Genomic DNA, 71,046 nt, shown 5'->3' with positions numbered 1-71,046 from the left:
ATCACTTCATGGCTCTCACCCACCTCTAGCAGGGACTATAATGTTGGTGCTGGGCTGCACGGCTGCAGTTTTTGGTTTTTCTGTTTGTTTATTTTTTGTTTTTGAGACAGAGTCTTGCTCTGTCGCCCAGGCTGGAGTGCAGTGGTGCGATCTCAGCTCACCACAACCTGTGCCTCCCAGGTTCAAGCCATTCTCCTGCCTCAGCCTCCTGAGTAACTGACACTGCAGGCGCACACCACCACGCCCGGCTAATTTTTGTATTTTCAGTAGAGACGGGGTTTCACTATGTTGGCCAGTCTGGTCTCGAGCTGCTGACCAGTTCAAGACTGATCTACCTGATCCACTCGCCTCGGCCTCCCAAAGTGCTGGGATTACAGGTGTGAGCCACCATGCCCGGCTACAGCTGCAGTTTTACCATCTCCCTGGGCGTCTCAACAGAAACCTTAGCTGGCTGGTAAAGCAAAGAAAAAATCTTTCACTATGGAAGCTGCAGGAGCAGCACTGAAACCATGCTTACTGGTGACTATGATCACAGAGTGTCCTTCACTAATGGAGATAATTCGAACATCAAATATCACAACTTTTGCTGCTCTCTCAAGAGTATCAAAAATAAAAACAACTCTGAGGAGGACCTAGAAAATAGAGCATTGTTCTAATTTCCAAAGAGAAGCAGCAGATGACTCTTAATAATGACCAGAACATATGCTGTGTGCTGTGTGTTATGTCACTTATGCTCCTTTCCTGTATAGATTGAGGTCACTAGATGGTGCTTCTGATTGAGACTTTGGTAGAGACTTGCTGGAGATCTTGAAGAGTAGTCCTCTTTGGCACAAAGAATACAGAAAATTAGAGAAGGGGGTGATCAAAGGAGATCATCAGGCAAAAAGGAAAATAGTTTAGATGTTTACGTTTAATAAGGATTTATTGAGTACCAAGAACTGCGTTCGGTTCTGAGGTAAATGATTATAACAATCTGCCACACATTATGCTAAACATTGTACCTAAGTGAACTCACCTAATCTTCACAACAACTTAATTAGATGGTTTGTATTATGTCTCTATTTTGCAGATAAGGAAAATGAGGCACATAGGGATTAAGGGAATTGGCCAAAGTCATAGAGCTAGAAAGTGATAGAACTGGGATTAAAACCCAGGCAACCTACCTCTGGAACCTAGGGTCTTCCCCATTGTATTATAATCCCTGTCAAGGTAGGAGCCAGTAGGAAAAGTGGTCTCTCCATTAAGTCCAGGGTGACTGAGCTCAGTTTAGACCCAGGGAAGAAGAGTATTTTGAGAGGTCTTGAAAGCAGGACAGAGCAGGCAGCAGAAGCATATGAATAAAGACAACAAGATAGTAAGACTGAATGAAGTGCCTGCGATGGCTTCACTTGTAAATAGCACCAAGAAGAGAATCATGGCTTATTGTGTAGAAGTGTTTCTGGCCCTTAAGAATACAGGCCTGAGGCCGGGCACGGTGACTCACGCCTGTAATCCCAGCACCTTGGGAGGCTGAGGCGGGCGGATCACAAGATCAAGAGAACGAGACCATCCTGGCCAACATAGTGAAACCCCATCTCTACTAAAAATACAAAAAAAAAAAAAAATTAGCTGGGCTTGGTGGCGCATGCCTATAATCCCAGCTACTCGAGAGGCTGAGGCAGAAGAATTGCTTGAACCCAGGAGGCAGAGGTTGCAGTGAGTCGAGATCGTGCCACTGCACTCCAGCCTGGCAACAGAGCGAGACTCTGTCTCAAAAAAAAAAAAAAAAAGAAAGATAAAAAAAGAATACAGGCCTGGCCAGGCACAGGGGCTCACATCTGTAATCCCAGGACTTTAGGAGGATGAGGTGAGCGGATCACTTGAGGCCAGGAGTTTGTGACCACCCTGGCCAACATGGCAAAACCCCGTATCTACTAAAAATCTTTTAAAAATCGCCAGACTTGGCGGTGTATGCCTGTAATCCCAGCTACTTGGGAGGCTGAGGCACAAGAATTGCTTGAACCCGGGAGGCAAAGGTTACAGTGAGCCGAGATCGTGCCATTGCACTCCAGCCTGGGCAACACAGTGAAAACTCCTCTCACAAAAAACAAAATACAGGCCTGTAAGTGTTGTGTTCCTGTCCTGAAGAAGACTCAGAGGAGTGGCTTGGGGGTGGAATTCTCAGAGCCCCTGTAGTGCAAGACAAAGGCAGAGAGCTTCTGAAAAAGCAAAAAATAGATTCAAAGAGGAAAAGAAGACATTTTCCTATGTAATGTCATTGTGTCCTGTTTCCAGAATTTGAAAAGGGCAGACCAAGTTATTCTGGATGACAGTGACAGGAACCTGGAAACTTTTAGAAGTGATACAGAATGTCTGAGGACCTAAGGTCTGACCTGAGAGTGATACAAACAGTGAGATACAAAGAACACCTAGGCTGCCTGCAGAGCAGTTTACCTGCAACCTGAAAGAAAATTGCAGCCTCACAATGTTGCTCCTTAGACTCTGGGAGCCATGAGGACTTGAAGAAAGCCAGGCTTTGTACTTTTTATTGATCTAACTCATTACTACCCGAAAAAAAAAAAAAAAAAAGCTGAATTTATACAGGTATTGTTGACACAGAAACATCATTCAGAAATTCTGTATGCCCAAAGATAGCATCGCAGTATATTTACATGCTACGAATTCCCCAAACGAGGAAATTACTCACTGGTTATAAATTCTGCCATCACATAGGAATCAAGGCACCGTTGGACACACATTGAACACTCCAAATGCCCTGGTTCTCTGGGTGAGCTGAATGCACACATTCTCTCTGTTAAGACTGTGTTCTGGATGGACGTGGTGGCTCATGCCTGTAATCCTAGCACCTTGGGAGGCTGAGGTGGGTAGATCATTTGAGGTCAGGAGTTCGAGACCAGCCTGGCCAATACGGTGAAACCCTGCCTCTACTAAAAATATAAAAATTAGCCAGGCATGGTGGCGGGCACCTGTAGTCCCAGTTACTCAGGAGGCTGAGGCAGGAGAATGGCTTAAACCCCGGAGGCAGAGGTTGCAATGAGCCGAGATCGTGCCACTGCACTCCAGCATGGGTGACCGAGCAAGACTCTGTCACAAATAATAATAATAATAAAAGACTGCGTTCTGCATCACCACCTCAGCTGTGTGGCTTTTGCCTTTTTTCCTCCTCTATCCCAGATCCACCTGGTCACATCCCAATTTCCCCAGGGCATCCCAAGCAAGTCTGAGCAGCCAAGGGTAACTACTCAGTCTCCTGCTAGAAAATATCTCAGGGAGGTGGTATAAGAGAAGCTAACTAAGCTTTCAGTCAACAACTTTCTGTTCAGTCTGCCCACATTGTTCTTTTTAATGTAACCATTCAAGCTGTGACACAAAACATAAAAATTGCCCTTATTACTTTGCATGTGTTCTAGGATATGGTCGAAACATTTTTAGATTATTATTAATTACCCTTTGAATAATCCAAAACATCTGCAGGCTGGAGTGCAGTGGCGCTGTCATAGGTCACTGCAGCCTCAACTTCTTGGGCTCAAGTGATCCTCCTGCCTCAGTCTCCCAAGTAGCTGGGACTACATGTGTACACCACCATGCCTGGCTAATCTTTTAATTTTTTTGTACAGACAGGATCTTGCCATGTTGCCCAGGCCAGTCTCAAATTATTGGTCTCAAACAATCCTCCTGCCTCAGCTTCACAAAGTGTTGTGATTACAGGTGTGAGCCACTGAACTGACCAAGTATAATTTCTGAAAGGTCTTCTTCAACCTTAGATGTGACTGTATTATCACTTGGGATCAATGTCTTCCCTTAGGCAAATATACCTTTGGTTTTATATTAAAAAAAAAAAAAACCAATGGCAAAATACCTTTAGTAAAGAAAAAAAAATCATGTAGGACAACTTTTTTTTTTTTCTTTTTGAGATGGAGTCACGCTCTGTCACCCAGGCTGGAGTACAGTGGTACGTTCTTGGTTCACTGCAACCTCCGCCTCCTGGGTTCAAGCAATTCTCCTGCCTCAGCCTCCCAAGTAGCTGGGATTACAGACGCCCATCACCACGCCCGGCAGATTTTTGTATTTTTAGTAGAGACAGAGTTTCACTATGTTGGCCAGGCTGGTCTGGAACTCCTGACCTCAGGTGATCCACCCACCTAGGCCTCCTAAAGAGCTGGGATTACAGGTGTGAGCCACCACACCAGGCCAGGACAACATTTTTAATAAAAGTGTCCTCCCTTAAGGTGGAGGATCCCTTGTTACCCTGTAATCAACTCTCTAATATTTATACTACTAATTTTTGTCTTATAATTTACTTCTTTCTCCTAAATAAAAAGTATGATACTCAACAAATAATGATTAAGATATTGGTGTATTTGGATCCTTTTCTTTCCCTTGAATATCAAGGTGTACCTAAGATTCCAGAAAGTTACCATGTTTCACAGAAAATGAAGGCATTCTTCAAAGGCCTACCTAGGGTGAAAGTTTTCCTTATTTCCCTAGCTCTACACTTACAAAACTGCATTTTTCTTCTTTTCCCTTCATCTTCACATCTCTTCTCACCGAAGAGCCATCTCTTCTGCAGCACCTGCCTTAGGAGCTGCCTCTCAGTTTTCAAAGCTCACCATCACACAGCCTTGTGTGTTTTAGGTGGCAGGACAGATGCTCTGCTTTTAAAGCAGCTTCCTTGCATTAAGGGTTAGTTTTGAGCCAGGCACAGTGGCTCACTCCTGTAATCCCAACACTCTGTGAGACCAAGGTGAGAGAACAGCATGAGCCCAGGAGTTCAAGACCAGCCTAGGCAGCATAGCGAAACCCCATCTCTACAAAAAAATTTAAAAATTAGCCAGGAGGGGCCAGGCACGGTGGCTCACACCTGTAATCCCAGCACTTTGGGAGGCCGAGGCGGGTGGATCACGAGGTCAGGAGATCGAGACCATTCTGGCTAACACGGTGAAACCCCATCTCTACTAAAAATACAAAAAATTAGCCGGGCCTGGTGGCAGGCACCTGTAGTCCCAGCTACTTGGGAGGCTGAGGCAGGAGAATGGCGTGAACCCGGGAGGCGGAGCTTGCAGTGAGCAGAGATCACGCCACTGCACTCCAGCCTGGGTGACAGAGCGAGACTCGTCTCAAAAAAAAAAAAAAAAAATTACCCAGGAGGCTGGGCAGGGTGGCTCATGCCTGTAATCCCAGCACTTTGGGAGCCCGCAGCAGGCAGATCGTGAGGTCAGAAGATCAAGACCATCCTGGCTAACACGGTGAAACCCTATCCCTATTAAAAATACAAAAAATTAGCTGGGCATAGTGCCACACACCTGTAATCCCAGGTACTCGGGAGGCTGAGGCAGGAGAATCGCTTGAACCCAGGAGGTGGAAGTTGCAGTGAGCTGAGATTGCGCCACTGCACTCCAGCCTGGGCGACAGAATGAGACTCCGTCTCAAAAAAAAAGAAAAAAAAAAAAATTAGCCAGGCATGGTGGTGCATGCCTGTGGCCCAGCTACTTGGGAGGCTGACGTGAGAGAATTACTTGAGTCCAGGAGGTCAAAGCTGCTGTGAGCCATCCACTACTGCACTCCAGCCTGGGCCACAAAGTGAAACTCTGTCGCAAAAAAAAAAAAAAAAAAAAAAAAGTGGGTTTTGCTTAAGTTTTCTACCAGCCTTTTCAGCTATTGGCTAAGAACAATTTATACTATTGGGATTGGTTTCTGTAGGTAGCTGACCTACCTTTGTTTGCTTCATTCCTGCCACAATTTTTCTCAAACTAGAAAATCCAATGTTCTGTTTCTTGAGGACAGATTCCGATCCCTTGGCTGCAGAGACACCTTCTGGTTGAAGTCCTAAACTACATAATGCATAACGAATGCACCCTTTTCTGCTAAGGCTTTCTAGTCCTTTCTACTTAAACTGTAGGCCATTGAAAACCACCAACCCGTATAGGAGCCAGAAAGCTGGCTCCAGGAAGCTAGATTTCTTTATGGCCGAAAACAAAGTACAGTGGGGGCCGGGCACAATGGCTCACGCCTGTAAACCCAGCACTTTGGGAAACCGAGGCGGGTGGATCACGAGGTCAGGAGTTCGAGATCAGCCTGACGAATATGGTGAAACCCCATCTGTACTAAAAATATAAAAATTAGCCAGGTGTGGTGGCGGGCGCCTGTAATCCCAGCTACTCAGGAGGCTGAGGCAGAAGAATAGCTTGACCCCCGGAAGGCGGAGGCTGCAGTGAGCCGAGATGGCGCCACTGCACTCCGGCCTGGGTGACAGAGTGAGACTCCGCCTCACAAAAAAAAAAAGAAAAGAAAGAAAGTACAGTGGGGTAGGCTTACAATTGTGTTTTAGGCTTAAGTAACAGTCCATGCGCTCTGTGTGTGTGTGTGTGTGTGTGTGTGCGCGCGTGCGCGCACAAGCGTGTGTTTTGAGACAGAATCTGGCTCTGTCACCCAGGCTGGAGTGCAGTGACGTGATCTCAGCTCACTTCCACCTCCACCTCCACCTCCGGAGTTCAAGTGATTCTCCTGCCTCAGCCTCCTGAGTAGCTGGGATCATAGGCCTGCGCCACCACACCCAGCTAATTTTTGTATTTTTAGTAAAGACAGGTGTGATTTTCACTATGTTAGCCAGGCTGGTCTCAAACTCCTGACCCCAAATGATCCACCCACCTTGGCCTCCCAAAGTGCTAGGATTACAGGCATGAGCCACCACCCCTGCCTTTTTTTTTTTTTTTTTTTTTTTGAGATGGAGTCTTGCCCTGTTGCCCAGGCTAGAGTGTATTAGCGCAGTCATAGCTCCCTGAAGCCTCCAACTCCTGAACTCAAGCTATCTTCCCACCTCAGCCTCCTGAGTAGCTGGGACTATAGGCATACACCACCACACTTGTCTTAAAAAATTTTTTTTTGACCAGGCATGGTGGCTCACGCCTGTAATCCCAGTACTTTGGGAGGCCGAGGCGGGTGGATCACCTGAGGTCAGGAGTTCAAGACCAGCCTGGCAAACATGGTGAAACCCCCGTCTCTACTAAAAATACAAAAAATTAGCCAGGCGTGATGGTACATGCCTGTAATTCCAGCTACTCAAGAGGCTGAGGCAGGAGAATTGCTTGAACCGGGGAGGTGGAGGTTGCAGTGAGCTGAGATTGTGCCATTGCACTCCAACCTGGGCAATAAGAGTGAAACTTCACTTTAAAAAAAAAAATTAAGGATGAAGTTATTTCCATTTATTTTTATTTAAAAAATAATTTCATTCACTTGGCACATTTAAGAGCCAGGTCTGTTATCTTCTCTGGAAAATCACTCCTACCTAATGAGGTTGTTAGGAGAATGAACTCATAAATACGTAAAGGGACCTAGAGCCTGGTACATCCTCCCTCTAAATTCCAAAAGCAGGTAAACAATAACATACTGGTTTCCAAATCACTTTCAAAAGATTAGGAATGATTGAGAATAGAATTAGGGCTGTGGAAATGGATTAACTTCAGAGTTAAAAGAAAGTTATGGTTTTAAATGTTTTGATTTGGTTTACTAAACATGCATAGTTCAATCTGTGGAATGTGGATATATTTGTGTTTGTGATGCAACTCTGCGTGTCCAGAAAACATTCTTACTCTCAAACTTCATAAAGTAGTTATTATCCCCACTTTATAGATGGTCAACTTACTTTATCTATCTGATGATTGGCTCCTATAGTCAGTAAGCGGTGAAGCTGAGACGTAATTCCAAGGCTGCCGATCTCCAAAGCCAGTTGTCTTTCCAAACGTTAGAGTATAGTAGTGTCTGTGGTCTGTTAAAAAAAAATTATGACAGTGCCTTTTTAAAATAAAATTTAAAGCATGTATATGAAAAATACTAAAACACTTACATAATGGCTAGGTAACAATCTGCTTAACAACTTGTGTGCACTCCCAAACTTTCCGCAGAATGCAAGTGCTTTGTGAGAAGTCTATAGGAACTCTGTGGGAAAGAAAGATCCAATCCCAGTGGCATTTTTTCCCCTAAAATTTATGTAATATATGTAAAAAACAACAAATTGTATGTATACCGTGTGTATGTGTTGTGCAATAATCTGTTTTTAAGCAGTAAAACACTCGGCCGGGTTTGGTGGCTCACACCTGTAACCCCAGCACTTTGGGAGGTCAAGACGGGTGGATCACCTGAGGTCAGGAGTTCAAGACCAGCCTGGTCAACATGGTGAAACCCCACCTCTACTAAAAATACAAAAATTAGCCAGGGATGGTGGTGGGCACCTGTAATCCCAGCTACTCGGAAGGCTGAGGCAAGAGAATCGCTTGAACCTGGGAGGCAGAGGTTTCAGTAAGCCAAGATCGTGCCATTGCACTCCAGCCTGAGCGACAAGAGTGAAACTCTGCTTCAAAAAAAAAAAAAAAAAAGAAATGAAACACTCATATATGACTTTTAATTGTTTTCCCAAATGAAACTAAAATGTTCTAATTTATTTATTTATTTATTATTTTATTTATGTTTTGAGACAGTATCACTCTATCATCCAGTTTGGAGTACAGTGGCACAATCTCGGCTCACTGCAACTTCCGCCTCCAAGTTCAAGTGATTCTAGTGTCTCAGCCTCCCAAGTAGCTGGGATTACAAGCATGTGCCACCATGCCTGGCTAATTGTTTTGTAGTATTTTTAGCAGAGGTGGGGTTTTGCCATGTTGGCCAGGCTGGTCTCAAACTCCAGAACTCAGATGATCCGCCCACCTTGGCCTCCCAAAGTGCTGGGATTACAGGCCTGAGCCACCACACCTGGCCCCATTTAGTTAAATTATAAGTTAAAAATAAGGGCAGGAGCCCGGAGAGTAGTGCACAACTATAGTCCCAGCTACTTGGGAGGCTGACACAGGAGGATTGCTTGCTCAGGAGTTCAGGGCTGTAGTACACTATGATCGCACCCTCTGAACAGCCACTGTACTGCACTCTAGCCTGGATAATGGAGCGAAACACCATCTCTCTCTCTCTTTTTTTTTTTTTTTTTTGAGATGGAATCTTGCTCTGCCATGCAGGCTGGAGTGCAGTGGCGCAATCTGGGCTCACTGCAACCTTCGACTCCTGGGTTCAAGTGATTCTTCCACTTCAGCCTCCTGAGTAGCTGAGACTACGGGTGTGCACCACCATGCCCGGGTAATTTTTTGTATTTTAGTAGAGATGGGGTTTCACCGTATTGCCCAGGCTGGTCTGGAATTACTGAGCTCAGGCAAACTGCCAACTGTGATGCAACTCTGCATGTCCAATGAAAACACTGGTCTCCCAAAGTACTAAGATTGCAGGAGCGAACCACCGTGCCTGGCCAGAGACACCATCTCTTAAAAAAAAAAAAAAGTGGGAAGGATATGACGACGTGGGGTAATAGGATTTGAGCCATGTGGTGCGGGCCTGCCACCCAATTCTAGATTCCCTAGGCAGTCGAGTCAATTTCCACCAAAGCTGGTTGTGGAAACCAGAGTAGGTATCAGATATTCTACCCTTACAGGTCATACCAACTTTAGAAACAGCTTTGAGTTCCTTAAGATTTTTTTTCTGATAACTTCCAAGCACGGGCCAGGCATGGTGGCTCACGCCTGTATTCCCAGCACTTTGGGAGGTTGAGGCGGACAAATCACTTAAGGTCAGGAGTTCGAGACCAGCCTGACCAACATGGAGAAACCCTGTCTCTACTAAAAATACAAAATTAGCCGGGCATGGTGGCACATGCCTGTAATCCCAGCTACTCAGGAGGCTGAGGCAGGAGAATCACTTGAACCCTGGAGGTGGAACGTTGCGGTGAGCTGAGATCGTGCCATTGCAGTCCAGCCTGGGCAACAAGAGCAAAACTCCGTGTCAAAAATAATAATAATAAAACCTATATCATAGGAATGTTGGAAGGATTAAATAAATTACTATATATGAAGTACTTACAATAGTGCTTGGTACAAAATCGGTGCTCTGTAAAATGACTGCTAAAATTACTATAATTATTAATCTACTGTAGCTTATTTTTTATTTTTTTATTTTTTGAGATGAAGTTTCACTCTTGTTGCCCAGGCTGGAGTGCAATGGTGCAATCTTGGCTCACCACGACCTCCGCCTCTCAGGTTCAAGCAATTCTCCTGCCTCAGCTTCCCAAGTAGCTGAGATTATAGGTGTGCGCCACCATGCCTGGCTAATTTTGTATTTTTAGTAGAGACGAGGTTTCTCCATGTTTGTCAGGTTGGTCTCGACCTCAGGTGATCCGACCTCAGGTGATCCGCCCGCCTTAGCCTCCCAAAGTGCTGGGATTACAGGCGTGAGCCCACCATGCCTGGCCTATTGTAGCATTTTTAAGTGGAACTTGCATTTCGTGTATGGCTGTCAGTCTAACTAGACTGCAATCCCCAAAGAGTCAGGAACCATATCTGTTTAGTTTGCAACTCTATATCCAGCACGTAACATTGTGCCTGAAAAAAAAAATTGTATAAATGTAAAAGTTTTATGGAGAAGAATACAAAACGGCACTGAAAAACCTAAAAGAAGACATACGCCATGTACATCAATGAACCTAATATTGAAAAAAACCTGTCTCAAAAAAAAAAAATGACCCTTAAGCTGCATAAAAGCTAAAAATAATTTCCCTGTCTGGGCAAGGTGGCTCACACCTGTAATCCCAGCACATTGGAAGCCTGAGGCAGGTGGATCACCTGAGGTCAGGAGTTAGAGACCAGCCTCACCAATATGGTGAAACCCCGTCTCTACTAAAAACTAAAAAATTAGCTGAGCATAGTGGCACGTGTCTGTAATCCCAGCTACTCGGGAGGCTGAGACAGGAGAATAGCTTTAATTCGGGAAGCAGAGGTTGTGGTGAGCCAAGATTGCGCCATTGCACTCCAGCCTGGGTGACAGAGGGACGCTCCATCTCAAAATAATAATGATTTCCCCAAAAGGGTAGTTGACTCTCTTTCTGTCCCCAAGACAGGTAGGAAGCTTTATTTTTTTGTCTGCCATTATTTATTAGATCCTTTCTAACAGGTCTAGGTAAAATAAAGCCTTTTTTTTTTTTTTTTGAAACGGAGTCTCGCTTTGTCGCCCAGGCTGGAGTGCAGGCCTCTTAAAAAGTGTCTGGGCCGGGCACGGTGGCTCACGCCTGTAATCCCAGCGCTTCGGGAGGCTGAGGTGGATGGATCACAAGGTCAGGAGTTCAAAACCAGCCTGGCCAATATGGTATGACCCCATCTTTACTAAAAATACAAAAATTAGCCGGGCATGGGGGCAGGCGCCTATAATTCCAGCTACTTGGGAGACTGAGGCAGAGAATCACTTCAACCCAGGAGGCAGAGGTTGCAGAGAGTTGAGATTGTGCCGCTGCACTTCAGCCTGGGCGACAGAGTGAGACTCTGTCTCAGAAAACAACAACAACAACAACAACAATAAAAAACTGTCTGCCCACTCTTGCCAATTCTATTCAACATGGTCCTGGAGGTTCTAGAAAGGGCAGTTAGGCAAGAAAAATAGATAAAGTTGGCCGGGCACAGTGGCTCTTGCCTGTAATCCCAGCACTTCAGGAGGCCAAGGTGGGCAGATAGCTTGAGCCAAGGAGTTGAAGACCAGCCTGGGCAACATGGCAAAACCCCATCTCCACCAAAAATACAAAAAATTAGTCAGGTGTGGTGGCATGTGCCTGTTGTCCCAGCTACTTGGGAAACTGAGGTGGGAGGATCCCTTGAGCCCAGGAAGCAGAGGTGGCAGTGAGCCAAGATCACATGATTGCACTCCAGTCTGAGGGACAGAGTGAGATCCTGTCTCAAAAAAAAAAAAATTAAAATTGGGAAGTAAAAATTAAACTATCTCTGTTTATATATGATATGATCTTTCTGTTGTTATTGAAGTCCATTTTCTTGAATATTATATAAAAAAGTATAAGTAGAACCAAAAGTAAATAAGCATTATTATATTTATTTACCCCACTATCTAGTTCTTTATATTAATTTTACAATTTAAACAGTAGAAAATAGGTGGCAGGCCGGGTGTGGTGGCAGATGCCTGTAGTCCCATCTACTCAGGAGGCTGAGGCAGGAGAATTGTTTGAACCTGGGAGGTGGAGGTTGCAGTGAGCTGAGATCGTGCCACTGCACTCCAGACTGGGTGACAGAATGAGACTCCATCTCAAAAAAAAAAAAAGAAAAGAAAAGAAAAGAAAGAAAAAGAAAAAGAGAGAAAGAAAATAGGTGGCAATTTACAGATCAGGAAAGAAATAAAACAAAAAAACTTATTTTGAGACACCATCTCTCTCTGTCACCCAGGCTAGAGTGCAGTGGCATGAACATGGCTCACTGTAACTTAACCTCCTGGGTTCAATCAATTCTCCTGCCTCAGCCTCCTGAATAACTGGGACCACAGGTGCATACCACCACACTTGGCTAATGTGTGTGTGTGTGTGTGTGTGTAGAGACAAAGTCTCACTTTGTTGCCCAGGCTGGTCTAGAACTCCTGGGCTCAAGCAGTTATCCTGCCCCAGATTCCCAAAATGCTGGGATTACAGGTGTGGGTCACCATGCCCAGCCCAAACATCTTTTCTATCACATTTATTCTCCTACACTGTATAGCTGTGTTCACGAAAATGGCTTCTTTTACTTCTCCACTGCACAGGAATTCCGTTGTATATAAACTTGAAACTGTTCAACAGCTGAGGGAGACTGCAAATGGCATGTCCATACCCTAGTGCATTGTTACACAATTCAAACAGTGGCACAGCTATGAGCTTGTAATTTTTAGAGACTGCAAACAAGGCTTTTTCTTGAAGTTGAGCCAGAAACAACTTCTTATGTTCCTTAGGCTTTGTGATATATGCAGGAATATATGGATATTAAGGAGGTTCAAAATTTGGTCTCCACCAGTTACCAATGCAGTCATCAATGACCCAGTCTTGCATCTTTCAGAACTCCATCTTGATGACCCAGTATCCCAGTCATTAAGCATTTTAGTCCTTCAACTTCATCTTCTCCTGGGTTAAGTTCACCATCAGGCAATATATATATACACACACACACACATACACACACACACACACATATATGTATATATTTTTTTGAGACGAAGTCTCGCTCTGTCACCCAGGGAGTGCAGTGGTGCAGTCTCTGCCACTGCAACCTCTGCCTCCCAGGTTCAAGCGATTCTCCTGCCTCAGCCTCCTGAGTAGCTGGGATTACAGGAACATGCCACCACACCCGGATAAGTTTATATTTTTACTAGAGATGGGATTTCACCATGTTGGCCAGGCTGGTCTCGAACTCTTGACCTCAAGCTATCCACCTGCTCCGGCCTCCCAAAGTGCTGGGATTACAGACGTGAGCCACAGTGCCTGGCCTACCACCAGGGCCTTCACCAACCTGGCCTTCACCTACCGCCTGGCCTTCACCAACTTGAAGGGCCTTCACCTGCCACCTGGCCTTCACCAACTTGAAGAAAGTTGCTCCCAGCTGTAGCAGTAATACACAGAGTAGCCACGCCAGTGTTTGTAAACAATCAGAATCCCCTTCTATGTTACTCCTCATTCAAATTTTATCCAATTCTTCCCTCATTTGCTGAAATCTGGCTGAGACAGAGCTGTCTTTTTCATGGAGGGGCTCTTTTGTACCAAAAGTATAATTGATGGCCAGGCACAGTGACTCACGCCTGTAATCCCAGCACTTTGGGAGGCTGAGGTGGGGAGGTCACTTGAGGTCAGGAGTTCAAGACCTGCCTGGTCAACATGGCGAAACCCCATCTCTACTAAAATACGAAAATTAGCCAGGTGTGGTGGCACACACCTGTAGTTCCAGCTAGCTGGGAGGCTGAGGCGGGACAATCGCTTGAACCCGGGAGACAGAGGTTGCAGTGAACTGAAATTGTGCCACTGCATTCCAGCCTGGGCAACAGAACAAGACTCTGTCTCAAAAAAAAAAAAAAGGTATAAAATTGATAATAGGATACAATTTGACGGTGTGCTCCACGGTGAGGGGCTTGGTCTGCTGGATGTACTTGTTGCTGAACCGATTGGGCTCTCCCTCTGTGGTCAGCTGGTCTGTGAGTGATTAGGTGGTAGGTAGCATAGACATGCTGGTGAGCTCCAGGGCTGGTGATGAGCAGAAAAGGGAAGGCAGGGGAGACTTTCTTCATGCAGGCAGCAGTTTTCTGCAACCCGCTCAGCCACAACCAATGCACGTCCTTAACCTGTGTGATCTGATATGTGAAAAACCCTAAGGAATACTCTAAAAGACCACTTGAACTAATAAGTAAGTTCAGCAAAGTTGTAAGCTATAAGACCAATATAACGAAAATTAATTATGTTTTTATATATAAGCAATGAAAATTTCTATATGCCAGCAATGAAAATTCTGAGAATGAAATTAACAAAACAAGTCCGGCTGGGTGCAGTGGCTCATGCCTGTAATCCCAGCACTTTGGGAGGATGAGGTGGGAGGATCATGAGGTCAAGAGATGGAGACCATCCTTGCCAACATGGTGAAACCCCGTCTCTACTAAAAATACAAAGACTATCTGGGCATGGTGGTGCGCACCTGTACTCTCAGCTAATCTGGAGGTTGAGGCAGGAGAATTGCTTGAACCCATGAGCCAAGATCGCGCCACTGCACTCCAGCCTGGCGACAGAGCAAGACTCCATCTCAAAAAAGAAAAAAAGAAAAGAAAAGAAAACAAGTCCATGTATAACATAAAAAAGAAAATATGTAGATATACATTTAACAAAAGACATATAAAACTTGTATACTAGGCTGGGCACGATGGCTCATGCCTGTAATCCCAGCACTTTGGGAGGCCGAGGCGAGTGAATCACCTGAGGTCAGGAGTTCAAGACCAGCCTGGCCAATGTGGCAAAACCCCGTCTCTACTAAAAAAAAAAAAATTAGCTGGGTATGGTGACATGTGCCTGTAATCCCAGCTTCTCAGGAGCTGAGGTGGGAAAATCACTTGAACCCTGGAGGTGGAGATTGCAGTGAGCTGTGATCACACCATTGCACTCCAGCCTGGACAACAAGAGTGAGACTCTCAAAAAAAAAAAAAAAAAAAAAAACTTGCCCACTGAACAGAACAAAACATTGTTAAATAAATTAAAGAAGATCTAAATAAATGGAAAAACACCCTGTGTTCATGGATTGAAAGACATAATATTAATATGGCAGTACTCCTCAAATTGATCTACAAATTCAATGTAATTCCTAGCAAAAATCTAATTGGCTTTTTTTGCAGAAATTGACAAGTTGATTCTAAAAATCATATGAAAACATAAAGGACCCACACTAGCTCAAACAATCTTTTAAAAAGAAACAAACAAAAAAAATTAGGCCGGCCGGGCGTGGTGGCTCACGCCTGTAATCCCAGCACTTTGGGAGGCCGAGGTGGGCGGATCACCTGAGGTCAGGAGTTCGAGACTAGCCTGGCCAACCTGGTGAAACTCTGTCTCTACTAAACAAAAAATTAGCTTAGTGTGATGGTGGATGCCTGTAATCCCACCTACTTGGGAGCCTAAGGCAGAAGAATCGCTTGAACCTGGGAGGCGGAGGTTGCAGTGAGTCAGGATCACACTATTGCATTCTAGTCTGGACAACAAGAGCGAAACTCCATCTAAAAAAAAAAAAAGGTAAAACAAGGATTAAAAAAAGAAGAAGAAGAACAAAGGCCAGGTATGGTGGCTTACTCCTATAATCCTAGCATTTTGGGGGGCCAAGGCAGGAGGATTGCTTGAAGCCAGGAGTATGAGGCCAACCTGGACAACAAAGTAAGACTATCTCTAACAAAAAAAATTTTTAAAGGCTTGGCACCGTGGCTCATGCCTGTAATCCCAGCACTTCGGGAGGCCAAGGCAGGTGGATCACCTGAGGTCAAGAGTTCGAAACCAGCCTAGGCAACACGGTGAAATCCTGTCTCTATTAAAATACAAAAAATTATCTGGATTTGGCGGCATGCGCCTGTAGTCCCAGCTACTTGGGAGGCTGAGGCAAGAGAATTGCTTGAACCTGGGAGGCAAAGGTTGCAGTAAGCAGAGGTCCTGCCACTGCACTCCAGCCTGGGTGACAAATCAAGACTCTGTCTCCAAAAAAGAAATTAAAAAAAAAAAGAAAGAAATGAATATCAATGCTGCAGGCTGGGTGCTCATGCCTGCAATCCCACACTTCGGGGGTCTGAGGCAGGCAGATCACCTGAGGTCAGGAGTTGGAGACCAGCCTGGCCAACATGGTGAAACCCTGTCTCGACTAAAAATGCAAAAATTAGCTGGGTGGGATGGTGCACACCTGTAATCCCAGCTACTCAGGAGGCTGAGGCAGGAGAATCGCCTGAACCCTGGAGGTGGAGCTTGCAGTGAGCTGACATCGTGCCACTGCACTCTAGCCTGGGCGACAGAGTGAGACTCAAAAAAAAAAAAAAAAAAAAAGAAATGAATACTGATCCTATAATGTGGCCGAACCTTAAAAATGTTACCATAATTGACTGAAACCAGATGTAAAAGTCATATTTTGTATTATTTTATTTACATGTGACATGTCCAGAATAGGCAAATCTATAAAAACAGAAAGTAGATTAGCGTTTGCCTAGGGCTAGAAGGATTGAAGGGTAGGGGAGGATGGGAATGATTACTAATGGAGGTAGCATTTCATTTAGGGTGATGAAAATGTTGGAAATTTAGATCATGGTGATGACTACACAGTTTGGGAATATACTAAAACCATTACATTGTACACTTAAGTGCATGAATTTTATGGTATGTGAATTCTATCTCAATAAAGGTATTAACATTTTTTATTTAAAAAACTGAGGCAGGTGAATTGCTTGAGGCCAGGAGTTCAAGAGCCGCCTGGCCAACATGGTGAAACCCGTCTCTACTAAAAATACAAAAAAATAAAAATTAGCTAGGTGTGGTGGCACACGCCTGTAGTCCCAGCTACTCAGGAGACTGAGGTAGGAGAATCTTTGAACACGGGAGGTAGAGGCTGCAGTGATCCGAGATCATGCCACTGCACTCCAGCCTGGTGACAGAGTGAGAGTCTCTCAAAAAAGAAAAAAAAAAAAAGAAATTCACTCCCTTCCCTACAGAGACCAAGCTAAAGAGAGTTCAATAAAGCGGGAGCAAAAACCAGGCATGGTGGTGCGCCTATAGTCCCAGCTACTCAAAATGCTGAGGCAGGCAGATCACTTGAAGCCACAGTGCACTACGATAGCATCTGTGAATAGTCACCACACTCCCGCCTAGACAACATATATGTATATATATAATCAAGTGTTTCATCCTAGCACCAAGGGAAGCCAGTGAGAAGAATTAAAATCTGCACTACTTTCTGACATGTAGAACCTGTTTCATTTAAAGGGCACAGAATACAGGGATGGAGGAGTGTATTAGAAACCGTCCGAGGAAAGAGCCTTTTGCAGGAGAAAGAAAGAAAATTCCTCCCCATTTAGCAATTTTACTGAGCAAGAGCACTCAAAGATACATGCCTCATTCCATATTCAACATTTTTTTTATTTTTATTTTTATTTTTTGAGACAGAACCTCACTGTGTCACCCAGGCTGGAGTGTAGTGGTACAATCTTGGCTCACTGCAATGTCCGACTCCCAGGTTTAAGCGATTCTCCCGCCTCAGCCTCCCAAGTCGCTGGAACTATAGGAGCGCACTACCACACCCAGCTAATTTTTTTGTATTTTTAGTAGAGATGGGGGTTTTGCCATGTTGGTCAGGCTGGTCTCAAACTCCTGACCTCAGGTGATCCACACTCCCCCCACCCCCACTTCATCCCACCACCCCAACGCCAGCCTCCCAAAATGCTGGGATTACGGGCGTGAACCACTGTGCCCAGCCCATTTCCAATACCTTAAATAGCCCATACAGCTGATCCCACTTATTCCTGAAAAAACCTGCAGTCCTAACCTGGAGTCCCTGAAGAATCCCTCATGGTTATAAACAGCCCAGCTGGTTCAGTGGCAGTAGTCATGTATGCTTATTTCTTGTCTATCCCTTGTTGATAGACCTCAAGGGTTGTCAATTGCAATCGCATTTTGGAGCTGGTCTCATAAGCTAAGTTATTTTCAGCAACTGTGTGTTTACTTCTTACTCTGTTGACTTGGAGAGTGAGAGTTGAATATGTATACAGCTAAAGCCTCTGTTTCACAGCTTCAGAGATGCAGCTACAAGATTACCTGTTCAGAGTATCTGACAGACCTAAGGGGAGGTGATTAATTACATCTCTTCCAGAGTGGGGTTTGAAGTATGAGTTGGGGAAGAACCTAGAATGATATGCTTTTCTTTACCTTCCCACCGCTGGTGGAGCCAAGCTAAAATAATAATGGCAAATGGTTAGTAGGGTTTCCACAGCAGACAGTACAGCATGGCTGTGCACAGTGCACCAAAAATAGTGGAATAAAGGAAAGACCTAAAAACAAAACAAAACAGACTGCTTGACTTCAAGTTACATAGACCAACAAGCCATAAATACTCCTACACTGTGTAAATGGACTAGATTCACTGAAATAAACTCCCTGTCTTTGAGAAGTTAGTCTCAAAAAACAACCACCACCAAAGAAAAACCTTACCAAGACAATATTGTGCTGTAGCTGATTCTGTAGCAAAAATTCCCTTTCCCAGGGAGTCTTTGTGTATTTTAGGGTGCCTGAGAATATGAAATATATATTAGGAAGACAGACAGACTGAATACATGAATTGGTGGCTGATAAGGAGGGATGTTAGGTAGCTAAGAGACTGAAAGCAAGAGAAGAGGAACGCAGGATGTCAATTAAAAATAAAATCATGGCTGGGCGCAGTGGTTCACACCTGTAATCCCAGCACTTTGGGGGGCAGAGGCGGGTGGATCCCCCGAGGTCAGGAGTTCAAGACCAGCCTGGCCAACATGACGAAACTCTGTCTGTACTAAAAAATACAAAAAAATTAGCTAGGCATGGTGGTGTGTGTCTGTAATCCCAGCTACTTGAGAGGCTGAGGTGGGAGAATTGCCTGAATCCAAGAGGCGGAGGTTGCAGTGAGCCAAGATGGCACCATTGCACTGCAGCCTGGTGACAGAGTGAGACTCCATCTCAAATAATAATAATAATGATGATTATGATGATGACAATGATAAATAAAAATAACAAAATCAGAACATTTTACACCTGAAAGCGTTCTAGATCATGTTTTTCAATCCCTTTACGTTGCAGATGAGAAAACAGCCTCAGAGAGATGAAACTACCTGTCCAAAGGCTATAGATATTAAAGGACTTTGCTGAGCTCACATGAAAAATAGCAGAGTTGGAATCTGGAGCTACATTGACTAACTTTCTCTTTATTAAGTCAGCACTCTTACCTTTATACTGTTTCCTTCGAAGCAAATGGGGAAAAAATTGCCTAGAAATCAGACTACCAAAGCAGCAACAAGGAATCCTCTCCTTTTTGTGACTATGACAGGCTAGAGATCTGGGAGTCAAGGTAAAAAAGAAGGGGCAACAAGGCCTTAGTCAATTCAGGTGGCCAAAACAAAATACAACACACAGGGGACTTAAACAACAGGAATTTATTTCTCACAGTTCTGGAAGCTGGGATGTCCAAGATCATGGTTCTGGCCAATTCAGTTACCTGGTGAGGGCCTTCTTGCTGACTTGCAGATGGCCCTCAACAGGCATCTTGCTGTATCTTCACATAGCAGAGAAAGAGAGCTCTGGTCTCTCCTCTTCTTCTTAAAAGGACACTAATCACATCATAAAGGCCCCACCCTCAAGACCTCATCTAAACCTAAGTACCTCCCCAAGAAAGGCCCCATCTCCATATACCATTACATTGAGGGTTAAGGCTTCAATATATGAATTTTGGGTGGTGGGGGGTGTCACAAACATTTAGACCATAAGACAATCTCAGATACAAGCAGGAAAAGGCACCACATACAAGAAGGCAAGTTGAAAACGGAAAGAATAAGGATGAAATAAAATGAATTGTCTGGGCGCAATGGCTTATCCCTGTAATCCCAGCACTTTGGGAGGCCACAGCAGGTTGATCACCTGAGGTCAGGAGTTCAAGACCAGCCTGGCCAAAATGGTGAAACTCCGTGTCTACTAAAAATATAAAAATTAGCTGGGCATGGTGGCAGGCGCCTATAATCCCAGCTACTGGGGAGGCTGAGGCAGGAGAATTGCTTGAACCCAGGAGGTAGAGGTTACAATGAGTGGAGATCATGCCACAGAACTCCAGCCTGGGCAGCAGAGTGAGACTCCGTCTTAAAAAACAAACAAACAAACAAAGAAAAATGGCTTGTACTCAGTCCTCTTTCACATTTCCTGCTGAGATCTGGGAGATGAGGAGGGAAGAGAGGGAAGGTAGCAGCTAGCTTTAGAGTATAAGCATTATAGCTGGTTCCTGAAGCTGGCAGCAGTGGAGTAATGGAAAGAGACCTGAACATTGAGTGAGTTAATGGTGATTCAAGACTCAGCTCTGCAACTAAGTGGCTTGGTGACCTTGGACAGCTTGGATGATCTCATTTGCAAGATGAAGATAATAACCTAACTAATGAAGTTGTTGTGAAAACTAAATGAGACAATACTTACAAAAGTACTTTTTAAATTATAAAGGGTTACTTAGGTTTGTTTTACTTCATGGTAGGATAGTTCTGGGGCTACACTAATGCTACAAATATAAAAGAAGTAGAAAACATGGCCTCTGATCTCAAGTGTCTTATGATCCTATAGGATAAATAAAGCTTACAAACATGAAAAACCTTTAAGATAGCACAAGGTGCAGGGTTGGATCAGAGCTCTCATCTTGTCTATTGAAGATGACTCAGGTATGGCTGGGTATGTCTGGCTAGCTGGTGGGATGCGTCTAAGGAAGTTTATTGGTAGGAAAGCTGGGCACTTCATCTGAGACTCTTCCTTCTAGAGAAATAAGGAGCCAACCATGATAGGCTTTTTCAAGAGCCAATGCCTTGATCATCAGAATGAAATGTGGTCATTGCTACTCAAACGCAACCCCTACTCTACTTCAACCCCTTAGCTGAAGATCCAGGGCACATGGAAAAGACAAGTCTCGTCTAGACACTGAAAGAGCTGTTTCTTGGGCCAGGTGCTGTGGCTCATGCCTGTAATCACAGCACTTTGGGAGGCCAAGGCAGGCGGGTCTCTTGAGATCAGGAGTTCGAGACCCGCCTGGCCAACATGGTGAAATGTCATCTCTACTAAAAATACAAATATTAGCTGGGCATGGTGGCATGTGCCTGCAGTCCCAGTTACTTGGGAGGCTGAGGCACGAGAATCGCTTGAACCCGGGAAGTGGAGGTTGCAGTGAGCCGAGATCATGCCACTGCACTCCAGCCTGGGCAACAGAGTGAGATGCTGCCTCAAAACAAAAACAAAAGGCCAGGCGTGGTGGCTCACACCTGTAATCCCAGCACTTTGGGAGGCTGAGGCAGGCAGATCACGAGGTCAGGAGATCGAGACCATCCTGGCTAACATGGTGAAACCCCATCTCTACTAAAAATACAAAAAAATTAGCTGGGCATGGTGGCGGGCGCCTGTAGTCCCAGCTACTCGGGAGGTTGAGGCAAGAGAATGGCATGAGCCGGGGAGGCGGAGCTTGCAGTGGGCAGAGATCACACCATTGCACTCCAGCCTGGGCGACAGAGTGAGACTCTGTCTCAAAAAACAAAACAAAACAAAACAAAACAAAAACCTAAAGAAAGAGCTGTTTCTCTGTCTCTGTAACACAGTAGGGCTCAAATAACATGTTTTGGGACTTCTCTCTGAGTGTATATCCAAAAGAGCAAGGGAAATTATTCTATGCTACAGCCCAGGTACTCCTTTAATACCCAGAAGGCTCTCAGTGGAGCAGCTGAAAAGACTCAGAGTGCCCACAAGAGGGAACAGAGTCATGGCAGTGCCAGCCTACAGAGATGTCAGTATCCGGCAAGGACCGCAGCACAGTAACTGAATACAGCAGTGTGCATTGTCCCCATCAGAGCTGTGACAATCCCCAGCAGAAACTGCCACGCCAGCTAGTATGGTGGGAGGCGGTGTTAAGAGAACAGCTCAGAGCATCCGCAGCTCTTGATAGAGCACTGTGGATATTTTGGGACTGAAGGATGTTAGATATCCTATGGACTTGCTAGGAACAATGAGGAAGGAGGCTCCTATTAGAAGATGGACCCTAAAAAGACAGCAAAAATTCATGTAAGACAGAGTTGTTTCAGATAACAAAAATATCAACAGACTGAAATCACTGACATCACAGAGGAAATGGTAACTGGACCATGAAGTTGATTTCTTGTTGCTTTCTCTGATGGTTAATTTTCTATGTTACCTTGATTGGGCTAAGGGATGTCCAGATAGCTGGTAAAATGTGATTTCTGGGTGTGTCTGTGAGGGTGTTTACAGATGAGATTAGCAATGGAATCAGTAGACTGAGCAAAGAAAATCCATCTTCACCAATGTGGGCTGGCATCATCCAACTGGTCGAGGGTGCAAATAGAACCAAAAAGTCAGAGGAGGCCGGGCGCGGTGGCTCAAGCCTGTAATCCCAGCACTTTGGGAGGCCGAGACGGGCGGATCACGAGGTCAGGAGATCGAGACCATCCTGGTTAACATGGTGAAACCCCGTCTCTACTAAAAAATACAAAACCTTGACGGTGGGCGCCTGTAGTCCCAGCCGGGGAGAGCTGAGGCTATGGCGTGAACGGGGCCCGGGCTTGCAGTGAGCTGAGATCCGGCCACTCCAGCCTGGTGACAGAAGGCGGTTCCGTCTGAAAGAGATCAGAGGAAGGGCAAATTTGCTCTCTGCTTGAGAAACAGGGCGTATGCTGCTGCCACCTCAGACATCAACGTTCCTGGTTCTCAGACCTTCAGGCTTACATTGGAGCTACATCACTGTCTTTCCTAGGCCTCCAGCTTGCAGATAGCAGATGGTCGACTTCTCAGCCTTCATAGTCTTATGAGCCAATGCCTCACAATAAATTTCTTTCTATATATCTACACATATCCTATCAGCTCTGTTTTTCTGGAGAACCCTAATACGTTTGCCATTATGTCTAAATCTTGAAAGGTGCTTCTTATTCCACAGATCTCAGAGAACATTCAACTATAAATTCTGTAATACCCAGAAGTGCCAATGGAGCTTGAAAAGAGTCTTTTTAACACCACCGTGCCAGGCTACGAGCTGGGCAGCAATTCTTCCTGGCAAGTAGTTCTTGCAATTTGCCTATACCCAGAGCAGATGCTGCTTCTGCTTTTTCCAAAGAAAGCTTTCTCTGTATTCTGCCTTGCCCCAGAGACACAGTGGAGACAGAGGACCCTTAACTCTTCCCCCGGTGAACAGGCTGTTCAGAGTCTGCTATGCCACACAGGAAAACTCAGAAACAGGTGGTAGCTGGGGAAGCAATAGAACTAGTTTATCCTTAGCCTTTTCTCACTGAAGATTACCTGCAAAGATGGTTTCCAAAGTTGCTTAGGGAATCTGCAGTAGTAAATCTCAAGTGGTCTGGTAGTTGCCATTGGCAACACTCTAGCTTCCCTGAAAACAAGGGACAGGTGTGCTTTTTGCATCTTTAATATATTGGAGACGAAGGTGGGGGGTAGGGAGAAAGACTGACTGTTCCTTATTCTGAATTCATTTTAAAGATGACTACTCAATGAACTGTAAACTGAATCTCCCTTAATATTTCCTAAGGTGTAAAGCATTTCACTCTCCTGTTTTGAGAGAGAAACATCACTAGCAATCTAGCTAAGTGACAAATAAATCAAATGAAATTTAATGAAGGCAAAAGTTTGCAGGTCTATATGCTTGCTCCATGAATGTAAGCAAAGAGAAATGGTATAAATCAGTTCTTAATTTTTTTTTTTTTTTGAGATGGAGTCTCGCTCTGTCACCAGGCTAGAGTGCAGTGGCATGATCTTGGCTCACTGCAACCTCTGCCTCCCGGGTTTAAGCGATTCTCTTGCCTTAGCCTCCAGAGTAGGATTATAGGTATGTGCTGCCACGCTCAGCTAATTTTTGTATTTGTAACAGAAATGGGGTTTCACCTTGTTGTCCAGGATGGTCTCAATCTCCTGACCTCGTGATCCACCCAACTCAGCCTCCCAAAGTGCTGGAATTACAGGCGTGAGCACCACACCTGGCCCAGTTCTTAGTCTTTAGCGTCTGTAATCATCATCTGGAGACATTGTCCCAGTCATTCTAATTCAGTACGCCTGAGCTGAGGCATAGACAATAGCAGCCTTATTTACTCTTCTTTCCACTACTATCAAGAGTCTGCAAGCAACTTATTCAGCCTCACCTTTAGAGCCTATAATAGGCTGTATGATTGAAAGAAATCATAGACTGAAATGATTGAAAGAAAGCTTAGAAATTCATAAAAAGAAGGAGCCTGAAGATGTGATTGTCCCCTTGAATGCCAATCCTTTCACTGATAAACTCCTTTCCTTTTCCCAAGGTGTCATTCCCATCCACCACTTCTAAGATTGGGGGAAGATTTGACTATAGCTAGAGCAAGAATGAAGAAGCAGCATTGGCCAGGCATGGTGGTTCACACCTGGAATCCCAGTACTTTGGGATTCCAAGGCGGGTAGATCATCTAAGTTAAGAGTTTGAGACCAGCCTGACCAACATGGTGAAACCCCATCTCTACTAAAAATACAAAAATTAGCCAGGCACGGCAGTAGGTGCCCATAATCCCAGCTGCTTGGGAGGCTGAGCCAGGAGAATCACTTGAACCTGGGAGGCAGAGGTTGCAGTGAGCCGAGATAGTGCCAATGCACTCCAGCCTGGGTAACAAGAGTGAAACTCCATCTTAAAAAAAAGAAGCAGTTATTGGCAGGATGTTATCAGTGCATTCTACCTGTTGATATGGGTTAGCTATACTCTGGGCTAGAGACTCTAGAAATAGTGAAGAAGGAAAAATCAGAGTCCCACCTGGGCTTCAAGTACCAACCCTCCTCTACACCTATAAAGGCCTCCAGCCTGAGTGCTGTAGATACTGCCTTAATGTCCTTCAAATAATAAAGGCTTTGATCTAATTATAAGGCCAATTCTTTTTTTTTTTTTTTTTTTGAGATGGAGTCTCACTCTGTCACCCAGGCTGGAGTGCAGTGGCACGATATCGGCTCACTGCAACTTCCGCCTCCTGGGTTCAAGTGATTCTTCTGCCTCAGCCTCCTGAGTAGCTGGGACTACAGGCGCACGCTACCATGCCCGGCTAATTTTTGTATTTTTAGTAGAGATAGAGTTTCACCATATTGGCCATGCTGGTCTCGAACTTCTGACCTGGTGATCCACCTACCTCAGCCTCCCAATGTGCTAGGATTATAGATGTGAGTCCCGTGCTCAGCGGCCAATTCTTTTTTTTTTTTTTTTTTTGAGACGGAGTCTCACTCTGTCACCCTGGCTGGAGTGCAGTGGTGCAGTCTCAGCTCACTGCACTTGGTTCTTGTAGGGAAACTCCGCCTCCCGGGTTCAAGTGATTCTCCTGCCTCAGCCTCCCGAGTAGCTGGGACTAATTTTTTTTTTTTTTTTTCTGTATTTTTAGTAGAGACAGGGTTTCACCATGTTAGCCAGGATGCTCTCAATCTCCTGACATCATGATCCTCCCCCCTCGGCCTCCCAAAGTGCTGGGATTACAGGCATGAGCCATTGCGCCCGGCCGGCCAATTCTTGTTTTATTCGTACATGATAATTGCACATATTTATGGGATACATCTGATATTTTGATACATGCATACAATATGTAATAATCAAATCAGGGTAATTCGGGTATCCATCACCACAAATACTTACCATTTCTTTGTGTTGGAAATACTCTAAATCTTCTAGCTATTTTGAAATACACAATAAATTACTATTTACTATAGTAATCCTACTTTGCTATCAAACACTAGAACTTATTCTAACTGTATTTTACTGTATTTTTGTATCCATTAACCAACATCTCTTTTTTTTTTTTTTTTTTTTTTTTTTTTGAGACGGAGTCTCGCTCTGTCGCCCAGGCTGGAGTGCAGTGGCCAGATCTCGGCTCACTGCAAGCTCCGCCTCCCGGGTTCATGCCATTCTCCTGCCTCAGCCTCCCGAGTAACTGGGACTACAGGTGCCCACCACCTCGCCCAGCTAGTTTTTTTGTATTTTTTTAGTAGAGACGGGGTTTCACCGTGTTAGCCAGGATGGTCTCGATCTCCTGACCTCGTGATCCGCCCGTCTCGGCCTCCCAAAGTGCTGGGATTACAGGCTTGAGCCACCGCGCCCGGCCTCTTTTTTTTTTCTTATTCTTTTTATTATTATTTTTCAGAGTCAAGTTCCTGCTCTTTCACCCAAACTGGAGTGTGGTGGCAAGATTACTTGTAACCTCGAACTCCTAGGCTCAAGCAACTCTCCTGCTTCAGCCTCTCCATTAGCTGGGACTACAAGCCTGCACCACCATCCCTGGCTAATTTTTGTTTGCTTGTTTTTGTAGAGATGGAGTCTTTCTATGTTGCCCAGTCTGGTCTCAAACTCTTGGCCTTAAGAGATCCTCTCACCACAACCTTCCAAAGCACTGGGTTTACAGGCGTAAGCTACCAAGTCCAGTAACAAACCTCTCTTCATTCCCCCGTACTCCCTACCCTTCTCAACCTCTGGTAACCGTGGAGGTAGCTCCATGAGATCAACTTATAAGGCCAGTTCCAACAACATCCTCTATTAGTTCTGGTTGTTGACTGAGTGCTGCATCTGTTTGTCCAAAACATTCTCAGAACCTCATTCTTCCCAGGACACTCTTCCCCCATTCTCTACCTTTTTACACTTTTTATTATGAAAAATTTCAAACACAGAAATGTAAAGAGAATAGTACAATGATCCCCTATTTACCTATCACCCAGTTCAACTGTCAACTTTCTGCCACTTTATAAGACAAGTTATTTCCATGAAGGCAGACATTGTTTGGTATCCCCAGAACCAAGTAAAATGCCTATTTCATGGGCACTTAATAAATCGTTGCTGAATTAATCTGCTACGAGGATGACACTGGGCTACTGTGCTAAACATTACGGGAGATACCAAGATAAATTAGACCTAGCTCCTGCCCCCAGGGACCTTATAATAGAGAGGAGCTGATGAAGTCTGCCTGACAATGGGCAAGAAACATTTGCCACAGTTAAGGTCATGTTGACTGCTCTTACATAGAAAGTCTCTAGGTGTCCATTTACCAGGGCACAACCAGAACTGTAATTTGGCAGATAGGGTACACTTCCTGCCAGAAGGGAAAGACTCCTACTCTGCTCATCATCACTACAGGATAACTGCTGGAACTCAGATAAGAGATAAGAACAGAAAGCTGAGGGTCAGAAAAGTGGAAAGAGAGCCCATTCCTGGGGAAGTAGTCATTTCATAAGAAGCGCCAATGCGAGGGCTGGGCGTGGTGGCTCACGCCTGTAATCCCAGCGCTTTGGGAGGCCAAGGCGGGCAGATCATTTGAGGCTAGGAGTTTGAGACCAGCCTGACCAACATGGTGAAACCCTGTCTCTACTAAGAATACAAAAAAATTAGCTGGGCGTGGTGGTGCATGCCTGATGTCTCAGCTGTCTAGGAGGCTGAGGCAGGAGAATCGCTTGAACCCGGGAGGTGGAGGTTGCAGTGAGCTGAGATAGCACCACTGCACTCCAGCCTGGGCAACAGAGCGAGACTTCTCAAAAAAAAAAAAAAAAAAAAGAAAGAAAAAAAAACACAAAAAATTAGCTGGGCATGGTGGCAGGCACCTGTAATCCCAGCTACTCGGGAGGCTGAAGCAGGATGAACCCAGGAGGTGGAGGATGCAGTGAGCCGAGATCGCAGCACTGCACTCCAGCCTGGGTGACAAGGCTGAAACTCTGTCTCAAAAAAAAAAAGAAAAAAAAAAAAAAGAAATGCCAATGTGAGCAAATCTCTTCCAAAATAAGACGACAGCTACACCGGGCATAATGGCTCAGGCCTGCAATCCCAGCACTTTAAGAGACTGAGGTGAGTAGACGACTTGAGGTCAGGAGTTCAAGACCAGCCTGGCCAACACAGTGAAATGCTGTCTCTACTAAAAATACAAAAATCAGCCAGGTGTAGTGGCATACACCTGTAATCCCAGCTACTCGGGAGGCTGAGGCAGGAGAATCGCTTGGGACTGGGAGGCAGAGGTAGCAGTGAACCAAGATCGCACCACTACATTCCAGCCTGAGTGACAGAGCACGACTCTGTCTCAAAACAAAACAAAACAAAACAAAAAGAAAAGGCTGGGCATGGTGGCTCACGCCTGTTATCCTAGCACTTTGGGAGGCCAAGGCGGGTGGATCACTTGAGGTCAGGAGCTGGAGACCAGCCTGGTCAACATAGTGAAATCCTGTCTCTACTAAAAATATAAAAATTAGCCAGTTGTGGTGGTGGGCGTCTGTAACCTCAGCTACTCGGGAGGTTGAGGCAGGAGAATCGCTTGAACCCGGGAGGCAGAGGTTGCAGTGAACTGAGATGACGTCGTTGCACTCCAGCCTGGGCAACAAAAGCAAAACTCCATCTAAAAAAGAAAAAAAAATTAACCTTGACTTTACTCATCCATTAAATATTTATCAAGAAATATTTGTTGTGCCAGGTTTTCCCTGGCACTGAGGCTACAAGGAGGAATAAGACACTTGCCACAGAATAATTCATATTTAGTCAGGGAAAGAGACTTGCAATTAATTCAAAGAGAGAGATGGACATTATAATAGAAACACCAGTGGACTCTTGGAATTCAGAAATCAGGATTTTATCTTGAGAAAGACCCTGAAAAGCCATAATAAATTGATTTTTTTTTTTTGAGACAGTCTCGCACTATCACCCAGGCTGGAGTGCAAAGGCATGATCTCGGCTCACTACAACCTCCACCTCCAGGGTTCAAGCGAATTCTCCTGCCTCAGCCTCGTGAGTGGCTGGGATTACAGGCGCCCGCCACCATGCCCAGCTATTTTTTTTTTTTTTGTATTTTTAGTAGAGGTGGGGTTTCACTATATTGGCCAGGGTGGTCTCGAACTCCTGACCTTGTGATCCACCCCTCCTCCCCTCAGCCTCCCAAAGTGCTGGGATTCCAGGCGTGAGCCACCGTGCCCAGCCAGGATTCGTATGTTTAATTAGGCGCACATTTGAATGTGCTATCTTCAAGGTTGTTGTACAACGAAAGCAAAGCACTTAACCAGAAAGAGAGAGCCAGATAACTACAAAGGGTGTATGTTTTGTTTTTGTTTTTGTTTTTGAGACAGAGTCTTGCTCTATTGCCCAGGCTGGAGTACAGTGGGGTGATCTCAGCTCACTGCAACCTCCACCTCCCGGGTTCAAGCGATTCTCCTGCCTCAGCCTCCCAAGTAGCTGGGATTACAGATGTGTGCGACTACACCTAGCTAATTTTTTTGTATTTTTAGTAAAGACCAGGTTTCACCAAGTTGGCCAGGCTGGTCTCAAACTCCCGTCAAGTGATCCACCCGCCTCAGCCTCCCAAAGTGCTGGGATTACAGGCATGAGTCACTGCGCCCAGGAACAGCGTGTATATGGAATTCTTTACTCTTCTTTTTTTTTTTTTTTTTTTTTTTTAGACGGAGTCTCGCTCAGTCGCCCAGGCTGGAGTGCAGTGGCACAATCTTGGCTCACTGCAACCTCCGCCTCCCAGGTTCACGCCATTCTCCTGCCTCAGCCTCCCAAGTAGCTACAGGCGCCCGCCACCATGCTCGGCGAATTCTTTGTATTTTTAGTAGAGACAGGGTTTCACCATGTTAGCCAGGATGGTCTCGATCTCCTGATCTTGTGATCTGCCCCCCTCGGCCTCTCAAAGTGCTGGGATTACTGGCGTGAGCCACTGTGCTCGGCCGCTTTACTCTTTCTTTTTTTTTTTTTTTTTTTTTTTGAGACGGAGTCTCGCGCTGTCGCCCAGGCTGGAGTGCAGTGGCCGGATCTCAGCTCACTGCAAGCTCCGCCTCCCGGGTTCACGCCATTCTCCTGCCTCAGCCTCCCGAGTAGCTGGGACTACAGGCGCTGCCACCTCGCCCGGCTATTTTTTGTATTTCTTAGTAGAGACGGGGTTTCACCGTGTTAGCCAGGATGGTCTCGATCTCCTGACCTCGTGATCCGCCCATCTCGGCCTCCCAAAGTGCTGGGATTACAGGCTTGAGCCACCGCGCCCGGCCTTTACTCTTTCTTAAGTACACTTTCACACTCATTACATATCTGAAGTGACGACTTAAAATATTCAGGCATTTCATTGGAAAATTATGTGGTATAGTGGGGTTCTCAAAAATGAGTTCTCAAAGATCTCAAGAAAATTTTCTTGGGGGGACGTGGTGGCTCACGCCTGTAATCCCAGCACTTTGGGAGGCCGAGGCGGTGGATCACCTGAGGTCAGGAGGTCGAGACCAGCCTGGCCAACATGGTGAAACCCCATCTCTTCTAAAAATAAAAAAATCAGTTGGGCGCGGTGGCATGTGCCTGTAATCCCTGCTACTCGGGAGGCTGAGGGAGGAGAATCGCTTGAACCCGGGAGGTGGAGGTTGCAGTGAGCCAAGATCACACCACTGCACTCCAGCCTGGGTAACAAGAGAAATTCTGTCTCAAAAAAATAAGAAAAAAGGAAAATGTACACATGCACACATCCATACACACACAGAAAGGGCCTGGGTGGATATTTACCAACATGTTATGGAAAATTCTGGGTGCTTTTTTGTTTTCATTTTAATTCATCTGCTTTTCCAATTTACCTTCAGTTAATTTGTATTGTTTATCTAATAAGAAAACCCACTAGGCCGGGTGCGGTGGTTCAAGCCCGTAATCCCAGCACTTTGGGAGGCCGAGACGGGCGGATCACAAGGTCAGGGGATCGAGACCATCCTGGCTGACATAGTGAAACCCCGTCTCTCCTAAAAAATACAAAAAACTAGCTGGGCGAGGTGGCGGGCGCCTGTAGTCCCAGCTACTCGGGAGGCTTAGGCAGGAGAATGGCGTAAACCCGGGAGGCAGAGCTTGCAGTGAGCTGAGATCCGGCCACTGCAGTCCAACCTGGGCGACACAGCGAGACTCCGTCTCAAAAAAAAAAAAAAAAGAAAGAAAGAAAATCCACAATGAACGTAACTAAACCATTCAAAAAGGAAGCAGCCTCCAATAAAGACACATCCAGAGTACGGCTGGAATGTGGGTGGCCAGCACAGCACGGATAAAGGTCTAGAGTTAAGGAGGTAATAAAGCACTGTGAAGTTCTGACACTGGTGTCCTGGTGGATAATGGGAGGTGGCACTCTTCAGTGAGTGCAGTGAGAGGGGGACTGAGCAGAAGGTCAGTAAGGACAGGGACTAGGAAGGACAGAAAGTGGTGTCATAGAAAGCCTGGAGCCTTTCCTTTCCTCCTTCTCCCCAGTCTCTTACCCACACACAAGCCACCTCCCTAGAAAGAGGCGGTGGCATGTTAGCTGGTCTTCTGCCATCTGTCTCTTCCTGTCTCTAGTTCATCCTACCCGGAGCTATTAGAGTAGCCTTCATTCAGTACTTTTTTTAAAAAAAAACTCTGTCCTGGCTGGGCGCAGTGGCTCAAGCATGTAATCCCAGCACTTTGGGAGGCCGGGGGGTGGGTGCGGATCACAAGATTAGAGTTCAAGACCAGCCTGGCCAACACAGTGAAACCCCGTCTCTACTAAAAATGCAAAAATTGGCTGGGCGTGGTGGCAGGTGCCTGTAATCCCAGCTACTCAAGAGGCTGAGGCAGAAGAATCGCTTGAACCCAGGAGGCAGAGGTTGCAGTAAGCCGAGATCACACCACTGCCCTCCAGCCTGGGTAACAGAGTTAGACTCCATCTCAAAAAAACAAAAACAAAAACAAATAAACAAAAAACCAACTCTGTCCTTTCTCAGTCATCTATAATAGGTCTCAGTTGCTTATTTAAAATAAAAATCTTTAAAGTCCTTCCCATCCCATCCTAGGTTACCCAGCACCTATTTTCAGTACCTCTCTGAGCTGCTATGTCTGTAAAATGAAGGTATTGCACTCTGCATGGCATATTGGAATAATTTTTTTTTTTGAGACAGGATCTCACTCTGTTGCCCAGGCTAGTGTGTGTAGAGGCACAATCACGGTTCACTGCAGCCTCAACCTCCTCAACAAGTCATCCTCCTACCCTCAACCTCCTGAGTAGCTGGGACCACAGGTGCTTACCACTATATCCAGCTATTTTTTAAATTTTTAGTAGAGATGATGTCTCCCAGGCTGAAGCGATCCTCCTGCTTCAGCCTCCCAAAGTACTGGGATTACAGGAGTGAGCCACCATGCCTGGCCTGGAATAAATTAATGGAAGAAAGGGTGCTTTAAAAAAAAATTGTCCTCATTGCAACCTAATTTCTTAATAGTCCCCAGTTGAGTCTTCCACTTCAGTAGATTTTTTTTTTTTAATAATTGTAGATTTACAGGAGGTTGCAAAGAAATGTACAAGGGAAGTCCCATGCACCCTTCTCCCAATCTTAATGTTTCACACAATTAAAGTATACTATCAAAACCAAGAAATAGACATTGGTACAACCCATAGTGCTTATTCAGTGTTCACCAGATATACATGCTGTCAATATTTGTGTTTGCGTGTGTGTAGCTGTATGCAATTTTATCACATGTAGCCTTGCATAACTACCACCACAACCAAGATCCAGTACAATTCCATTATCACAAGACTCCCTTGTGTTACCCCTTTCTGGCGACACCCATCCCCTCCCTGTATCCCTGGCCCTTGGCACCCATTTATCTTTTATTTATCTCTGCAGGTATGTTATTTCAATGAACGTCATGTAAATGGAATTGTGCACTATGCATCCTTTTTCTTTTTCTTTCTTTCTTTATTTTTTTTTTTGAGACAGAGTCTTGTTCTGTCACCCAGGCTAGAGTGTAGTGGCATGAGCATGGCTCACTGCAGCCTCCACCTCCCAGGCTCAAGCAATCCTCCCACTTAACCCTCCTGGGTACCTGGGACCACAGATGCACACCACCACACCCGGCTACATGCTTCTTTTGAGATTGTTTTTTTCACTCACATAATTTGCATGAAATTTATCCACCAGCATTTAAAAAAAAAATTGTGCATAGTCTTGAGTGAGATGTGTGCATTTTCACCCATTTTTGTTCACGCCTTTTCCACTGCCTACAATGCCCCCTATCAACCGTCTCTACCAATCTGTATTCATTTCCTTCAGCGCATCTCACTGCTGTGTGCCTAAAACCATCAGACTTATTTCTCTTCCCTTATCAATTATGTATGTTTCCCATACCATATCATTTTCCACTTGCAGGTAGAAGACAGGGACCATGCCTAAAGATAAGAATCTTTATATTCCCAGCATCTAGTACAGTGCCTGAAATGTAGGAGGTATCCAGTAAATAATTTTTTGGATGTATGAATGACTGAAGTTGCTCTACTGGATTCTTATATTGTGTCTTGGGTATGTGCTGTCTTCCCAACTAGACTCGAAGCTATGTTGTAAATTTGAGAGCAGCAACTCCATTCTATTTACTAGTATAGGCGAGGTCCCAGTTAGGGTTGCCGGAGACATTTGTATGTGGCTTCAGTGAGCGTGTGTCTTTGTGTACATGGGGGTGAAGTGAAGGCGTGGTTGTGGGCTGGTTTCCCAGCTGCCCAGCCTGACTTTCCACAGTCAGCAGGATGGACCTGGAGATGTCGGGGCTGAAGACCTTGGAGCATGTGGCAGTGACAGTCTCCATCACTCACCCCCGGCGTGGCAGCTTGGAACTGAAGTTGTTCTGCCCCAGCGGCATGATGTCCCTCGTCGGCGCCCCCTGCAGGATGAACTTGTAGGTACACCCGCCCAAGGCCTGAGCAACCTTTTCAGCAAGGGCCTTTCCAAGGAAAAGAAATGGGAGAAGTGGATCCTGGCACTGTCCTAAACTACTGTGGCACTGGCTATCCCTGGCGGCTGGAAGCCTTTCATCACATGCCTTCTTCAAGTGTTAGGCACCTCACATACACGTTCTCTAATCCTTCTAAGAACCCTGTAGATTAGATTTTGTAACCTCTTTTTACAAATGAGGAAACTGGCCGGGCGTGGTGCCTCACACTGGTAATCCCAGCACTTTGGGAGGTCAAGGCAGGAGAACCACTTGAAGCAAGGAGTTCAAGACCAGCTTGGGCAACAAAGTGAGACCGTCTCTACAAAGAATTTAAAGATTAGCCGAGCATGGTGGTATATGCCTATAGTCCCAGCTGCTCAGGAGACTGCGGTGGGAGGATCACTTGAGCCCAGGAAGTCAAGGCTGCAGTGAGCTGTGATCATGCCACTCCACTCCAGCTTGGGTAACAGAGTGAGACCCTGTCTCTAAAAAAAAAAAAAAAGAGGAAACAAGTCATGGAGCTAGTAAGTGCCCAAGAGAATAAGAATAAACCTAGATCCATGGGATTCCAAGCCTGTGCACACTCCATGCTTGCTTTTTCCACCACACCACGTTAACACAAGTTCCTCCTTCCATGAGACCCCAGGGGCAAGGGGCACCTGAGAACCCCTCGGGGCACCCTCCCAAGTTTCCATGGCTACTACAGGGAGAAAGTGTTGCTGGGGGAAGGTCAGCTCTCTGGCTCACGCCTTCCACCTGTTTCTGCTGTGTTCTTTCCTCAGGGATCCCAACGGCTTCAACGACTGGACCTTCTCCACTGTGCGATGCTGGGGGGAGAGAGCCCGAGGGACCTACAGGCTTGTCGTCAGGGATGTCGGTGAGCCTCGTGCCCTCGCACCAGGCCCTGCCTTTCCTGCTTGTTATCTGGTCCCTCTGCATCTCAGAGTCCCCACAGAAAGTGTCCCGTGTGCAATATCTAGGGTTGCCATTGGACCAAGAGGGTTGATGCCAAGAGTGTGCCCCATCCATGAAATGGGCATTGCTATCTGAAACTGTTCATTTATACTGCCTCTCATATTCCCCGGAGGAGCGACCCACCCATTTTCCTAGAATAGCAACAAAAGTCCTTGTTGAAACCACATTTCAAGTCCTTTTACGTATAACCATCCTTCGGCTAGCCCCGGTAGGCAGGTAAGGGCAGGACTCATTTCACCATTTTTTTTTATATTGGCCCAGAGGTTTGAGGTGACTTGTGGAAGGTCACCATAAGTGAAGGCCACAATGTCCATGAATTTTGAATCTCTTTAGTGTCAGCGTATAGACTGGAAATTGAGCTCAACCCTCCCATCCTCCAGTCAAGTTAGGTATTCACTAGACCAGTGGTTTTCAAAGCTTGCTTTAATTTGGTAGAAAGACATTTTCTCCAAGCAGAATCCCAGCCGAACCCCCAAAATATGGGAGAGAAAAGCAAGACTCTGCTTTGGAGTACAACCTTTCAACCTTTTCCATCCCTAGGGGCACCCAGTGAGGCCCTTCTGCAGATCCTGGGGTCAGTGGGACAGAGTGAGGCAGCTCCTAGAGCAGACCATGTGGCCTGAGCCCCTTTGGGTGGCAGGGTGGGCAGGGCCTCTGCTGTTTGGCATGGCTGACAGAGGGGCGTGGCTCACGAGCTGCCCCTTGCTGCCCTAGGGGATGAGTCATTCCAGGTTGGCATCCTCCGGCAATGGCAGCTGACCCTATATGGCTCTGTGTGGAGTCCAGTAGACATCAGGGACAGACAAAGGTGGGTAAAGCTGCATGTGTCAGATGGAAGGCCACTCACAGGGGAAGGGCCGCCTAGGGAGCCCATCGCCCTCTGAACCCCGGCTGTGTTTCCCAGCTGCAGCCTCAAGCCGAGAGATGGAGCCCTGGGCTGGGAACTCAGTCTGGGCCTCTGCTTTTTGCTGTGAGGCTTCCCTGTCTTCAGCTGTAAGAGGGGAAGATGGGTGAGGGCAGATGGTATAGGAACCACAGTCAGTGGGGCATCCTCATCTCTTTTCTTCTCCACAGCCTGCTAGAGAGTGCCATGAGTAGAAAACACCTGCATGATGACTTCACCCTACCCTGCCTACCGGGGCTGAAAATTCCTGAGGGAGATGGTTACACCATCACCCCCAACACCCTCAAGGTACTAGGGCCAAGACTCAAGCTGCGGGTAGACGGGACTGTCCTGTCTTGGGAATGGAGTTCTTAGTGTGCTTCTCGGGGTGACCTGCGTGGCGAAGGACTGGGAAGACCTGGGTCCCAGCAGTGGTTTCATAGCATTGCTCCTACCCTGCTAGCCTAACTCTTATAGGACAGGTCTTGTCGGGGGAGGGGGCAGGGGGAAGAGTTTGTGTGAAGAAGGCAGTCCCTAGAAGGAAAAAGACTTTCTGAGCTCATTGTCCTGGGCTGAGAAAGCTTGTAGGTTTCAGGAAACAGTGCCTCACGTAGGTGCTTGCCTCGACCCCAGACCCTGGTGCTGGTAGGCTGTTTCACCGTCTTCTGGACCGTTTACTACATGCCGGAAGTATATTTGAGCCAGAGGAATGTGGCTTCCAACCAAGTTTGTAGGAGTGGACCCTGCCACTGGCCCCATCGGAGCCGGAAAGCCAAGGAGGAAGGGACAGAGCTAGAATCAGTGCCACTTTGCAGCAGCAAGGATCCAGACGAAGTGGAAACAGAGAGCAGGGGCCTTTCCACCACCTCTGACCTCCTTGCCCTAGACCTGCTGGAGCAAGGGGAGTGGAGCCTGTCTCAGAACAAGAGCACCCTGGACTGCCCTCATCAGCACCGAGACCTACTGCATGGGAAGGAGGAGCAGATCTGCTGACCTCAGGGCCTGACAGTGTGGGACAGGCTCTTCTTTCCCAAAATTAGGGAGCTCTTGAGAGAAAGCAGCCCTGATGCTTACATGTGGAATCTGAGGCATCCTCTGACTCCACTCAAAGAGGGTGAGGGCCTTCTTAAGATACAAATGGCAGAGGATTGCTGCCAGAGAAGTCTGGTCAGAGCCACAGGGTCTTCCTCCAGCCAAACGGGAACTTTTGGCGAGAAGGTGTTGGACAGGGGATTGGTGCCGCCTTTGGGTTGGCCTCCATCCCCCCTTTTTTTTTTCCCTTAACACTATCCACCTGGAGATGGGCGGCCTCTTTTTTTTGAGACGGAGTCTGGATCTTTTGCCCAGGCTGGAGTGCAGTGGCACCATCTTGGCTCACTGCAACCTCCGCCTCCCGGGTTCACGTCATTCTCCTACCTCAGCCTCCAGAGTAGCTGGGACTACACGCACCCGGCTAATTGTTTGTATTTTTAGTGGAGACAGGGTTTCACCATGTTAGCCAGGATGCTCTCGATCTCCTGACCTTGTGATCTGCCCGCCTCCGCCTCCCAAAGTGCTGGAATTACAGGCGTGAGCCACCGCGCCGGGCGCCTCTTTTTTTTGAGGTAGAGGTTGATTCTTCTTGCTTAGGCTGGAGTTCAACGGTGGATCTCAGCTCGCTGCAACTTTTGCCTTCCAGGTTCAAGCGATTCTCCTGCCTCAGCCTCCTGAGTAGCTGGGATTACAGGCATGTGCCACGACACCCAGTTAATTTGTTTTTTTTGAGACAGAGTCTTGCTCAGTCGCCCAGGCTGGAGTGCAGTCGCGTGATCTCGGCTCACTGCAAGCTCGGCCTCCCGGGTTCACGCCATTCTCCTGCCTCAGCCTCCCAAGTAGCTGGGACCACAGGCGCCCGCCGCCACGCCCGGCTAATTTTTTGCATTTTTAGTAGAGACGGGGTTTCACTGTGTTAGCCAGGATGGTCTCGGTCTCCTGATCTCGTGATCCACCCACCTCGGCTTCCCAAAGTGCTGGGATTACAGGCGTGAGCCACCGTGCCCAGCCTAATTTTGTATTTTTAGAAGAGAGGTGGTTTCTCCATGTTGGTCAGGCTGGTCTCAAACTCCTGACCTCAGATGATCTACCCGCCTTGGCCTCCCAAAGTGCTGGGATTACAGGTGTGAGGCACTGCTCCCAGCCGGGCTGCCTCTTTAGTACCATCCTTTCAGTTCTCCAAACATGAATTCTTTCTAATAAAACCCTCAGAACAACAAATATTTACTGAGCACCTACAGGCATGCCATATAGTGTGTGAGCAGCTCCAAGAAAATTCCAAGGTAAATTAGTAACATAAACATCATTTTATATGAGGACAAAATTAGATTGGATATATATGTCTAAAGTAATACACACTTAGTGCCACTTGACAGCACAAGTTAGTTGAAAAATTACTTGACATACAATATTAGACAGATCAACAAGACAGAAGGTTAACAAGGATATCCAGGACTCGAACTCAGCTCTGCACCAAGCCGACCTAGTAGACATCTACAGAACTCTCCACCCCAAATCAACAGAATATACATTCTTCTCAGCACCACATTGCACTTATTCTAAAATGAACCACATAATTGGAAATAAAGCACTCCTCAGCAAATGTAAAAGAACAGAAATCACAACAAACTGTCTCTCAGACCACAGTGCAATCAAATTAGAACCCAGGATTAAGAAACTCACTCAAAACAGCACAACTGCATGGAAACTGAACAACCTGCTCCTGAATGACTACTGGGTAAATAACAAAATGAAGGTAGAAATAAAGATGTTCTTTGAAACCAATGAGAACAAAGACACAATGTACCAGAATCTCTGGGACACATTTAAAGCAGTGCATAGAGAGAAATTTACAGCACTAAATGCCCACAAGAGAAAGCAGGAAATATCTAAAATTGACACCCTAACATCACAATTAAAAGAACTAGAGAAGCAAGAGCAAACACATTCAAAAGCTAGCAGAAAGCAAGAAATAACTAAGATCCGAGCAGAACTGAAGGAGATAGGGATACAAAAAACCCTTCAAAAAATCAATGAATCCAGGAGCTTTTTTGAAAAGATCAACAAAATTGATAGACCGCTGGCAAGACTAATAAAGAAGAGAGAATAATCAAACAGATGCAATAAAAAATGATAAAGGGAACATCACCACCGATCCCACAAAAATACAAACTACCATCAGAGAATACTATAAACACCTCTATGCAAATAAATAAAAAATCTAGACGAAATGGATGAATTCCCGGACACATACACCCTCCCAAGACTAAACCAGGAAGAAGTTGAATCTCTGAATAGACCAATAAAAGGCTCTGAAATTGAGGCAATAGTTAATAGCCTACCAACCAAAAAAAAGTTCACGGCCAGACAGATTCACAGCCAAATTCTATTAGAGCTACAAAGAGGAGCTGTTACCATTCCTTCTGAAACTATTCCAATCAATAGAAAAAGAGCGAATCCTCCCTAACTCATTTTATGAGGCCAGCATCATCCTGATACCAAAGCCTGGCAGAGACACAACAAAAACGAGATAATTTTAGACCAATATTTCTGATGAACATCGATACGAAAATCCTCAATAAAATACTGGCAAACTGAATCCAGCAGCACATCAAAAAGCTTATCCACCACGATCAAGTTGGGTTCATCCCTGGGATGCAAGGCTGGTTCAACATACACAAATCAATAAACGTAATCCATCACATAAACAAAACTAACGACAAAGACCACATGATTATCTCAACGAAGAAAAGGCCTTTGACAAAATTCAACAGCCCTTCATGCTAAAAACTCGCAATAAACTAGGTATTGATGGATCGTATCTCAAAATAGTAAGAGCTATTTATGACAAACCCACAGCCAATATTATACTGAATGGGCAAAAATGGGAAGCATTCCCTTTGAAAACCGGCACAAGATAAGAATGCCCTCTCTCACTACTCCTATTCAGCATAGTGTTGGAGGTTCTGGCCAGTGCAATCAGGCAAGAGAAAGAAATAAAGGGTATTCAAATAGGAAAAGAGGAAGTCAAATTGTCCCTGTTTGCAGATGACATTATTGTATATTTTAAAAACCCCATCATCTCAGCCCAAAATCTCCTTAAGCTGATAAGCAACTTCAGCGAAGTCTCAGTATACAAAATCAATCTGCAAAAATCACAAGCATTCCTATACACCAATAACAGACAAACAGAGAGCCAAATCATGAGTGAACTCCCATTCACAATTGCTACAAAGAGAATAAAATACCTAGGAATCCAACTTACAAGGGATGTGAAGGACCTCTTCAAGGAGAACTACAAACCACTGTTCAATGAAATAAAAGAGGATACAAACAAATGGAAGAACATCCCATGCTCATGGATAGGAAGAATCAGTATCGTGAAAATGACCACACTGCCCAAAGTAATTTGTGGATTCAGTGCTATCCCCATCAAGCTACCAATGACTTTCTTCATGGAACTGGAAAAAACTACTTTAAAGTTCATATGGAACCAAAAAAGAGCCCGCATTGCCAAGACAATCCTAAGCAAAAAGAACAAAGCTGGAGGCATCATGCTACCTGACTTCAAACTATACTACAAGGCTACAGTAACCAAAACAGCATTGTACTGGTACCAAAACAGATATATAGACCAATAGAACAGAACAGAGGCCTCAGAAATAACACCACACATCTACGACCATCCGCTCTTTGACAAACCTGACAAAAACAAGCAATGGGGAAAGGATCCCCTATTTAATAAATGGTGCCAGGAAAACTGGCTAGCCATATGCAGAACGCTAAAACTGGAACCCCTCCTTACACCTTATACAAAAATTAATTCAAGATGGATTAAAGACTTAAATGTTAGACCTAAAACCATAAAACCCTAGAAGAAAACATAGGCAATACCATTCAGGACACAGGCATGGGCAAAGACTTCCTGACTAAAACACCAAAAAGAATGGCAACAAAAGCCAGAATAGACAAATGGGATATAATTAAACTAAAGAGCTTCTGCATGGCAAAAGAAACTACCATCAGAGTGAACAGGCAACCTACAGAATGGGAGAAAAATTTTGCAATCTACCCATCTGACAAAGGGTTAATATCCAGAATCTACAAAGAACTTAAACAAATTTACAAGAAAAAAACCCCATCAAAAGGATAAGAACAGACATTTCTCAAAAGAAGACTTTATGCAGCCAACAGACACATGAAAAAAATCATCATCACTGGTCATCAGAGAAATGCCAATCAAAACCACAATGAGATACCATCTCACACCAGTTAGAATGTTGATCATTAAAAAGTCAGGAAACAACAGATGCTGGAGAGGATGTGGAGAAATAGGAATGCTTTTACACTGTTGGTGGGAGTGTAAATTAGTTCAACCATTGTGAAAGACAGTGTGACGATTCCTCATGGATCTAGAACTAGAAATACCATTTGACCCAGCAATCCCATTACTGGGTATAAACCCAAAGGATTATAAATCATGCTACTATAAAGACACATGCACACATATGTTCACTGCGGCACTATTCACAATAGCAAAGACTTGGAATCAACCCAAATGTCCATCAATGATAGACTGGATTAAGAAAATGTGGCACATATACACCATGGAATACTATGCAGCCATAAAAAGGATGCGTTCATATCCTATGCAGGAACATGGACGAAGCTGGAAACCATCATTTTCAGCAAACTATCACAAGGACAGAAAACCAACCACCACATGTTCTCACTTACAGGTGGGAATTGAATAGTGAGAACACTTGGACAAAGGGTGGGGAACATCACACATGGGGGTCTGTCGGGGGATGGGTGGCTGGGGGAGGGATAGCATTAGGAGAAATACGTAATGTAAATGACGAGTTGACGGGTGCAGCAAACCAACATGGCACATGTATACCTATGTAACAAACCTGCACGTTGTGCACATGTACCCTAGAATTTGAAGTATAACAAAAAAAAAAAAAGAAAAATTACTTGACATATCTTGACATTTTAGGCTCCCAGGATTTCACAGTATTCTTAACAGGTTTTGTCAGCAAAATCAACGCTCCCCCCAACATCAGTTTAAGAGCCCTGGAAGGCTCTGCCTATTCACCAGCATAGAGCTGAAATCCTTAAAGGGCCAGCTCAGGGCACTGCTCCACTAACCGTTGCGCTGCTATAAAAGCTCGAACACATCTCTTGCCCCTCCTTTCTACGTTTATAGATCCTGCATTTATTTAGCATATAAACTTTACAATATTGACTTTGCATATGTATGTCTTCCCCAAAACGGGATGGATCTTTTAAGGAAAAGCCTGGGGTTCGTCATCCCCCTATATATCACCTTAACAGGCGGTCACCTAAAATCTCCACATTCGTCATAGAAACAGAAATTCCACTAATAAATGTCAGGTACTGCCTCCTTAACCTTGGTCCGCTATTTCCCTCCCACTTTCAGCAGTTTGGTTTATTCCATGGGTGGAGGAAGAAGCCAAGTTGGCTGAGTGTGAAGGGAATGGCGTCAGTGTGACTTCACGCCACATTGTCCCGAATGCCAGCTCCACACTGCGGTGGCACGAACGCAGGATTGAGCGATGCAGTTGGTGTAAACAGAGAGGCCCATGTAGCTCAGACGCCACACAAAATGGGGGTAAGCGCGAGAACAAAGCAGGGTACCCAACGGGGCGTGGCGGGACACCTGGGCGCACGCCGCCAGCGCCCGGGAGAGCGAGGGCGGGTAGAGAGGAACCACGCTGAGGCGAGGCGGGGTGCGGGCGGGACTTCCGGAAGCCATTTGCCTGAGTGGCAGGGGAACCGGAAGTGGAAGAGCTGCTGCTGGTGCTGGGGCCGGAGGAGGGACGCGCCGGAGCGGGGCCGCTGGGACCGAGCGAGCGACAGACGCGCCACCCGCCGACGCCTCAGCCGCTTGGGGCCCGCACGGACCCTCTACTTCAGTGAGTGCATCCAGGGTCGCGGTGAACCGGTGGCTTAGAGGCGGGGGTTGGAAGGGGCTGCGAGGTGTTATTGTGAGAGGCCCGCGACCTCCCCTCCCCCACCATTGCGGCCCCTCCCCCCACGCCACCCCATCCCCTTGGGGGGGCCTCGCGAGCGCGCGCCTTCTCTGCGGGCCCGGCGTCGGCTTCCCAGCCGCCGGCGCAGGTAGTCTTTGCCGTGTGAACCCTTTCCCGACATCCTACCCCGAAAGCTGTCGACTCTCCTCAGCCTCCGGCCGGCGCCTCCACCGCCTTTCCCGGGAGAGTAGCGCGGCGGGCGCCCCGCCCTGCCCTGCCCTGCCGGGCCCACCCGCGGTAGGCCTCGCGCACCCCAGCTCGCCCAGGCTGGGCGTTGCACCTCCTGCCCTGGTCTCAGCTGCTGCCTTTTCCCTCCATCCCAGGGGTGTAACTTCTCACCCTTCTCTCCCCTCGCGTCTGGTCGGAGGGCAAAACCAGTTACTCCGTTGTGTTTTTACCGAACACTTCTGCCTGCTCCTTTTGTTGAAAAATTTCAGCTCTTTAGAAACTTCTCCGTTGCCTCTTAGGATGTGTGTATTCAAAAGATGCATAGACCGTCACCACTCGGAAGGGATTATTTCTTGGAAGGCTTTCCAGCCCGCATCTCATCTTAGACATGAATGTGCTCGGAGCGGCTGGTGACCTGCCCAAGGTCAGCCAGCTAGATAAACCTGTCAGCAGAGAGGTTTGGGGGGATGTTTTTTTCCTGGTTCGCTGTCCCGTTTGCCAGATCCGTGCCTTCTGGTCTACAGGTTTGATTGACCCGTTGCGTAGTGACTCATGCTTCTGCTTTTCATAGCTCGCAGGCCAGCGTTGCTTTTCAGAATTTATACACAAACTTAAGAACACTAACACTGGGAGCTTTAGCCTGTTTGTAGAGCTGACCCGTAGAGAAAGGAAAGACCACCCGGATCCACCCTAGGACCTCAGTACAGCTTGAAATTACGGGAAGGGTTTGGGCGGAGGGGTAAGGTGCGGAGAAAGTGGAAGGAGAAAGTGCTTAAGATTGTCTTTGCCTTGGATGTGCCTTGTGTCTTTGGCTTCTTCTGGGCACCTTGTTCTGACATAAAGGTTGCCTCCTTGTGGGGGAGAAGGGGAGGACTAGGAAATCACCGTGCATTAGTTTGTTGGCTTGGGCATTTGATCATAAATTATGGAGGTACTGGACCGGAGGACCCACCCACCAGCTCACGGAGGCTACCGGGTATTCAGGATGAGGGCCGCCTTCCTCTTCACAATAACCATACCCACTCCCTCTGAAACAAAGTGGAGAGTCTTAGGTCTGAGTGGAAACATTCTAAATCTCTGAATTCTTGGTTCAACTTTCCCACTCGATCTGTTTTCCTGGTTCAGACTAAAACATCTAACTCAGCTTGAGAATTTATAATGCTTTGTTGTTGGAACTGGTTTCTCATTAAATACATTACACTATGCTGGTATAAGCATCTGGAAATTCTAGTACTGTATTGTCATAGTAAGTAGAGAATATAGAAAACGCAGGAAAATCGTGGAAGTCGGTTACTCCTCATCTTCCTGGAGAACTCACTTTAATGGACAACAAAGCTTCCCCTAGAGTACAGTCTGTTGTGGCAAATTAACAAAACTTGTTCTTCAGACCTTTTATTTGCATTCTGCTTGCTCGCTCTTTCTTTCTTTCTTTCTGCTTGCTCGCTCTTTTTTTTTTTTTTTTTTTTTTTTTTGAGGCGGAGTCTCAGTCTGTTGTCCAGGCTGGAGTGCAGTGGAGCGATCCCGACTCACTACAACCTCTGCCTCCCGGTTCAAGCTTACAGCAAGGCACGCGCCACCACACCCAGCTAATTTTGTATTTTTTTTTAGTAGAGACGGGGTTTTGCCATGTTGGCCAGGCAGGTCTTGAACTTCCGACCTCAAGTGATCCACCAGCTTTGGCCTCCCAAAGTGCTGAGATTGCAGGCGCAGGAAACCCGAAGTGACTCAGAAGTTTGTGTCTCACCACTGGGTAGCTCTTAGTTTGTTCTTATTTTATGTGCCCATAAGAGCAGATAATTCTTCATTTTAATTGGAAAGAATACAACAGTTGGAGCCTGAGCAACATGGCAAGACCTCCTCTCTACAAAATTTAAAAATTAGCCATACATGGTGGCCTGTGCCTGTAGTCCCAGCTACTCTGGAAGGAAGAAATGTAAGGATCACTTGAGCCCAGGAGATCAAGGCTGTGGTGAGCTGTGTTAAGCCACTTCACTCCAGCTAACGACTGACAGAGACCCTGTCAGTAAAAAACAAAAAACAAAACGCAGCTGGCTGGGTGCCATGACTCATGCCTGTAATTCCAGCACTTTGAGAGGCCAAGGTGCTAGGATCACTTGAGCCTAGGAGTTGCAGGTCAGCCTGAGCAATATGGTGAGACCCCCATCTACCAGAAAAAAAAGGTCAGGCAGCTTCTGTTCAAGAGGATCGCCTGAATGCAGGAGGTGGAAACTGCAGTGACCCATGATTTCTCCTCTGTGCTTCAGCCCAGGCAACAGAATGAAGTCCTGTCTCAAAAAAAAAAAAAAAAAAGCCGGCCAGGCGCGGTGGCTCACACCTATAATCTCAACACTTTGGGAAGCCAAGGCGGGCGGATCACATGATGTCAGGAGTTCGAGACTAGCCTGACCAATATGATTTGAAATCGCATCTCTACTAAAAATACAAAAATTAGCCGGGAGTGGTGGTGGGCACCTGTAATCTCAGTACTCTGGAGGCTGAGACAGGAGAATTGCTTGAACCCAGAAGGCGGAGGTTGCAGTGAGCCGAGATCGCGCCGTTGCACTCCAGCCTGGGCAGCAAGAGCGAAACTCCGTCTCAATAAAAGAAAAGCCAGTTTAATTTTTATTTTTGAGACAGGGTCTTGCTCTGTCCCTGAGGCTGGAGTGCAGTAGCGCACCGCGCCCCCACCACTCCCCCCAGCTAATTGTTGTGTTTTTTGTAGAGACAGAGTTTCACCATGTTACCCAGGCTGGTCTCAAACTCCTGGGCTCAAGCAGTCCACCTGCCTTAGTGTCCCAAAGTGTTGGGATTACAGGCGTGAGCCACTGTGCCCAGCCACAACAGTTTCTCTGATTTCCAAATTGCTTGAGTCCTCTATATGCATAGTCGTCTAGGTTATGCATTTCCAGCCTCGTTTTTATGGAGTCTCGCTCTGTCGCCCAGACTGGAGTGCAGTGGCGTGATCTGGGCTCACTGCAAGCTCCGCCTCCTGGGTTCACACTATTCTCATGCCTCAGCCTCCTGAGTAGCTGGGACTACAGGCACCCACCACCATGCCCGGCTAATTTTTTGTATTTTTAGTAGAGACGGGGTTTCACCGTGTTAGCCAGGATGGTCTCGATTTCCTGACCTGGTGATCCACGCGTCTCGGCCTCCCAGAGTGTTGGGATTACAGGCGTGAGCCACGGCGCCCGGCCCCTGCCTTGTTCTTAAAAAACGAGATTTGTATGAGTTTGTAGCTCAGTTTTTCTTTTCCTCATGTTTGAAAATGTTACCAAGCCATGGGCATCAGTAAAACTGAAAGCTACTTTGTATAATAAGATTTTGATTGACAAAATAATACAAAATCAGAGTCAGAAGGCACAAAGAAACACATTTCTGCTCTGATACTTTGCCATTGTAGGGGAAGAAGGATCACCTTGTATTCTTAGCGCCAAAAAAAAAAAAAAGACTATGTGATTGGGAATATTTGTGACCTCCCAGTTCTATCTGCCTTGTAGCTTCAGAGAAGTGACATTTTGTTCCTCGGTTTCTCTATCTATATGCCTTTTTTATTTTCCCATGAAGAAATTTAGGGTTGAGGTAGAAGTGTTTTGCTTAGGGTATCAGAATGCCATCGAATTTGGGTAGTAGAAAGTATAAGTGAAACAACTTAGTAAATTAGAATTTATCATTTTTTCTTTTCTTTCTTTTTTTTAGACAGAGTCTTGCTCTGTCACCCAGAGTGGTGTGATCTCTGCTCACTGCATCCTCCACCTCCTGGGTTCAAGATATTCTCATGCCTCAGCCTCCTGAGTAGCTGGGATTACAAGTATGTGCCACCAAACCTGGCTAATCTTTTGTATTTTTAGTGCAGACAGGATTTCACCCTGTTGGCCAGGCTGGTCTCGAACTCCTGACCTCAGGTGATCCTCCCCTCTCAGCCCCACAAAATGCTGGGATTACAGGTGTGAACCACTGCGCCCAGCATCTATATAGTCTTCTCTAATCAGAACATAACATCATTTACTCAAGAGTAGGCTTTGGAAGTCTGTTACTCTGATTTCAAATCCCACCTGTCCTGTTGTGTTTACCAGCTCTACTGTCATGGAGAAGTTTGCTTAGGTCTCTCTGAGCATCACGTTTATTTAAATAACAAAGCTCCTAGCACAGTGTCTGGTAAATAGTAAGTTCTTAATGTTATTTTAGATTAGTTGTTTGTCTGTTGGATGAACTCTGAAAATCCATGACTGTCTATTGAATTGTAGCTCTAAGATGGGAGTGGTAGTGTGTGCTTGTAGTCCCAGCTACTTGGGAAGCTGAAGCAGGAGGATCACTTAAGCTCAGGAGTTTGAATCCAGCCTGGACAACATAGTGAGGCCCTTCTCTTAAAATAATAAAGAGATCGTATAATTTATATAGATCATTAGTCTTGAAAGCGTATATGTACCCTCTGGGAATGCATAAGATGATCCATTGGAATATAGGAAAAAAATCTCAGAACATTTATTTATTTAGAGACAAGGTCTCACTGTCACTCAGGCTGGAGTGCAGTAGCATGATCACAGCTCACTGCAGCCTCCACCTCCTGGGCTCAAGCGATTCTCCTGCCTCAGCCTCCCTAGTAGCTGGGATTACAAGCAAGTGCCACAACACCTGCCATTTTTCTTCTTCTTCTTCTTTTTTTTTTTTTTTTATGTTTAGTAGAGATAGGTTTTGCCTTGTTGGCCAGGCTGGTCTTGAACTCCTGACCTCGGATAATCTACCCACCTCAGGCTCCCAAAGTGCTAGGATTACAGGCGTGAGCCACTGCACCTGGCTCAAGCAATCCTCCTGACTCAGCTTGCTGGGTAGCTGAGACTATAGGCACTACCATGCCAGGCTAATTCTTTCAATTTTTTGTGGAAACGGGGTCTCATCATATTGCCCAGGATAGTCTCAAACTCCTAGACTCAAGTCATCTTCCTGCCTCGGCCTCCCAAAGTGCTGAGATTACAGGTGTGAGCCACCACACCTGGCTGAAATCTAACTTTTAAAAGAATTTAGTTTTAAAAAGTTTTCTAATCTATAAAAGGAAAAAAAGAGCTTCACTGTAATTTAAGATTCACATGAACAGTAGTTAGCGTGTTTTATATACAAACACGTATGTAGTGGGATGCATTTCAAAAATATCCTAGACTGGGCAGAATTCTAAGCCAAGCTCAGGAGTTTGAGACCAGCCTGGGCAACATGGAGAAACCTTGTCTGTATAAAAGAAAAATACAAAAATTAGCCGGGCGTGGCAGTGCATACCTGTAGTCCTGGCTACACGCTGGGACTCAACCTTAAAAAAAAAAAAAAAAGACCTTGTCTCAAAACACTTTTATTAACTAACGTGTAAGTTTTAACTTGATTTAAGCCTAGACTTGAACTTAGACCCAAATAAACTTTTATGTAGAAAGTATAGAATGTTTTATTGGTTTAAAAATAAAGCAAGGCTGGGCTCAGTGGCTCATGCCTGTAATCCCAGCACTTTGGGAGGCCGAGGTGGGCGGATCACAAGGTCAGGAGATCAAGACCATCCTGGCTAACATGGTGAAACCCCGTCTCTACTAAAAATACAAAAAGCCAGATGTGGTGATGGGCACCAGTAGTCCCAGCTACTCTGGATGCTGAGGCAGGAGAATGGCATGAACCCAGGAGGCGGAGCTTGCAGTGAGCCCAGATCACGCCACTGCACTCCAGCCTGGGCGACAGAGCAAGACTCCATCTCAAAAAAACAAAAAAAAAATAAAGCAAAACCTCCCACATTTTTTAATAATTTGTTTGAGATGAAGTCTTGCTGTTGCTGCAACTTCATCTACCAGGTTCCAGCGATTCTCCTGCTCCAGTCTCCCAAATAACTGCGACTTACAGGCATGCTCCACCACGCCTGACTTATTTTTGTATTTTTTGTAGAGACGGGCGTTTCACCATGTTGGCCAGGCTGGTCTTGAAATTACTGTTAGTATTATTTGCTTCTGTAATTTATTTTTCGTGAGTGAAAGTATGCATTCATGCTTGGGACTTTTCACTTTATGATTCTAAAAAACTACTACTTTGGCAACGTAGTGTGTTTTGTGTACTCAGTAAATATGTATATTGAATGAATATAACTCGATCTTCTTTCTGAGAAAGCTTAGCTGTATTTGAGGATGTCAAGGGAAAGAAAAAGATTGCTTGTATAGAAGATGACCTCCTTTTCTTCAGGAGATGGAGACCATCCTGGCTAACACGGTGAAACCCTGTCTCTACTAAAAATACAAAAGAATTAGCCGGGTGTGGTGATGGGTGCCTGTAGTCCCAGCTAATTGGGAGGCTGAGGCAGGAGAATGGCGTGTACCCTGCAGGCGGAGCTTGCAGTGAGCCGAGATTGGGCCACTGCAATCCAGCCTGGGTGACAGAGCGAGTCTCCATCTCAGAAAAAAAAAAAAAGATGACCTCCTTTTCTATAAACCAGAAAACCCCAGATTGTTTTCTTTTTTTTTTTTTTCTTTTTTTGGCACCTGCCACCACACCTGGCCAATTTTTTTTGTGTTTTTAGTAGAGATGAGGTTTCACTGTGTTAGGCAGGATGGTCTCGACCTCCTGACCTTGTGATCCGCCTGCCTTGGCCTCCCAAAGTGCTGGGATTACAGGCGTGAGCCACCGCGCCGTCCGATTTTTTTCTTTTTCATAGTCCTTTGCATTTGGAGCCTAATGTTTCTAGTGTATATTCTCCAGAACTGGTTGAAAAGTAGTCTGGTTTCTTATTTGTCTTTCTATTCATAGAAGATTAGCACTTCTAATTTTGCCGAATTTTACTTATTAGATGACATATTTGGACTCATTATTAAAATTTTTTCTTTTTTCTTTTTTTTTTTTTTTTTGAGTTGGAGTCTGGCTCTGTCACCCAGGCTGGAGTGCAGTGGTGTGATTTCGGCTTACTGCAACCTCTGCCTCCCTGGTTGAAGTGATTCTCCTGCCTCAGCCATCTGAGTAGCTGGACTACAGGTGCATGCCATCATGCCCAGCTAATTTTTTGTATTTTTAGTAGAGATGGGATTTCACCACGTTGGCCAGGATGGTCTCGATCTACTGACCTTGTGATCCACCTGCCTCGGCCTCCCAAAATGCTGGGATTACAGGCGTGAGCCACCGCGCCTGGCCATCATTACTAAAATTTTCTTATTGGAAACTTATCAAAAATAAAAATACCTGGTAAACATTTGTCAAAACCTAGTGCCAAGGCCTGTGACTACTTTTGTCAGAACCTGTGCTACAGTTATTTGTGTGATGTTTAGTAACCAGTGGATTTTAATCATTGCAGTAGTAATTCTTAAGTGTGTAACTTTTAACAGCTGATGTAGATTTTATTGTACTGTATCTAATAACTGCTTGTGTCACTTGGTACTTACAGTAACATATCACAAAAAAGCTAGTATAGGTATAAAGTATGTACTTGGAGATTTTTAAAATGTACTGCACTGCAACTAAGTCATATTCAAAGCTGTCTGACAGTTTAGTGATGCTATATTTATGGGACTTAGTCATGTTCCGGAATTCGTCTCTACAGAAAGTAATTGTTTCTGTTTAGTTTCCCAATTGTTTGTAGGCAAACCACAATAAAACTTAAATTATTATTTAAAGCCTGATGTGTATAATAATATTTAAGTGGTTACAAACATTCCTGTTAACAAATGAAACATGACATAGACATTTTTTCACAGGTGTAGAATGAGCCAAGGAGACTCAAACCCAGCAGCTATTCCGCATGCAGCAGAAGATATTCAAGGAGATGACCGATGGATGTCTCAGGTAAAAGGAAGTGCATGTGTATCATTCACATGAGTTGAGTCTCTCCAGTTTTTTGTCTGTTTTGTTTTGGTTTTTGAAACAGGGTCTCACTGTGTTGCCCAGGCTGGCCTCAAACTGCAGGGCTCAAGTGATCCTCCCACTTCAGCCTCCCATATAGCTGGGACTAGTGGCACATGTCAGTATGCCTGGTTTCTTCAATTTTTAAAGATCTTTTGATCAAAACTGCGAAGGGGCAATTAAAAAAAAAAAACAAAAAAAACACTCCAGGCTGGGCACAGTGGCTCACACCTGTAATCCCAACACTTTGGGAGGCCTAAGTGGGTGGATCACAAGGTCAGGAGTTTGAGACCAGACTGGCCAATATGGTGAAACCCATCTCTACTAAAAATAAGTTAGCCAGGTGTGGTGGCAGGCACCTGTAGTCCCAGCTACTCAGGAGGCTGAGGCAGGAGAATCTCTTGAACCCGGGAGGCGGAGGTTGCAGTGAGCCAAGATCACGCCACTGCACTCCAGCCTGGGCGACAGAGCAAGACTCCATCTCAAAAACAAAAACAAAAACAAAAAACTGTAATCCTGTGACCTGCGACAGGTTGTACACGGGGGGATTTTAATAGTCAACAAGAATTTGTTACTGTCAGTAAAAATGTAGTGTTACAAATGTCCTGCCTCTTCACCAATCTGATGTTGGAACTGGGAAATATTTAGTTTTTTTATTTTGAAGTAATTTCAAAACTACACAAATGTTACAGAAATTTAGAAAGAAGTATCTTCATCTAGACTCACCAATTGTTAACATTTTACGATATCTGCCTAATTATTGTGTCTGCATCTATTTTGTTTTTGTTTTTTTGTTGTTGTTGTTGTTGGTTTTTTGAGACGGAGTCTCACTCTTGCCCAGGCTGGAGTGCAGTGGTGCAATCTTCGCTCACTGCAACCTCCACCCCCCGCCACCCCGGGTTCAAGATATTCTTGTGTCTCAGCCTCCCAAGTAGCTGGAATTACAGGTGCCCGCCACCATGCTGAGCTAATTTTTGTATTTTTAGTAGAGACAGGGTTTTGCCATGTTGGCCAGGCTGGTTTCAAATTCCTGACCTCAAGTGATCTGCCTGTCTCAGCCTCCCAAAGTGCTGGGATTATAGGCGTGAGCCACCACGCCCTGTGTGCTGCGTCTATATCTATTTGTATATGTATATACTAACATAGTGGTTTTTTCTGAAGCATTTGCACTCATTTCTCTTTACCCCTGAATATTTCAACATGTTTTCTTAAAAACAAGGACTTTTGTTAAATAACTATAGGATAGTTACTAAAATCATGAGATGTAATATTGATATAATACTATTACTTAATCCAAAGACCATATTCAGTTTTCTCTGGTTGTCCCAATAATTTTTTTTTTTTTTTTTTTTTTTTTTTGAGACGGAGTCTCGCTCTGTCACCCAGGCTGGAGTGCAGTGGCTGGATCTCAGCTCACTGCAAGCTCCGCCTCCCGGGTTTACGCCATTCTCCTGCCTCAGCCTCCGGAGTAGCTGGGACTACAGGCGCCTGCCACCTCGCCCGGCTAAGTTTTTGCATTTTTAGTAGAGACGGGGTTTCAGTGTGTTAGCCAGGATGGTCTCGATCTCCTGACCTCGTGATCCGCCCGTCTCGGCCTCCCAAAGTGCTGGGATTACAGGCTTGAGCCACCGCCGCGCCCGGCCTTTTTTTTTTTTTTTTTTTTTGAGACAGAGTCTTGCTCTGTCGCCCAGGCTGGAATGCAGTGGCCGGATCTCAGCTCACTGCAAGCTCCGCCTCCCGGGTTTATGCCATTCTCTTGCCTCAGCCTCCCAAGTAGCTGGGACTACAGGCGCCCACCACCTCACCCGGCTAGTTTTTTTTGTATTTTCTTTAGTAGAGACGGGGTTTCACCGTGTTCGCCAGGATGGTCTCGATCTCCTGACCTCGTGATCCGCCCGTCTGGGCCTCCCAAAGTGCTGGGATCACAGGCTTGAGCCACCGCGCCCAGCCCCAATAATTTTTTTTTAAGACAGAGCAGTATACAGTGGCTCACACCTGTAATCCCAGCACTTTGGGAGGCCAAGGCAGGTTGGGAAGCCAAGGTGGGAGGATCACTTGAGCCCAGGATATCAAGGCTACAATGAACTATAATTGTGCCACTGCACTCCAGCCTGGATGACAGATGGAGACCTTATCTCAAAAAGAAAGAAAAAAGTAAGTGTACTACAGTTGTTTTGCCCATTTTCTCTTTCATGGGCATCTGGACCATTTATACCTTTATGAATAGTAACTACACCAGGAGTAGTGACTCACACCTGTAATCTCAGCACTTTGGGAAGCTGAGGCAGGTAATCACTGGAGCCCAGGAGTTCAAGACAAAGGAAAGGAAAAGTAGTAACTAAACTAGATATCTTCATTATTCTTGTCTTAAGTTAATAGACTTTAATGAGCCCTGGCTGTAGAAAAATCAGTCAAATGGAAGAAAAACATACACAAATATTTTAAACATTTTTTTGGAGACAGAGTCTCGCTCTGTCAACCATGCTGGAGTGCAGTGGCACCATTACAGCTTACTGCAGCCTTGGCTTCCTGGGCTTAAGTGATCGTCCCACCTTGGCTTCTCAAGTAGCTGCGACCACAGGTGCGTGCCACCATGCCGGACTAATTTTTTTTATTATTTTTTGTGGAGATAGGATCTCACTATATTGCCCAGGCTGATGATCTTGAACTCCTGGCCTCAAGTGATCCTCCTACCTCAGCCTCCCAAAGTGTTGGGATTACAGACATGAGCCACCATGCCTGACTTTAAAAATCTTTTAAGCATAGTATACTGAAATATTTGTACTTGGAATGATATATCCTCAGTTTGCTTCAAAATAATCTGAGGATGGAGTGGGGCAGTAGTTGGGGGTATGACTGAAATAATATAGGCCATAAATGATTGCTCTAGCTGGTAATTGATACATGGAGGTTCATTCTTTCTGAATGGAGGTGTTAATTCTCTGTGCTTTTGTATACATTTGATATTTTCCGTAATGAAAAGGTTTTGTTTTGTTTTTGTTTTTGAGATGGAGTCCCACTGTGTTACCCAGGCTGAAGTGCAGTGGCGTGATCTTGGCTCACTGCAACTTCCACCTCTTGAATAAGTAGGATTAGAGGCGCCCACCTCCATACCCGACTAATTTTTGTATTTCTTTCTTTCTTTTTTTTTTTTTTTTTTTTTGAGACAGAGTCTCGCTCTGTTGCCCAGGCTGAAGTGCAGTGGCCGGATCTCAGCTCACTGCAAGCTCCGCCTCCCAGGTTTATGCCATTCTCCTGCCTCAGCCTCCCAAGTAGCTGGGACTACAGACGCCCGCCACCTTGCCTGGCTAGTTTTTTGTATTTTTTAGTAGAGACAGGGTTTCACTGTGTTAGCCAGGATGGTCTCGATCTCCTGACCTCGTGATCCGCCCGTCTGGGCCTCCCAAAGTGCTGGGATTACAGGCTTGAGCCACCTTGCCCGGCCAATTTTTGTATTTCTTTAGTAGAGATGAGGTTTCACCATGTTGGTCAAGCTGGTCTTGAACTCCTGACCTCAGGTGATCCACCCACCTTAGCCTCTCAAAGTGCTGGGATTACAGGCATGAGCCACCAAGTGCCTGGCCTAAAAGGTTTTCTTAAGGGTAATGTTGAAAGACTTGCCAAACATAATAGAAATAGTATCAAAACATATTAACCAGAAAAATAAGGCTCAGCAGCAGACTAAGGAAAATATACACAGTAAATATTATAGATGAAGCATAGATATCGTGTATTATCAATAAAAATATCCTAAAGGAACTAATACATAAGTATTTCAGTAGACATGGTAGAAAGTCTTTAACTTTGTTTCCAAAAAGTGTAAATTAAAACGTTAGGAAGAGAAAGAGAAGTGTTAATATCTAATTCAGGTGCAAGTACAGTAAAACCAGTTCTAATATATTGCTGGAGTCCTTACAGATTGGTATATAGCCCTTTTGTTAAGAATTTGGAAATATGTCCAAAATCCATAAAAATACTGATTTTAAGAATTTCCAACGTAGGAAAAACTATATATATATCCCTTTATTACGCTTATTAGATTCACAAAAAGAGGCCACTGGCAAGTCTGCCCACAGGAAGAAAAGCGTGACCTGGGAGGCTGAGGCAAGAGGATTGCTTAAGCACCGGAGTTCAAGACCAGCCTGGGCAACATAGACCCTCATTCCCCTCACCCCCCAAAAAAGCAAACAAAAATGTGTCATTGAGTGTATTCAGTAGAGTATATTAGGTGCAGTGGCTCATACCTGTAGTCCCAGCACTTTGGAAGGCTGAGGCCTGTAGATTGTTTGAGGCCAGAAATGTAGCCTAGGAAACAATCCAAGACCCTGACTGTACAAAAAATAGAAAAAAAAAAATCGCTGGGTGTGTGCCTGTAGTCCCAGCTTCTAGGGAGACCGAGGCAGGAGAATTGCTTGAGTCTGGGAGTTTGAGGCTGTAGTAAGTTGTGATCATGCACTGCCCTCCACCCTCGGTGACAGGGTGTCTAAAAAAGAATATATGGCCATTAAAAGTTACGATTATAAAAACTGTGTTGCTACATAGAAAACTGGTTCTAGTATGATGTTAAATGCTACTATAATGGCTACCATTTTTCAAGTGCCTAGTGGGTGCCAGATGATATAGCTGGGAATCTTTAACAACTCTGAAATGGAATTGCTAGCAGATGTTAAAACCAAGACACAAATTATGTACTTGTTTAAGATCACTGGACTAGAAAGTAGGTAAGCTAGAATTTGAATGTTGGTTTTTTTTGGCCTCAGACATGTAGTGCCAGAAAGAGGTGTCCATGATACTTAAACTATGTAAAAGGGATAACAGAGGATGTGAAAAAAGTTGAGGAGAAAATACTCAAGCATGGTCATAGTTGCTAGGTTAAGGTGGTAGGATTATAGATGTGTTGTTTTGGTCCTTTCTATGTTTCCAAATTTATTACAACTATTATACTTGAGGAGAAAAGTACTAGAACCTTTATCATAGCAGTCTTAAATTCCACGACACTGTACAAACACAAGCTATTTTATTGGTGTGGAAAGGTAGTTGGGGCTGGGTGTGGTGGCTCAGGCCTGTAATCTCAGCACGTTGGGAGGCAGAGGTAAGTGGATCGCTTGAGTTCCAGACCAGCCCCGGCAACATTGCAAAACCCTATCTCTACAAAACGCGCCACCCCCCCCCAAAAAAAAAGCTGGATATGGTGAAGTGCGCCTGAGGCTGAGGCAGGGAGGACCACGTAAGCCCTCCCCAGCCTGAGCCTGGGAGGTTGGGGCTGCAGTGAGCTGTCGTTCACAGCTGCCACTGTACTCCAGGCTGGGTGACAGAGTGAAACCCTGTCTCAAAATCTCAAAAAAAAAAAAAAAGAGAGAGAGAGAGAAAGAAAGGTAGTTGGTACTACAGTACCTGCAATAGGGAGTTGACATGATAGGAAAAAGCACCTATTCACTAAACTTATTCTTGCTCATGTCTCCTCAGTTTAGAAATATTTACTGAAACAGTGATTTTTAAAATATGTGTTTGCACGAAATATGGAAGCAAGGAAAAAGCTGTCCCTAATCCTGTCACCCTAAGAGAGGAAGTGTTTTGTTTTGTTTTTTTAAATAAATAAATGAATATATATATAGTTTGTTTGTTTAAGTAGAAATGGGGTTTTGCATGTTGCCAAGGCTGGTCTTGAACTCCTAAGCTCATGTGATCTGCTCACTTTGGCCTCCCAAAGGCCTAGGATTACAGGCGTGAGCCACCACACCTGGCTGGAGGTGTTTTCATAATCTGTAAAATTATTTCCAGAAGTATTTTTGTCACTTTACACTTCACCTGTAGATGAATATCTGAGTTTTACCACAGCCTCATCTGTGTTGGTATTGTCAACAGAAATATTTAAATAGTAACTCTTCCTTAATTCCTAAGGGAAACAAAATTGAATGCAGAGTTTGAGAAAAAGAAACAGCATTGGAAAGCTGCGCATGATAAAGCATACCTGTAGTTCTAGCTAGCTGGGAGGCTAAGGCAGAAGGATCACTTGAGCCCAGGAATTCAGTCCAGTCTGGGCAACATAGCAAGACCCCGTCTTTGGGGAAAAAAAGAGAGTAGGCCTTTGCCTGGACCTACATTACAGACCTAGAGCATTGTATAAATTAGTTTCAGGGATGAATATAAAAGTTTAAACTGGCCTAGCGTAGTAGCTCACGCCTGTAATCCCAGCACTTTGGGAGGCCGAGGCGGGTGGATCACCTGAGGTCAGGAGTTAGAGACCAGCCTGACAACATAGTGAAACCACGTCTCTACTAAAAATACAAAAATTAACTGGGCATGGTGGCAGGTGCCTATAATCCCAGCTACTCAGGAGGCTGAGGCATGAGAATTGGTTGAACCCGGGAGGTGGAGGTTGCAGTGAGCTGAGATCATGCCACTACACTCCAGCCTGAGTGACGTGAGATTCCATCTCCAAAAAGTTAAAAAATAAATAATTTTTTTTTTTTTTTTTTTTGAGACAGAGTCTCGCTCTGTCGCCCGGGCTGGAGTGCAGTGGCCGGATCTCAGCTCACTGCAAGGTCTGCCTCCCGGGTTCACGTCATTCTCCTGCCTCAGCCTCCCGAGTAGCTGGGACTACAGGCGCCCGCCACCTTGCCCGGCTAGTTTTTTGTATTTTTTAGTAGAGATGGGGTTTCACCGTGTTAGCCAGGATGGTCTCGATCTCCTGACCTCGTAATCCACCCGTCTCGGCCTCCCAGAGTGCTGGGATTACAGGCGTGAGCCACCGCGCCCGGCCAAAATAAAAGTTTAGACTATGTTCTTTAACATTAATGGATAAAATTTATTTTCTTTTTTCTTTCTTTTTTTTTCTTTTATTTCTTTTCTTCATAGTGAAGGGGTCTCATGATGTTGCCCAGGCTGGTCTCGTATGCCTGGGCTCAAGCTATCCTTCCCACCTTGGCCTCCTAAAGTGCTGAGATTTTGGACATGAGCCACCACACCTGGCCAAAATCAATTTTAGAAAGTATCTTGTGCCTTTATAACAGAAAGAGGCACTCTGAGAGGAGATTACCACTGTTTATAAGCTTGGATTTGACTGAAAAGGATTGAGTCCTAGTTTGCAATGTCTCACATTTGGAAGTTAGCAGATATTTTCAAAGTCTGCATTCAAATAAAATACATGGAACCTGATTGGATCGTAGTTGAAAAAATGATGTTGTAATACTTTATCCAACTCTTGGAGCCATTTGAAAAATTGAATTTGGACTGAATATTAGATGTTATGAGATTGTTTCATTTCCTAGTTATGATAATAATTTGTGCGTTTTTTTGTTTGTTTGTTTGTTTTTAAGATGGAGCTTCGCTCTTGTTGCCTAGGCTGGAGTGTAATGGCACGATCTCGGCTCACTGCAACCTCCATCTCCCAGGTTCAGGCAATTCTCCTGCCTCAGCCTCCTGAGTGGCTGGGACTACAGGCACCCGCCACCATGCCCGGCTAATTTTTGTATTTTTATTAGAAACGGGGTTTCACCATGTTGGCCAGGCTGATCTCGAACTCCCAGCCTTAGTTGATCCGCCCACCCTGGCCTCCCAAAGTGTTGGGATTACAGGCATGAGCCACTGCGCCCAATTTGTGGTTTTATAAGATGTTCTTACTCTTAGGAGATGCATGCTTAGGAGATACATCTTGGTGAAGAATCATAATGTTTGCATTTTACTTCACAAATGGTCCAGCAAACATGCACGCGTACATAGAGATAAAGCAAACATGGGAAAATACTATTAGTTGTTGAATATAAGAGGCAGTTGTGTATGTTCATTGTACTATGTCAACTTTTCTGTGTATTTGCAATTTTCTTAATAAAAGTTTAAGGAAAAGATAAACTTCTACATAGTGTATTACATGTATTTTTCTATTCTGGTTTCATTAGAATTCTGGGTTTCTTGAGAGTACTAGAATGATCAGTATAGTAAGGGTGAGAAGAAAGTTCAAACAGTTAATTTATAGAATGAGAGGAATAAGCTTTGGGGGTAGACTAAAAAAATGTTTAACAACGGTAACTGGTTGGACAGCTATTCTTTCTAGGCCAAGAAGTCTCATAGGAAAAGAAATACCAGTTTCTTTTTTTATTCAAAAAATTTTTTTTCTGGCTGGATGTGTGGCTCACACCTGGAATCCCAGCACTTTGGAAGGCTGAGGTGGGCAGATTGCTTGAGCTCAGGAGTTGGAGACCAGCCTGGGCAACATGGTAAAACCCCGTTTCTACAAAAAATACAAAAAATTAGCCAGGCATGGTGGCATGAGCCTGTAGTCCCAGCTACTCAGGTGGCTGAGGTGGGAGGATGGCTTGAGCCCCTGAGGCAGAAGTTGCAGTGAGCCAAGAGCACGCCACTGTACTCCAGCCTGTGTAAGAGAGCCAGACCCTGTCTAAAAAAAAAAAAAAAAAAAAGTTGTTTTTGTAGAGGTGGGATCTTGATATATTACCCAGGCTGGTCTCAAACTCCTGACCTCAAGTGATCCTCCTGCCCTGGCCTTCTAAAATGTTGAGATTACAAGCATGGGCCACCACACCCGGCCAGAAGTGCCAGTTAATAATTTTTCTTTCTTCTTCAAACCAGCACAACAGATTTGTTTTGGACTGTAAAGACAAAGAGCCTGATGTACTGTTTGTGGGAGACTCCATGGTGCAGTTAATGCAGCAATATGAGGTAAAGGTGGAAGGGGTGAGCGTGGTTCTTGGCTACTCATGTATAACCATTCATTACTAATGGACTTTCATTCTGAGCTGAGCTTATTTGTGCCTCTTAGAGAAGCCCTAATTGAGGTTATAAGAGAAATCAAAGCTACCTAAAGGGATTTTCTTTTCTTTCTTTTAACTTGGACATGTTCTGATCTGAAGCATTGTTTATAATGAAACTTCCTCTTTTACTCTGGTTTCTGAGAAGCTTAATGTTATATTTGTTTATATTTGCTCTAGTCAGACTGTCAGTTATTATTTGTAACTTAGTATTTCCCATTTGTATTTGCTGATAACGTATATATCCTAGTCATGATTCTTATTTATATTTTGCCATTTTCCTATTTCATATATTTTTGTAGTAAGCTATTCCTAATCTTGTAGGGTTAGGCATTTTTCCATGGGAAATTTATTATTTTATTTATTTATTTATTTATTTATTTATTTTTTGAGACAGAGTCCCACTCCATTGCTGAGGCTGTAGTGCAGTGGCACAACCTCAGGCTCAAGAGATTCTCATACCTCACCCCCCCAAGTAGTTGGGATTATAGGCATGCGCCACCATGCCTGACTAATTTTTGTATTTTTAGTAGAGGCGGGGTTTCACTATGTTGGCCAGGCTGGTCTCGAACTCTTGGCCTCAAATGATCCATGTGTCTTGGCCTCCCAAAGTGCTAGGATTATAGGCGTGGGCCACCGTGCCCCACCCCAAGGGAAATTTAAAAGAAAAGATAGCTTTATTTTTTTTTTTTTAGCTCTAGCACTCTAAATTTCTTCATCTCTTGTTTCCGCTTCACCCTGTTTGTATAGTTCAGTAAGTGGAAAGGAGAGTTTGTTGAGTTGACAGCTTAATTATTAATGTTGGTACCTTTTAGGGGGCATCAGATTGAGTTGTGACTCATTTCTTGAGCTGAGACCTAAGGCTACATTAAGAACTGAGTTACACAGTGGTGTTTTCAACGTCCTTAAACAGTGAGTGTCACACCATTGCAGTGTTATCTTTGAATACAGGAAAAGGAAATTATTTCTAATGCCTTGCAACACATTGCAATTGAAAGATTAAACTTTCCCCTAGTTTTAGCTGCACTAAATCAAGTTTTTCTTTTTTTAGATATGGCGAGAGCTTTTTTCCCCACTTCATGCACTGAATTTTGGAATTGAGGGAGATACAACAAGACATGTTTTGTGGAGACTAAAGAATGGAGAACTGGAGAATATTAAGCCTAAGGTGAAATGAAAGTTACTTGTCAAATAATGTCATTAATCTTAAGTGTCTTTTGGATAGTTAAATAGTCTGAAACTGGTAGTAAAAAAAAAAATTGCTTCTTTAAAGACCTATTTCACTATTTGTTTCATGCCTGTTTAAAGTAAATGATACTGTCATTGCTTAAGAATATATCAAAATATATAATTAAGAAACTAGTGAATTGTTTGCCTATTGGGTTGTATTTGTAGTTGTTATAATTATCTTCTTAAATTGAAGGAAGAGATTTTTTTTTTGAGATGGAGTCTTGCTTTGTTGCCCAGGTTGAGTGCAGTGGTGCAATCTTGGCTCATTGCAACACCCGCCTCCTGGGTTCAAGCGATTCTCCTGCCTCAGTCTCCCAAGTAGCTGGGATTGCAGGCATCTGCCACTGTGTCCAGCTAATTTTTGTATTTTTAGTAGAGATGGGGTTTCACCATCTTGGCCAGGCTGGTCTTGAACTCATGACCTCATGATCCACCCGCTTTGACCTCCCAAAAGTGCTGGGATTACAGGCATGAGCCAGTGTGCCTGGCTGAAGGAAGAGATTTTATGCTAATGAGGTGTGCTATTCTGTGGAATGCATAGACCTTGGGCAGTATGAGGGGAAAACTGCTCAGAGGTGGGCCATGGGAGCAGGGCCATGATTAACTTCAGGAAGTAATTTTGGATCTGTTTAACCATATGAACAGGTCGGTAATCAAGGCCTGCCAAGTTCATCTGAAGAAAATTAGAAGCAGATGTGAACAAATGAATATTTCTACCCAGTATCTTATATCATAAATACTCTGAGTTGGCACACACTATATAATCGTTTGAGCTCCCAAAAAAAAGAATAAAAGCTGAGCCCTGACAAAACATGCTTTCATTGAAAGTTGTTTGTTTTAAGACAGGTTCTCTCTGTTGCCCAAGCTAGAATGCAGTGGCATGATGATAGCTCACTGTAACCTCAAACTCCTGGACTCAGATGACCCTATGGCCTCAGCCTCCCAAATAGCTAGGACTGCAGGCATGTGCCACCGTGCTCAGCTAATTTTTAAATTTCTTTTTGTAGACAGGGTCTTTCTTGGTCTTGCTATGTTGCCTAGGCTGGTGTCAAACTCCTGGCCTCAGATGATCCTCCCGCCCCAGCCTCCTAAAATACTGGGATTATAGGCTTGAGCTACCATGCCAGACTGATTTTTTTTTGTTTTCTAAAGAGAAAAACTTGTTGGATGGGCGTGGTGGGTCATGTCTGTAATCCTAGAATTTTGGGAGGCCGAGGTGGGTGGATCACTTGAGGCCAGGAGTTCAAGACCACCCTGGCCAACGTGGTGAAACCCTGTCTCTGGTTTTTAAAAAAAAAAAAAAAAAAAAAGCCAAGCGTGGTGTCATGCACCTGTAATCCTAGCTACTTAGGAGGCTGAGGCAGGAGAATCACTTGAACCCAGGAGATAGAGGTTGCAGTGAGCCAGGATCGCACCACTGCATTCCAGCCTGGGTGACAGAGCAAGACTCCGTTTCAAAAATAAATAAAGAGGCCAGTCACGGTGGCTCACGCCTGTAATCCCAACACTTTGCGAGGTCGAGGCGGGCAGATCACCTGAGGTCGGGGGTTCGAAACCAGCCTGACCAACATGGAGAAGCCCTGTCTCTACTAAAAATACCAAAAAATTAGCCGGGCATGGTGGCCCATGCTTGTAATCCCAGCTACTCGGGAGGCTGAAGCAGGAGAATCGCTTGAACCCAGGAGGCGGAGGTTGCGGTGAGCTGAGATCAAGCTATTGTACTCCAGCCTGGGCAACGAAAGCAAAACTGTCTCAAAAAAAAAAAAAAATTATTAAAATTCCTTCCAGCCTCCACCTCTGTGACTCTTTTCCTTGAGTGCATCTGTGTATTTATACCATGACAGGGTCTTGCCATGTCACCCAGGCTGGAGTGCAGTGGTGTGATCATGGCTCACTGCATCCTTGAACTCCTGGGCTGAAGCAGTTTTCCTACCTCAGCATCCCAAATCATTGAGATTATAGATGTGAGCCACTGCACCTTTCCAGGTTTTATTTTTATATAGTTAAATTTATTAATCTTTTTTTTTTTTTTTTTTTTTGAGACGGAGTCTCGCTCTGTCGCCCAGGCTGGAAGGCCGTGGCCGGATCTCAGCTCATTGCAAGCTCCGCCTCCCGGGTTTATGCCATTCTCCTGCCTCAGCCTCCCGAGTAGCTGGGACTACAGGCGCCCGCCACCTCGCCTGGCTAGTTTTTTGTATTTTTTAGTAGAGACGGGGTTTCACTGTGTTAGCCAGGATGGTCTCGATCTCCTGACCTCGTGATCCACCCGTCTCGGCTTCCCAAAGTGCTGGGATTACAGGCTTGAGCCACCGTGCCCGGCCTATTAATCTTTTTTGTATAATTTTTGGATTTTGAGAAATTAGCTCCCTGTTGCATGACATAATTCTCTCTTGTTTCCTCCTAGTACAATTTTGCCACTTAAATATTATTCCACTTAGAGTTTATTCTGATATGAGGCATAAATCAGTGCATTAAGATGTCTGCCCTGGCTGAGTGTGGTGGCTCACATTTTTAATCCCAGCATTTTGGGAGCCAAAGAAAGATGACTTGAGCCCGGAATTTAAGACCAGCCTGGGCAATGTAGCATGACCCTGCCTCTCTTAAAAGAAAATTTAGTAAGGTAGCTGCCCAGTTGAAGTTAGCCAGCACCATTTGAGAAGTTTATCTTTCCTTCTTTGCTTTTTGAAATAAGATTTTCGGCCAGGGGTGGTGGCTCACACCTATAATCCCAGCACTTGGGGAGGCCAAGGCGGGTGGATTACCTGAGGTCAGGAGTTCAAGACCAGCCTGGGCAACATGGTGAAACCCCAGTCTCTACTAAAAATACAGAAATTAGCCAGGCATGGCGGTGCATGCCTGTAGTCCCAGCTACTCGGGAGCCTGAGGCAGGAGAATCGCTTGAACGTGGGAGGCGGAGGTTGCAGTGAGCCAAAATGGTGCCACTTGCACTCCAGTCTGGGTGATAGAGCGAGGCCCCATCTCAAAAAAAAAAAAAAGAGAAGAAAAGAAAAAGAAGGTTTTCATCTAAATGGTGGACATTCCTTTATTCCTGGGTATTTATCTCCTCCTTACCCCCTTTTTTTCTTTCTTCAATTGCAGGTCATTGTTGTCTGGGTAGGAACAAACAACCACGAAAATACAGCAGAAGAGGTAGCAGGTGGGATCGAGGCCATTGTACAACTTATCAACACAAGGCAGCCACAGGCCAAAATCATTGTATTGGTATGTAGTCTTTGGTGGGTAGAGAGTTTGATGTCTTTAGGTCAGCTGAGGAATCTTTTTAGAAATGTGATTGCTCGTGAATATTAGAGAACCTTGAGGTGGAAGCAGTTTATCATACTTTTGTTGACCTCTTCTCTAATGTATCTTACTGTCTTTCTGATATCATCATTCCCCATACCAGCTGTGGGGCCATCTTTTATCCATGCATCCTTGTTTGGAAGTATGGAAGCCATTTGGTGCCTCAGTACCCCCTTTTTTTTGGCCTCCATAATGTTTTGCAAATTTGCACATGAGATTTGTCTGAATCCTGAGTCTTTTTATTAGACCTATATTTGGATTATTTTGTAAGTGTCCTGTTCTACTGCTAATATGTTAAAGATGGTATATTAGACATTCTAATCTTCTCTAAAACACGAAAAATTTCATCAGCAAGAAAATGGATACTTTATAGTTGTACACTGAACAGAAAGGTACTACCCTTTTGTAGAATTACAGCATTAACTCTTCATGGTCTCAAAGGTGAACAGCTGTCTGTTTCAGTATAAGTCTAGCTGTAGGCCGGGTGCAGTGACTCACACCTGTAATCCCAGCACTTTGGGAGGCCGAGGCGGGTGGGTCACAAGGTCAGGAGTTCAAGACCAGCCTGGCCAAGGTGGTGAAACTTCGTCTCTACTAAAAATACAAAAAAATTAGCTGGGCATGGTAGCATGTGCCTGTAATCCCAGCTATTCAGGAGGCTGAAGCAGAGAATGTCTTCCTTTTTTTTTGAGACGGAGTCTCACTCTGTTGCCCAGGCTGGAGCGCAGTGGCGTGATCTCAGCTCACTGTAAGCTCCGCCTCCCGGGTTCACACCATTTTCCTGCCTCAGCCTCCTGAGTAGCAGGGACTACAGCCACCCGCCACCCGCCACCCACCACCACGCCTGGCTAATTTTTTGTATTTTTAGTAGAGATGGGGTTTCACCGTGTTAGCCGTGGTCTCGATCTCCTGACCTCGCGATCTACCTGCCTTGGCCTCCCACAGTGCTGGGATTACAGACATGGGCCACCGTGCCCGGCTGAAGCAGAGAATTTCTTAAACCCGGGAGGTGGAGGTTGCAGTGAGCCGAGATCGCACCACTCCACTCTTGCCTGGGCAACAGAGCAAAACTCCGTCTCAAAAAAAAAAAAAAAGTCTAGCTGTAGATATTCTTAGTTCAGTTTGAAATATGTTTTAGCAAAATCTGATATAAATTTAGTTCTTTAGTGAGATGGTGTTAGGAAGATAGTCATTTATTCAAAAAACCTGTGGATCACTGTGTACAAGGCACTATCCTAGTTCTTGAGCATACAAAAATGAGTAAGGCATAGTTTATGTCTCAAGGAGCTCACAGTCTAGTGTATGGAGACAGCAACACAGAGAATTATTATACTGTGTGCTGTTTAGAGTAAGGTGAAAAGGTGTTTAACAAAAGTTGACATCTACATTTAAAGACTTCATTGGTTTCCAGACAAATAGGGAAAGAAAGAAGGTATTATAGAAAAATAAAGAGAATTGAGCAAAGGCTTGTACATGTATATGTTTTTTGGGTGAGCAGAGGAGGCTGCATAAAGTTTGAGCCTGGGATAGTTAGGAGAAAGAGGCCACAACCAGCTCATGTAGGAATTTTTTTTTTTTTTTTTTTAATTTGAGATGGAGTCTCGCTCTATTGCCCAGGCTGGAGTGCAGTGATGCAATCTTAGCTCACTGCAACCTCCGCCTCCCGGGTTCAAGTGATTCTTCTGCCTCAAACTCCCAAGTAGCTGGAACTACAGGTATACGCCACCATGCCCGGCTAATTTATATATTTTTAGTAGAGATGGGGTTTCACCATATTGGCGAGGCTGGTCTCGAACTCCTGACCTCATGATCTGCCCGCCTCAGCCTCCCAAAGTGCTGGGATTACAGGCGTGAGCCCCTGCGCCAGGCCAGGTCATGTAGGAATTTGTATGCTGTTGGGATGTTTGGATTTTATTCACAGTTGCTGGGGAGCCAGATCTTTTTTATTACAAGGCATTTCATTGACTTGTTGAGGTACTTACTTATACCTGCCTTACTCCGGAAAGGATTGTGTTAAGAGTCCACCTGTTAAGTATAGTGACTGGTACATAGTATTTGCTTAGGAAATATTTGTTGCTGAGTAATCCTTCTATATTCTTTGTTTTTAAATTGGATATGCAGAAATGTTAATTATGGTGTTATCCATAATACTAAAACATTGGAAATAACCTAAATAGTAGTATCATGGAGATGGTTACATAAGTCATTGAATATGAGAGCAGTAATCACATTACAATTAAAAGGGCTGTGTGCAAACTTTATGGTGTATTTAAGTGAAAATGTGCATATTATCTTTAGAATTGCTTGGCTGGGCATGGTAATTCATGCCTAATCCTAGTATATATGCCGTTGGAAAAGGGCTACAGGGAGACAAAATTAAAACAGTTGTTCCAGGGTTATTCCAGGGTGAATGGCTCTGATTCATCAAGACAGCATTCATTCCACCTCTTTTTCTTATAGTATAGTATGGTGTAGTTTCCATGTGGCATTAATAGATGATGTGTATCTATGAGCTGGATTATTCTGACAGCCAAATGGAGAACGGATTGAAGGGCAGACAGCATTGGAGGTGGGAAGACCAATCAGGAGATTTTATAGTAATTAGGATGATTGGAGATAAGTTCTTGAGCTGTAGCAGTGTATATAATCAGGATGGAGGAAAGAAAATGACATTTAGGATGCAAAAGTTGAGTAATTTAATGTTAAATAGATATATGGGATGAGAGACTTGGAGGTGTTGGAATGACCAGTTGGTAAAGAGGAAGAGCATAGTTTAATGAATTGTTTTTGGATCAGTTGGGAATGCCTCGGGAACATTTAAATTTGTTTCTGTGGCTGGAAGTTTAATATGTAATTCTGAAGCTCTAGGAAGAGATCTGGCTAAAGTGTTTAGTGGGCCAAAGGGCAGGTCCCTGAAGAATACCAACAATTAAGGGACAGAAGGGAACCCATGAAAATACTAAGAAGAAATGGTTAGCTTTCATTCAAACCAGTATTTTCCAGTGTTTCACAAATCAAAGGTATAGAAAGTGCCAAATGGAGATGTTATCTGAAGTTACAAATAATAAGTAGAGAAAAATAAGTGAATCTTCTAATTTAATGTTTTCCGCTGTGCCCCAGGGTTTGTTACCTCGAGGTGAGAAACCCAATCCTTTGAGGCAAAAGAACGCCAAGGTGAACCAACTCCTCAAGGTTTCGCTGCCGAAGCTTGCCAACGTGCAGCTCCTGGATACCGACGGGGGTTTTGTGCACTCGGACGGTGCCATCTCCTGCCACGACATGTTTGATTTTCTGCATCTGACAGGAGGGGGCTATGCAAAGATCTGCAAACCCCTGCATGAACTGATCATGCAGTTGTTGGAGGAAACACCTGAGGAGAAACAAACCACCATTGCCTGACTGGCTCCCATCAGTGTTACTAGCATCTCAGCTTCCTCAGATCAGTTCTATCACTGGCACTACAGAATCCTTCTCTTTCTTAAGGCACTTTGCATTGTAGAATGTTCCTGGATGTTCATATCTAGTGTTTGAAGGGGAGGAGGGATTTAAACTGGTCCTGTACATAGAAGGTTTGTTTGACAGAGGAGAAAAATTAGCCAAGGAAGATTGTTGTTTAAATTCATTTGAAACCAGAAGGGGACTTTTTAGTTGTATGTGTAACACATTCATTGAATTATCACTGTTTTCCTAGGACAACATCAAGCCTAAATACTGAACAATATGAAGATTCTTTTCTTGGCCTTTCTGTGGATTATGTCATATATAATAATAATAATCAGAATCATCCTACTTGGCTTTAAAACATGTTTTCTCCAATTTTTTAAGGTTCATAATTTAGCCTTTTGTTTTTATGTTGCTTAGATTCTCATGTATACTGAATATTTTCTTAACATGTAGCATCAGGTTGAACATGCTTGTCATTCATATATGGAAGATGCTATAGTATAGAAGTGAGTTTGTTCTGCTTTCTTAATCTTTTCCATGCTTAGCAGTGAAAAACAGGTTTTGCCCCACTAGAGGGACTCTTTGGAGGGTATTATTTTTATGCTGCTGAATATCATGTCTATAATAGACCCGCGCATGCAGCCTTTCCTCCCTATTCCCCTTCATGTCCCCCTTTCCCCCTTCATTCCCCCCCTCCTTTTTTTTTCTTTTTTTCTTTTGGTCCTTGTTGACATTACAAGCTTTTAACACATTTTTGACCTAGGAACCCTGTTGCTGGAAGTATAGTCTCCAGCCAGTTACTGTCATGATAGTACTGCTATAAAACTCATTCTTGTGTGGTGTTCTGTGCTATAGAGTCTGTGTATTGCTATTCATATTCAGAGTTCTGGTTTTGTTTTTCCCTTAAAACCTGTTACAGCTTTTTGGGGGGTGAGGGGAATCAGAACTCTTGTTTCCCATTCCATAGCACCTGACATTATTTCAAGTTTTATAATATCTTAAGGTGTATATATTTTTTTTATTGGCTTAGTTGTTTTTTGTTTTGTTTTGTTTGAGATGGAGTTTCACTCTTGTTGCCCAGGCTGGGGTGCAGTGGTGTGATCTTGGCTCATTGCTGCCTCCACCTCCCGGGTTCAAATGATTCTCCTGCCTCAGCCTCCCGAGTAGCTGGGATTAAAGGTGCATGCCACCATGCCCAGCTAATTTTTGTATTTTTAGTAGACAGGATTTCGCCATGTTGACAAGGCTGGTCTCGAACTCCTGACCTCAGGGGATCTGCCCGCCTTAGCCTCCACAGTGCTGGGATTACAGGCGTGAGCCACTGCGCCTGGCCTTATTGGCTTAGTTTTTAAAGTATCGTCCAAAAATTTTGGGCCTTTTTCCGTGGGGAAACAAGTGAAGCTGCTCTTCAGCATAGACACTACCTTTATCCCATCATTTTAGTAAAAACTAGGTTTATTTCACTTCTAAGGTGTCTTATTAATGTACTTAATCTGAGAATTTGTTGACCTTAATGTTTGCTTGAGCTATATAAGAACTGCCATTTAAAAAATGGGATAGTAGATGGTTTTATCAGTATACCTATGGAATATATACAAACTGGATCTATAGATATTTTGAACTGGACCAGGTGGGTATTGAAGTAACCCATCAAAATACACTCTGCAGTGATTCTGCTTAATGTTCAAATTCAGTAACGTACTTGAAAGGCAAATTTCAGTGTTTTTGTATGTTGGAGGAGGGCTTACTGATTTGTGCTAAGACCCATTTCTGCTTGAGGGATAAAACTTGGGCTCATTTTTTTCTTGTGAAGTCTCTTTCTAGAAAATTGTTTTGTTTTGTTCTTTTTTAAAAATACATACTTTTTTGAATGTATCATGTCTTCATTAACAACAGAAAATCCACATGGTGTTTACTAAACTTGTTTACGATATTAAAAATTTCCTTTTTATTTTTAGTAGCCCAGGTTGAGTTTTTCACAAGAGTTTTTTTTCTTAGCTGAGGTATAGTTTTATAGGAAGAAGAATTAAGCCAGATTTTTGTGGGTGGAAAGACAGTTTTCTATCCAGGTCTTTTTTGTTTGTCAGAAGGTAGGAGTACAGTCCAAATAAATCCATTAGGTTACTCCTGCAGCATGCGCTTTTAGCTTCTTTCTTGACTGAGGATCACATATCCCTTTGTGAGCTGGCCCTCAGCTCCTTTGCTCATATGTACAAACCTCAGATGTTACTACATTTTATATCTACCAGAGCTATTCAAGCAATAGTATTTGAACCACTAGCCTTTTAAATAAAATTCTGCCCCGTTACTGATGTGCAGATATTGAGTTCACTTTCATTTTTTGCCAGATTCCTTTGCACTACTTTAGGTAAAAATAGTTAATCTATTTTTCTTTGACATCCCAGTTTGCGTCAGTGACAGAACTTACTGCTTGGTCTTTGTAGTTTTAAAAAAATCTATAAATTTAATGCACTGTCCAAGTGAAATGTCCTAGTTGTCATTGTGATTAAGGGGCCAACTTTCCAGGCAGCTAGCAGAGATACTATTCTCTTTTCCTCCCAGCAGATTTGTATTCCTTCGCCCACGCATTCCTGCTACACTAGATGGCAGCCAGTGATGGAACTATAAAGATGTCTGTGGTCATATCTGGAATGTGGCAGCTTGAAGATGTACTGCCAAGGGTGATCTAGGGCAGGTTGTCTTCCAGTCCATGTATTCTTGGTTGCTGTAGACAGTGCTCTGGCTACCACTCTGGGTCTACTTGAACTGTCAAGGGCATCTGCCTAAACCAGAATCTTTTGTCAGAAACCTTAATCCAACAAAACAAATCTTGAGTAGCTCATGCCCGGCTCTAAGGAATTTTGTCTCTTTGTTGAAAAAAAAAAAAAAGTCCAACTTACTTTATTTTATTTTTTTAACCTAGTCACTGTTTACAGTTGTATGCTAAAGCCTGAAATATTGTCTGTGCTGTGGTGTATGAGCATTGCCAACTTTATATTTATTGCAGTGAAGAAGAAACTAAAAATATATGAAAATCAGGAGCATGTCTAAGCTCCTAAATCCGTGTGGGTGCATGTGGGAGAAGTGAGTTGGGGCCTCTTAAAAGGAGGCTTTTTGGAGAGGGGTCCCCCAGGCTTCTTGGTGTTCCTGCTTGGGGATCACTGCTGCTAGCTGACTGGACCTCCCCGTTGGAAGTTTGTGATTTTGCTTTGGCAAAGTTTCATTGACAAGTAGAACTCATTCTGTTTTAGTGTATATTTCAATATAAATGTAAACATTTTGCTCAAAGTTACTGATGTCTTTCTGTCTCCTTTATCATAGTTTGGATTCTAATGAAAAAAAGGGATGGTTTTTCCCTGCCTTATAAGGAAATTGGATATTTAGATCATCCTGCTTCTTTACTGTGGAACTGAATGTACCAGGCTGACTCATCACTTGCCTTCTCGGGCATGTAGGATGGTAGGGTGGGATGAGTAGGTATAAGGACCCCTCAGAAAGCACAACTGCCATCCTTGAAGTCTACTCTTTTCCATTAGATTGGAATAGTTTTG

The 71,046-nt window shown here is 44.6% G+C and overlaps 2 protein-coding genes across 4 annotated transcripts; both read left to right on the top strand.

Annotated features, from left to right (window-relative positions):
- The first annotated feature begins 33,155 nt into the window (after nucleotides 1-33,155).
- On the top strand, nucleotides 33,156-36,912 carry LOC101012672 (proprotein convertase subtilisin/kexin type 7-like). The gene is made up of 5 exons (XM_031652924.1): nucleotides 33,156-33,755; nucleotides 34,574-34,668; nucleotides 35,481-35,574; nucleotides 35,841-35,958; nucleotides 36,283-36,912. Exons 1-5 carry the CDS (start codon nucleotides 33,607-33,609, stop codon nucleotides 36,640-36,642), a joined length of 816 nt encoding a protein of 271 aa, XP_031508784.1. The 5' UTR covers nucleotides 33,156-33,606; the 3' UTR covers nucleotides 36,643-36,912.
- Nucleotides 36,913-42,297: 5,385 nt separating this feature from the next.
- Nucleotides 42,298-70,787, top strand: PAFAH1B2 (platelet activating factor acetylhydrolase 1b catalytic subunit 2). Of its 3 annotated transcripts, XM_017948979.3 has the most exons (7): nucleotides 42,486-42,620; nucleotides 43,205-43,329; nucleotides 50,612-50,699; nucleotides 59,343-59,432; nucleotides 60,573-60,689; nucleotides 63,851-63,973; nucleotides 67,172-70,787. In XM_017948979.3, exons 2-7 carry the CDS (start codon nucleotides 43,298-43,300, stop codon nucleotides 67,448-67,450), a joined length of 729 nt encoding a protein of 242 aa, XP_017804468.1. In that variant the 5' UTR covers nucleotides 42,486-42,620; nucleotides 43,205-43,297; the 3' UTR covers nucleotides 67,451-70,787. The 3 variants fall into 3 exon arrangements, with proteins under 3 accessions (XP_009185619.1, XP_003910801.1, XP_017804468.1); XM_009187355.3 differs by lacking the exons at nucleotides 42,486-42,620; nucleotides 43,205-43,329 and adding an exon at nucleotides 42,298-42,316; XM_003910752.5 differs by lacking the exon at nucleotides 43,205-43,329 and having other exon boundaries at nucleotides 42,475-42,620.
- Nucleotides 70,788-71,046: the final 259 nt, after the last annotated feature.

The sequence above is a fragment of the Papio anubis genome, chromosome 12 (assembly GCF_008728515.1).
Source record: "Papio anubis isolate 15944 chromosome 12, Panubis1.0, whole genome shotgun sequence".
Classification (NCBI taxonomy): domain Eukaryota; kingdom Metazoa; phylum Chordata; class Mammalia; order Primates; family Cercopithecidae; genus Papio; species Papio anubis.
This window is presented reverse-complemented; position numbering and strand designations above follow the sequence as displayed.

Coding starts and splice junctions, on each gene's coding strand:
- LOC101012672 (XM_031652924.1), top strand. CDS start 33,607: ATGGACCTGGAGATGTCGGGGCTGAAGACCTTGGAGCATGTGGCAGTG. Junction 34,669..35,480: donor GCTTGTCGTCAGGGATGTCG/GTGAGCCTCGTG, acceptor TTGCTGCCCTAG/GGGATGAGTCATTCCAGGTT. Junction 35,575..35,840: donor GACATCAGGGACAGACAAAG/GTGGGTAAAGCT, acceptor TCTTCTCCACAG/CCTGCTAGAGAGTGCCATGA.
- PAFAH1B2 (XM_017948979.3), top strand. CDS start 43,298: ATGTGCTCGGAGCGGCTGGTGACCTGCCCAAG. Junction 43,330..50,611: donor CGGCTGGTGACCTGCCCAAG/GTCAGCCAGCTA, acceptor ATTTTTTCACAG/GTGTAGAATGAGCCAAGGAG. Junction 63,974..67,171: donor AGGCCAAAATCATTGTATTG/GTATGTAGTCTT, acceptor GCTGTGCCCCAG/GGTTTGTTACCTCGAGGTGA.